The 69,424-nt window shown below is 46.4% G+C and overlaps 4 protein-coding genes across 5 annotated transcripts; 3 read left to right on the top strand and 1 right to left on the bottom strand.

Annotated features, from left to right (window-relative positions):
- Window positions 1-365: 365 nt before the first annotated feature.
- Window positions 366-7,864, bottom strand: TMEM238 (transmembrane protein 238). Its single transcript, XM_044448129.1, has 3 exons — window positions 7,506-7,864; window positions 797-969; window positions 366-439 (listed from the first exon to the last, which is right to left on the bottom strand). The coding sequence occupies exon 1, from the start codon at window positions 7,862-7,864 to the stop codon at window positions 7,508-7,510; it is 357 nt and encodes a 118-aa protein (XP_044304064.1). The 3' UTR covers window positions 366-439; window positions 797-969; window positions 7,506-7,507.
- A 4,598-nt stretch (window positions 7,865-12,462) lies between these two features.
- Window positions 12,463-40,615, top strand: LOC123032151 (C-Jun-amino-terminal kinase-interacting protein 3-like). Of its 2 annotated transcripts, XM_044447842.1 has the most exons (28): window positions 12,465-12,891; window positions 13,209-13,324; window positions 16,562-16,682; window positions 19,620-19,690; window positions 19,787-19,875; window positions 21,317-21,404; window positions 21,586-21,694; window positions 21,987-22,074; window positions 22,757-22,863; window positions 23,492-23,543; window positions 23,778-23,930; window positions 25,832-25,880; window positions 26,350-26,480; window positions 27,393-27,446; window positions 28,015-28,185; window positions 29,243-29,360; window positions 30,199-30,282; window positions 30,779-30,832; window positions 31,546-31,708; window positions 33,707-33,857; window positions 34,242-34,322; window positions 34,444-34,511; window positions 34,596-34,744; window positions 37,617-37,788; window positions 38,187-38,297; window positions 38,419-38,538; window positions 39,370-39,486; window positions 39,590-40,615. In XM_044447842.1, exons 3-28 carry the CDS (start codon window positions 16,568-16,570, stop codon window positions 39,688-39,690), a joined length of 2,766 nt encoding a protein of 921 aa, XP_044303777.1. In that variant the 5' UTR covers window positions 12,465-12,891; window positions 13,209-13,324; window positions 16,562-16,567; the 3' UTR covers window positions 39,691-40,615. The 2 variants fall into 2 exon arrangements, with proteins under 2 accessions (XP_044303776.1, XP_044303777.1); XM_044447841.1 differs by having other exon boundaries at window positions 12,463-13,324.
- Window positions 40,616-43,341: 2,726 nt separating this feature from the next.
- On the top strand, window positions 43,342-57,410 carry FAM71E2 (family with sequence similarity 71 member E2). Its single transcript, XM_044447701.1, has 12 exons — window positions 43,342-43,360; window positions 44,115-44,275; window positions 45,544-45,713; window positions 45,883-46,150; window positions 46,420-46,517; window positions 48,464-48,504; window positions 48,800-48,861; window positions 49,658-50,694; window positions 52,270-52,319; window positions 52,424-52,521; window positions 53,910-54,961; window positions 57,269-57,410. The coding sequence occupies exons 1-12, from the start codon at window positions 43,342-43,344 to the stop codon at window positions 57,279-57,281; spliced, it is 3,069 nt and encodes a 1,022-aa protein (XP_044303636.1). The 3' UTR covers window positions 57,282-57,410.
- Window positions 57,411-63,224: 5,814 nt separating this feature from the next.
- Window positions 63,225-68,313, top strand: LOC123032313 (cytochrome c oxidase subunit 6B1). Its single transcript, XM_044448108.1, has 3 exons — window positions 63,225-63,357; window positions 66,898-66,998; window positions 68,260-68,313. The coding sequence occupies exons 1-3, from the start codon at window positions 63,225-63,227 to the stop codon at window positions 68,311-68,313; spliced, it is 288 nt and encodes a 95-aa protein (XP_044304043.1).
- The last annotated feature ends 1,111 nt before the right edge of the window (window positions 68,314-69,424 follow it).

Here is a 69,424-nt window from a genome sequence, read left to right as displayed (position 1 = left end):
CCTCCAGCAGCACCCCCGGCCCCACCCCCAGAAGCACCACCGGCTCCGCCTCCAGCAGCACCCCCAGCTCCGCCCCCAGCATAACAACCCTGCCCTGCAGTCCTCATGTACATTTCTGTCCATCAATAAAAGAGTTTAGTTTTTTTGCCCTCATTCATCGATGTGGTCAGGGTGTCCAGGTGCAGGATCCATAGAATCGTCCATCCTTTTTCAGACTACGGAGGGGTCCTCATTCCCAGCCACCCCTGTGGGCTTCCTGTCCTCCTTAGTCCCACCTCATGCTCTTTCTTCTGCCTTCAAAAGCCTGATGGCCAGAAGAAATTCAACCGATGCAACTTTTCAGGCACGGTATCCAATGCAAGCTCCAGGAGGCCACGGCGTCTGCTGTTCCCCCTCAGCATCATGTTCTCTAGACCAGGGAGGGAGATGAGCTGGCCGGCTGCAATCGGGGGGCAGAAGAAGAAACATAGAAACTGAGCGAGTCAGAAGGGGCCTCCCGGGCCATCTAGTCTGACCCCCGGCTCTAGCCGGCTCCACTCATAACATGCCTACTATGTGCATGTCCAATATGAAGAGAGAGAGCCCAGAGGCATCTTGCCAGTGGGGCCTGCTAGAATATGCCCCCTTGGCCGGTGCTGAGCCAGGATTGTTTTCCGATGCCGGCCCTGCCGGCATGTCCATTGGGAAATTCCTGGGAAAATGCTCAGAAGCTTGAAGCGACTGAGTGGGGAAGGGGCGACCAACCCAGCTTGGAGCAAAAACAGAGGAGCAGAGTCTTTGGTTGTGAAAAACTTACAAATTTTTACAACGTAAGTAAAGCTAAATCCACACAGACGATACTAGAGGAACACGAGCAACAGCTTCAGGGTAGGCAGCTGAAGGGAACAGTCTTAACATCATTTTCCTGGGATGTGGTGGGTTCAAGGTCAGGTCGAGTTGCAGGTGAAGACCATCACCCATCCATCCATCCTGCAGGTGGAGCAGAATGGACCCAATTAGATCTCATGCTCATTATGAATAGACACTTTCAAGAGAGGGGGAGCGAGGCTGGGGCAAGAGAGAAAGCTGTCACCCACAAAATACCCCACACCTCCTGTTTAGAGCCGGATAGGAGAAAGAGGAAAGGTCTTTTTAAGGGCATAAATGAAGATCCCGGAGTGAGCTGGTGACCTTGCCCTGTAGAAAGGAAGGGGCAGCGCTCCTTACAGGAGGCCTGGGGTGATTAGCACAAGGAAACCACAGTGTGTGTGCAAAGGAAATCGGATGATAGGTTTAGAAATTGTTCTTCACCAAAGCCATGATGGGTGGGAGGGCCTGGCTTCACAAGGGTCGGAATATTGGATTTTGATTGGATTAGTCTGATTTTTGCTACACACAAACACACGCATGCAGCTCTCCAAGAGCTGGGCCCACAGTGCCATCCCTCCCCGAGAAAAGCCCTGCCTGCAGGCGTTCCAGGGCAAGGGGCCTGCTCCTGCTATGCTCCCGTCCATCCCCAGAGCCAGATCTGGGAACTCCATTCTCCTGAGTGTGGGTTGCCCCACAGCAGCCAGAGGAAGCCAGTGTTTAGCTCCATACCTTGCCCTTCTAATCTTTCCTGGCTTCAGACTGAACGGACTGCAAAGTGACATATTTAGAGAACTCTGCTGCTAGCAGCTGAAGGGGTTACTGCATGCTTCAGTTCCATGGACACATTATTATTAATTAAAATTCAATCAATTTTACAAATTATTGTAAGATGCATGTTCCTAGGGTAACTATTATTATTACTGTTACATTATGCTTCTATTTATTCATTTATTTATTTATTAAAACATTTATATGCCGCCCCATTCGCCGAAGCCTCGGGGCGGCTTACATCATAATAAAAATTACAATAATAATATAAAAGACAATACAATATAAAATATAAAATAACAATATAAAATAAATAACAATATAAAAGACAATATATATAACAATATATAACAATACTCACCTTTCTCTTTCAAGGAATCCAAGGTGGTTTACAGAATTGTTCTATTTTATCCTCACAACGGCTACCCTGTGAGTTAGGCTGGGCAGAGAGTCTGTGACTGCCCAAAGTTACCCAGTCAGCTTCATGGCTGAGTGGGGACTAGAATCCAGATCTCTCAAGCACCTGTCCAACACTCCCACCACTACACCACACTGCCCATTGGCATGTGTGCCAAGTTTCAGATGTCTCAGTTTCACAGTTTTGGTCCCTTGGAATTGACTGATGGATGGCCAGACACATCCTCTTTTATTATTACAAGATATGTAATAAACAAGGATGAAAAAGGGGGTAGGTGGGTGGGTGATCTTTTATGATATGAAATAAACATGTCTCGACTCAGGTAATGTGAGCGTATCACAACCCACTCACCTGCACCCAAACCAACGAGCATCACAAGCAGGCAAAAGCATCAGCCAGCTCTTCTCTGCTAAGCTGCTGTTTCTTGCTCTGTGTTTGACATGACGGAGTACACAAGGGCAGGGCTGCCCAGGCTGTGGAAGCTGTGAGAACTGGGAAGGCCAGGCAGGGCGGGCCCCTCGTTTCAGCCAGTACAAACACAACACCGTCTGTCTCCAGTTTCGAGAGCTGTGCCATTAAAAATTTAATGAAGAGGCTGAAAGAGGAAGTGGAGTGAGAAGGGAAGTAAAAGGTTGAGTTGAGAGCAGGGCCATAACCCTCCAAGCAGGAAAGCTGGCCATGATGTGATGAGGCAGGTTAGTCCTCCCCAACTTGGTGCCCTAGATGAGTTGGACTGCAAGTACCATCATTCCCAGATGACATGGCCATGCTGGTTGGAATAATGGAAGCTGCAGTGCAGTCCTTCTACAGGTTTGGGGACTGCAGCACTTGGCATTGGCCTCTCCCATAATGTCAAATTAAACTTTGCATTCATCAGGTCTAGAAACTTGTTTTTTTTTCCCAAAAAGAAAACCCTGGCTGGTTAGGGGATTTGGGAATTGTAATCCTACACAACTGGAGGGCACTAGGTTGGGGAAGGCTGAGACAGACTGATGAGGGGAGCTTTTTCTACATTCTCAGAAAAGCGTGATAAGTTGATGTCTGCAGTTCATCCAGCCAAGTGCACTGTTTCCAAGCAGGGCTGCCATGTTTATTTTACACAACCCAGTCATTTCTTCGAGGGCACCCCACCTTTGAAGGGTTGTCCAGCCAAGTCCAGGTTAAAGATTAAGAACCCGAAGAAGGAGGGGGTACCTGGAGAACAGACGGGGAAGACATGCCCCTCACCCACTCACAGTCTCCCCTCGCTAGGGGAGCAGCATTGTTGGTCTGTCTGATTTCTAAATAGCCAGTGTGGTGTAATGGTTAAAATATTGGGCTGGGATGCACAAGATCTAGTCCCCACTTGGCCATCGAGCTTGTCGGGGACTTTGATCAAGTTACTCACTCTCAGCTTAACCTACCTCACAGGGTTGTTGAGAGTACAAAATGGTAAAGGGGAGGATTCTGTCAAAGCTACCTTTGACTCCTTGAAGGAAAGTTTATTTACAGAAAGTAAATATATAAATGTGCATATATAGTCACAAATTAGCATCTGCATCTGTTAATGCAAATTTGTGAGCCCTCTTCTCCTTTTGGTGAGGAATTTCCTCGTTTTTGGTGATCAGTTCCCAAGCGGCAGGGCAGATGTTTAGAAGTTCAAAACTGAAGACTTTAGTCTTCCCCCATTCATTGTCTCTACCAGCTAGTATTCCACTGCCTTTGAACATGGAGGTTCCATTTAGCAAACCTGGCTAATAGTTCCACTCTCTGTTAATTTGTCTAATCCTTTTCTGAAGCTGTCATCACATCTCTGACAGTGAATTCCAGAACCCAATGCTGCAATTTATTGTCTTCCTATTAATTTTTTAGGTAGTTTTGCCTGCATGCATGGCTGTGTTTTTAGTGCCAGCCAGACATATTGAAAATCAACAGGTGGAACTCTTTTTTCCTGGCATGCTGATAAAATAACTGGCAGGAGCTTCTCACACTGAATCCCTGGGGCAGCTGCCTTGGTTCAGTGGCCCAGGAAGAAAATGCCCTGTTCACTCCCTGGCATCTCTATGTAGGGCAGGAAAAATTGCTGGAGGGTCACTGCTAGCCAGCATCAATAGGTGGACTTCCTGGGTTCTTATGTCTGCACAGTGCACTGTCAAAGTCACAGAAGCAGACCTAGTAAAATATATTTAGAGAGACATGCTGTACATTTTCCAAAAGCAGATGTTTTTACCTGAAGGAAGACCAGCCCCTCGTTGGCCTGTGCCACTATGAGGCCCAGCTAGGCCAGAAGGCAGATGCCATTCAGTGCATGCCTGGCCAACCTTCCCTTAAGAGAAGCCTTAAATGCGCCTTTTGCACTGTTCTATTCAAGCAGTTCAAAGGCTCACATGATGTGAATTTGTGGGTTGTTTAATACTGGCCAAAACTCTCACAGCAAAGACACTGAAGCATGACTTCAGAAGCCCTCAGAGTTTCAGTCTTACTTCTGCCATAAATGTACTCTCAGTTTCAGCCTCTGCCCATTCCCTGCATGTTGCAAAATGAATCTATTTGCTTTAAAGGGAGACTGTCAGGATGAGGGCAAAGGAGGGGTACACTGCACTCTCCCGAGAATGGGGAGCCTTCATCTGGCTGCAGACCTTGGCACTCTATTTCTGCAGCACCCAACAATTCCCTGAAGGGGGCAGCAGCGGCAGTTGCAGAGCTGTGGGGACCTCAGTCCCTCCTCCTCCTCCTCCTCCTCCTCCTCCTCTTCCTCTTCCTCTTGGGTGCCACTCCTGCTGTCTGGGGGTTCCCCGTGGGGTGGGGGTTTCCTGAACCAGTCCACTGGCCTGCCCAGCACAATGGAGATCTGTGCTGGGTGTTCTCCAGCAAAGGCTGCTGCAGAAGAGCACCTGGGACATGGGTTCCAAGCACTGCTCACCTGGTGCCTAACCCTGAGAACCCCCCAAGGCGAGGCCTGGGACGGAAAGGCTCTCCGGGGGACCCTGCAGGCTGCCTTCCTGCTGCAAAGCGCTTGACCTCACAGTGAGGGGCTCTTTGTACATACTGAGGCAACCTGGGTAAAGTGGCCTTAAGTGACACGTGTAAAGGGTTATCACTGAAACAGTAAAGAAATAGCCCCATTTTTATTTCCAGAGGCCCCAGAATGGCTTCAATTGACAGTGTTCTAGAGGCCAGGCAAACACAACACCACACAGATAGGAAGCGTCACATGGGGCCCAGAAGCAGGTTATTTCTTGGCCTGCACCTTCTTTTGCACATCTTGGGCTCCGTCCTGTCACATGCCTTGTGAGTATGATGGGAACAGGGCTCCTGCCATCACTGTTTGGGGTTGTTCCTTTATTATTCCTACCACTGCTGATGATTTGGCTTTGCACGGGCTGGAACAGGCATGATGCCTTCCAGTAAACTTACACAGCTGCCCTTGTATACATTGTGCCCACCTCGTCTGAGCAGAGCCCTGCCCAGCGACACCCCAGACGCAGGTCAAGACATGGTGCAGCCCTATAGCTGCCCAAGTGAGGTTCCTGCCCACTCCATGCCCATGAAGGAGTGTTTGCCCCATAGAAAGGGGCAGTGGGAAGAGGCAGGCATACAAACACGTCCTCAGCCTCCTAATCTCCCCAATTTCAAACTGTATAGATCGCAAAGCTATGTCTTTGTTAGGAAAGTCCGCCCCTAGTGGCTGAAGCTATTGCTGCAATGTCACATTTGTTAAACTTTTTTCCCCACATTTAATTAGCTAATGCATTTTAAGAACAAAATATCCTTAATAAGCCACCCCTAGGGTCTCCATGTGCAATACTTTGCAGAGGACTGTTATCTACTGGAAGGAATCCCTTATTTGAAGGACTGGTCAAGTCCAAGTCCAGTTTAAAGATAAAGAGCCAGAAGAAGCAGGGAGATGAGAGCCAAGAAATTGTATTTTTATTAAAAGTATGGTTCTCACTTCTAACTTTGTTCCTGTTCATATAAAATTAAGATATCCACATTTTGTGTAAATATATGTCCTGTCCTGTCCTGTTTTGCCTGCCTTCTTTCCTTTCCTTCTTTCTTATGATACACTTCCTCATTTGTGGTGATACATAACCACACAAAAAGCATACACAGCCATTCTGGTTTTAAAGACAAAAGTGAACAGGTGCAGCTTTTGGCACAAGGCACAGTGATGGGAAAGCTTTCCTGACTGAGTTTTTGCTTCCTTTGTGGCTGTTCAGTGAAAAGTAACCTTGCCACAAAACCGAGACAGAAACTTAAGTAAGGTTCTTAAATAGCATTATAGACCCACAGTGCTTCAGGGCTGGACAGAAGCCTGAAATATTTACATTGGCCATCCATTATATGCTTATAATCTACTACTTTAAAGTATTATGAATATTCCCACCCAACATTCCCTTCCCTTTCACTGGCAGAGATCTTTCCTAACCTCATTAAGCAAAACTCTTTAACTGGCAGGAATGGGGATTAGACCTGAGTTCTTCTTCATGCAAAGCACATGCTCTAGCGCCCAGGCCAGACAGAAAAGGTCTGGGAAGTCCAGGGCTTTCCATTAGGGCAGGAGATGAGGAAGCTGTGGTAGTATGAAACGGCAGGATGGAAATAATGTGGAACGCTCTAGTATGGGCCGGATGACAAGGAACAGGGGAAGTTGTCTTATGTTGAGTCACAATCTTGGTCCATCAAGCTCAGCACCACCTTCTCCAGGGTTTCCCGTGGCTGTTCTTTCCCAGCGCTGCTGCCAATCAAACGTGGGACCTTCTTAAACCCAAAGCATGCGCTTTACCGCTTAGTGGCAGCCCTTCTGTGCAAGAAAGGAAATCCAGGCACCGAAAGCATATTCCACAAGGGCAAGAAAATTGCCTACTACTGGGGGGGGGGGGGGCGGCATTCACCCTACTACCGGGATTGCATTCTTGTGCCAGCATAACTAATACAGCTTTCCTCAACCCTACGCCCCTCAGTGGCGCTGAATTATGGCTCCCTCTGCCTCCCGCGGCTGGCTGGTGATGATGGAAGTCGTAGTTGTAGTCCAGCACCTCTGCAAGGCACCAGGCTGGGGAAACCGGAACTACTGAAGCGGGGTCTGCTCTCACAATCACTAGCGCAACTGGAATTCCCCAAAGTGTGCGTCGGAAAAAAATGGGAAAGATCCACTTCTTGATTGTCGATTGCAAGTATAGCAGGGGCAATACGAAAGGGGCAACTAATCCACTTTAAAGCATACACCCCAATATGTTAAAGAAACAGGAGGCTGGGACAGTCCACCAGAACTGTCCCGAGGGCCTTTACGGTTACTAAGTGACCAGCAATAACCCCAAAGCAGGCTGCTCTAAATGCATTTTAAACGGCAAGTCAATGCGCAGAAATCAGCAGAGCATGCCTTTGCAGCCCGAACCACGGCCGGCTGCTAATGGCTTTAGAGTTTAAAAAATTAGCAACTCTCAGATCCGGAGGATGGGCAATGCGGGGCGGGGGACTGCTGCATTACCTCTATGCCGCTTCCCGGCTGCTCGACACCGTCCGCATGGCTAGCCCGCCACCTTGGCGTCGAGACCAAGTCCGTGTGATCTTCCTGGCGAGCCGGGCCAGCGTACCTCCCTTGGCGCCATAATCCCTCGCCAGTTCCTCGGGGGCGATCTCAATGTTGCCCGTGTACCACATGATCCAGCCCAGCAGGCTCAGGAACACCAGCACGGCCCCGGAGTAGATCAACAGGTCCCCTAAGTCCCGGCCCCGCAGCCGCAGCCTGGCGAAGATGCCCGTCAGCAGCGCCCCGGTGCCCGCCGCGTCCATGAGCAGCGCGAAGGCCAACGCCAGCCGGCAGCGGCCCAGGCCGGGGGCGCCCATGGGGCTGCGGTGCGTCGGCGACAGGGAGCGCTCTGCTCCGAGGGGCGGCACCGTGAGCGCAAGCCGGGACCGTCTCGGGCGGTCGAAGGGACCGGCGAAGAAGGGGCGATCTCAGCGGGCACCACGGTCTGCACCGCCAAGCAAACCCCAATCCAGCTAACTTGCGAAGCAGGGGGAAAGGGCAACCGGGAAGAAGGACGGCTCCCCAGGGCCAGGACAAAAGAAGGAGCGGCCGGCAGATGAGAGATCCACAAAAGCTGTCCAACCAGTTTCAGAAGGGGAGGGACCAACATCAGGTATCGGTGGAATTAACTCCGCCGTACCCTTTGAACCCTTCTGGCGCCCAAGTCCCCATTTAACCTTTACTGAACCCCATTCAGGGGACCCCAGGATTTCCAGTCACTAAGCTGCCCCGAATCCTCACCTGCAGATTAACTGGGATTCCTGGACTGGATTCCCCCCTCCCCTCCCTCTTGCACACTCAGCATAACTCCCCCTGCCCTTACAGAATCCCGAAAGCTTCTGGGTGGGTGGGCCTCCTTTTCTAGCCTACTAGAGACATCAGCCTTGCCCACCACCAGATATTCCCTTGCAGAGAACCCAGGAGGCTTTCCTTGCCCCCTTACTCCCCCTCCCTTCATAGTCTAAGGAGCTGGTCATAAAACAAACCTCACCGTTAAGAACTTTGGCACATGAACATGCACAGAGATGTGTACATGTTGTCCGATCATGGTGGCGTAATAAGAAGCTTCCTGCTGCCCTGCATGTTGGCAGCCAACCAGAGCAAGAACAACACTTGGAAGGGGTGTGGGATTGGCAGCTGTAACGACTGGCATTTGCAGAAGTTGCTGTGCAGGAATTCAGGATGAATGTGTGAATGTGCTTTAAAAGTTTGCTTTGCTAGGCTGCACTCCTAAACACACATGAACCCTATGGGAATTACTTCTGAGCAACCAACTTTAGGCTCATACTGCATACTATGATGAATAATACAATATTTCCTCCCCTCTCCCCTGCCCAAAGTGTGTATTTCAAATTTCCTCTCATGGATGTAGAACTCTTCTGTTGGCTGCACCTACTAGCAGTGGCCCTGATCTGTATGCCCTGCTAGGTAGCTGGAAAACAGTCTTTAACTTTTGTAAGGTCATGATGGTGAAAAGGAACATGAGCCCTCCGCAGTCCTGGGCATGGCACTGAATAATTTGGCCACAGTGCCTGAACAGATTCATCACAACAGGTTGCTTGATTCTAAGTGTGTTTTCTTAGAAGTATATCCAAGTTCACTAGATTAACCACCCCTAAAGTAACTTACAGCCCTAGTGTAAGTAAGATATCCCTTAATGCCTTCTTCAACTGGGTGCCCTTCAGATGCACTGGAAGTACAACTCCCACCTCTCTACTCAACAAGGCTGAGGACGATGAGAGCTGCAGTTCAAGACATCTAGAATTAACCATCCTGGATGCAAAAATGACCAGGGAAATGGGAGGGAAGAGAACCTCCATTTCTGTCCTTTGATCTGAGTTTGAGGCCATGTCCCATAAATGCTCCCCATGTATTGCATCCAAACCACTGGTGGACAACTTGTGGCCCTCCAGATGTTTTGGCTGATAATTCCCATGAACCCTCACCATTGTCTACAATGGCGAGGGCTGATGGGAAATGTAGGTCAAAACTTCTGGAGGGCTACAAGTTGCCCATCCTTGCAAAGATGGCCAAATTTAGCCTCTGAACATGTGCTGACATCCACCCCTTGCTTCTCTCTGCAATTATTCAAAATGGAGCTACAGTGGGCTTAAGCTACACGGTCAAGCCACAGAAGTCCAGTTCATGCTATACTTGCGTGACAAGACAGCTGAGGTAGTGTCTGAGCATCATATTCACACGACAGCAATGGAACATTTGCAGACCCCCTGCATCAGTGATGCGGCAGATCCCCAGGCAGGTGTGTCACTACTGTGGGGGCCCCTCGTAGGAGCTGCCTGCTTCGTCATCTCAGCATTAGCAGAGCTGCATGACTAGGGGACACCCGTGGTGAGATGGCAGCAATAAATTTCCCGTAACGTGTGAAACAGATATTTGTATCCTCTGATCTCACAGTTAAATGTCCCAACTTACCCATCTCCAAATGGCTGTGATTTCCATGGAATATAATTTTGATACTTTCAGTACAACTCCGGAGGGAAATTGCAGTTGCCAGAAAAAGTCAAACATATTCTAACACATATTACTCTAATCTCTGCAGTTTTTTGAAGTAGGAAGTGCTTTGAATGAGACATCTGGAGGAAGCAAAATTATTTGCATTTTAAAAAAGTGTTCTTCACTTATTCTTCTAGCTGGAATGAGCATGTTTTCCATTAAGACTAAAGAAAGTCTCTATCTAACTCTATCTAACTTGCACACTTCTTTCGGAGACAAAACTTAAGTCAAATGAAGGAATGAGTTCTTTAAAACAATGTACACCAGAGTGGCTTGTGGACCTGACTGGACCAGGCCTGGACATTTGGAATGGAGTTCAAGTCCCACCTCAGACATGATTCACCTGGTCAGCCTTCCCCAACTTGGTGCCCTCCAGATATGTTCAAATGTAACTCCTGCCATTCCCAGACATCATGGGAGTTGTAGTTCGACCCATTCTCACCAGCCTGCAATCTCCTCTTCTTGATTGTTGGGCCTTCTGGATACTGCATTTCCTCCCCTATGTTTCCATTTTTCTTTTCTACGGGTATAAATCCTACATGTGTTTAAGATCTCATTCTACTACCAGCAGTTTTTTTCTTCCTATAACTAGGAATTGCAATATTGTCTTGTACTTTATTATTTTTTTTCTGTTCAGAGAGTCCTGACAAATTATTCAGTGGCATATAAATTAAAAAAATTAAAAAATAAGACCTCTTACCTTTCTGGGGAATGCTGGGAGTTGGTAGGGCTTTTTACTATCTAAATATACATAGAATTGTACCCCAAACAACTGAACAATGTTTTTTAGCTGTGGTGCCTGTTTAGTCCGTTCATTGACTTGTCTCTTCTCCATTACTTGTTGTTATTGTATTCATATTCCTCTTTCATGATAATGGGAAATTCAGAATACATAAAAGGAAGCATTTTTTCATAAAGCACATTGTTAAGCTATGGAATTTGCTACCAGAAGATGTGACAAAAACCATCAACTTAGACTGTCTGGATCAGATACATTTATGAAGGGTCAGGCTATCCATGACTATTTCATCCTTCCATTGCCTGATGGGTTTGCAGAGGTTGTTTTATATTTTCTAATTTTTACTAATACAAGGTATGGAGATTTTGAAGTCCAGATAAATTTCCTTTGGCTTATGGCTATGTGGATAATTTCTGGTTTAAAGGGTCCCCCCCCCCCCCATTTTCTCAACTGGTGAAAAGTGAGGTAAGTTTGGTACCTTAATGATGGGAGCAGTATTTGTAATTGCAACATGTGGCATTTTTAAATCTAGTTAGTGAACAATACAGCTTGGCTTGGATCACACATGAGAACAATGCAGGATGTGGGTTTGAGTATGGGTTGTTGTTGAATTGTTACGTATGAACACTGCATTACAGTTTAACTAGAAGTTTTAGCTACAAAGAACCCAGGGAGAGCACACATGGTCTGTTACTTGGTTGTGAACTCTCAGTTGTTTGTGGTTAACAACCCATAGTTAAACCATAGTACAGAGTTTGCACATGACAATGGATTCTGTGACAACTGATGATTCTGTGACAAGCAATGATTTAACCTGAACTCAACTCATAATCTGGATTGTTGTTATGCAGCCACTAGGTCTTTATGTGCTGTGTATATTTCATGTACTTAGTAAGAAAATCTTGGCAGTAATAAGAAAATTAGCAAAACACATTTTATGGGTTTAAAAAGAAAATCTATTTATTTCCAGGGATTTTTTTTTACCATGGCTTCAAAATGTACAGACTTTTTTCCTAGTCTCATAACAAAAAATAAAATGCAAAAAAGTGGGCAATAAAAGCAACACAAAACTTTACAGAGTGACGTCATTAGCAATATTAGCTCTGTGGTAAAGCACATTATTTTCTTTCCACCATGTTTCATTTTCAATCAGTTTTTATATTTTTAATGAGATTTTTCAAACAGCTAACCCTTTACAAAACTGGAGCAGAGCACGAGTGAAGAACCTATGAACCTCCAGATGTTATGCTCTGGAATCAGTGCAGCAACAAGTAGATTTTGAAGACAGAAAAAGCCATGCTGGTCCACAACTTTAAACTTTTACAGCAACAAGTGGCTCTGAAAGAAAAGTTCATTATAAACAGGGTGGGAAACATGACTAAGGGGTCCAACAAGACGACCCCAAGCAGGCATGACATACGCATTTATTGCTGCCCACAGTCATATGACGCAGGATCATGTGATCGCAGAAAGTTAATACTACCTCTCTCTCTCCCCTCTAGCCGGCCCTTTGCAGGAACTCTCCTACCGCCATGCGCCATTGGCCACCGGGGCACATCGCGGCGCGCCATTGGCCACTTGGCACTTTCTTCGTGTGTCATTGGTCGACGTGTGGGCTTCTGGCTCCGCCTTTCTTTCCTCTTGGAAAGTGACATGAAGTTAGGATCGCAGCTACCGTCGCTTAAGGGGCTCTGAACTTTGGGGAGGGGGGAGACGAGGGAGGGAGGCAGGAGTGGATCCCGAAATTGGAGGATCTTCCCCTCCCGGGCCAGGAGCGGGGTGGAGATTGAGCTAGGATCCCCGGGTTCCCAGAGTGTTCAGTGGTTGGAGCACGGAGCCGGGAAGACAGTTCTGGGGAAGGGAACCGTCTCTATGGGACGGGGGGAAGGAGGAGTGAGGCCTAGTGATTAAAGCAAGGGGCTGCGTTGGAGTGACTGCGCCTGGAGCAAGGAAGGGAGTGAAGTTCTGTGGTTGGAGCAGGGAAGAGAGGGCAAACGAGGCTGGACACAGATATCCGGGGTTCTCTGGAGTGTGTTCTGGGACTGGAGGAATCAGGGATCCTGCCTCGCTCAAGGGGATGAACAGAAGAAGGTAGGGCAGTTTCCGATTCTTGGGAGCACAAGAGCCCATGCCCCTGAAGCCAAGTTCTGGTGGGTTAGAGCGGGAGGGTTAAAGAGTCAGGGAAGCTGGAGGCCTGAGACTACAGTGGTTAGAGCAATTCGCAATGGACGATCTTGAGGAGACATTTGGAGGTTATGGGGATCCAAATCCAGCCCCTTATGAGGAACTGGTATCTGTAATGGCTGGCAGTTTGTATAGTGAGCTGGAGAAGCTGGTAGGGGCCCACGGGCCTGGAACAGTATCGGGGCTCCTGCCACAACTGGTCTCTGTCCTGGAATCTCTGCAAGGGGCTTGTGAGCAGGTTCGAGAGAGGGATCAGGCTCTGGAACGGTTGCGGGATGACCGTCTGCGGTTGCTGGAGCAGTATGAACGGGAGCGAGCTGGGCGCAAGCGGGCTGAAGAGGTAGGTATCACCTTAGTTCAATCTGTATTGCCACCTCTGCAATTTTTCAGTATTGATTTAGACTCAGCCAAGTGCTGGATGGAGCTGGAGTGGCATAGCAGTTACTGCTGTTGAATTAGAACTGGGGAGACCTGGGTTCAAATCCCCAGTCAACCATCAATTCACTGGGTAACTCCCTAGGTTAGATGCTCAGTCTAACCTACCTCAGAGGGTTGTTGGGAGGATTAAATGGAGAGGAGGAAGATCCTGTATGTTGCCTTTGGCTCCTTGGAGGAAGAAGTGGGATATAAATGTAACACATAAATAAATAGGTGCTGGACAGGATGGAGGAGGGAAGGATTCCTTGGCCAGAGGGTTTACCACACTGGCTTGTAACCTGAATAATCTAGCATGCCAATCGTAAGGTGCTGGCAGGTGATGGGCTCTATTCCCTTCCCTTCTCCTCCTTGACGTTCAGTCTTCTTGTTAATTAAACCTGATGTCTGGCTAGGCCAGGACTTTGTGCTGAGTAGGATTTTTGGTAAGAAGCAGCCCAGATAAGAGGGACTTTCTGTTCTCTCAGTGTCATTATAGTGCACGTTCTTTTCTCAGGCAGATTTAGTCTAGTTCTCCGGGGAGCCAGGAAACATCCTGGCAACAGAGTTAGAATTTAATATTCCCTGCTAATGTTGCAGGCAGGGGCAAACAGCAGTATTTCTGTACAGTCTTGATTCCATGTGTTTAACAAAGTTACCTCGCCAAAGATTCCTGAGCAAAGCGTAATGGTCATGGGTTACAAGGAGATCTCTTCTTACCAATCCATGTCTGGTTAATACACAGAAAGTTGGAAGTAGGAATCAGGTCTTGCAATATGTACTGAAAAGATCCAGGGTTGAGGCCCACAAGACAGGAAAAAAGCACAAATTTGCATATGCTGATTTGCATATGTTCTAAACTCTCTCTGTGTGTGTCTTTCAAGGATTCTGTCTCTTGATGATGCCCATATTTGTCCAAAAGAGAAAGGAGGGCATTTGACTTCAGGCTGAAAGATTCAAGGAGGGGTGGCAGCAGGAGGTGAAGCACACGTGGGCAGAAAGCCAGCTAATAGAGGGGATCAAATGCAAGAGAGCTCATTAGGGACCGGGACCTTTCATTCAGCAAGTACTGGGCTCAGCAGGATGGTGGGGCAGATGGTCTTCTGGGCATTCAGAGCACTACATGAACGATTCAGGGCTCCAGCCTTAGTAATGCTGCCCCTGATTTGTATTGAGACTGAAGATTTTTAATTCGTTCTCAGTGAACTGGACCTAAGGATGAGCCATGAGATGGCCAGGATTGCTGATGACACCAGATTATTGGGGGTAATTAACACAAAAAAGAAACTTCCAAAAAGATTCTCCATTTGGAGGAAAAGAGGATTAGAAATGGAAAATGTGGTCCAGTCCAGTCTAAACAAGTGATCTGCATTGTGGCAAAAAATTGTATGTTTATATACACAGATGGGGTCTGAATGGATAGTGATTAATTGGAAAGGGAATCTTTTGGCCTTGGAGTGCAAACATCAACCCAACATGCAGCAGCTGTGGGAGCTAAAAGATATTCCATTTTTCAAATTATTAGAAAATCCACTGAATGTAAAACTGCCATTATAATAATGCCTTTCTATAAATATGTAACGTGATCACAGTTGGCATAGTGTGTACAGTTCTAGTCATGGGATTCTAGAGCTGGAAAAAGTTCAAGAAAGGGAAACCAAAAAGGTCGGAAAAATTCCTCATGGCCTTTTTTCTAAGTTGCAACCTCTTCTCAGAGGGAACACCCTAAGAAGTGTACAAAATTTTGTGAGAGGAAAGTGGATAAAGAGATGTTTTTCTCCTGCATTAAACTGGAACCCAAAGTCATCTAAGGGTGGGAGATGCAAAGTAGACAGAAGCAAGTACTTTTCATTCAACACACTTTTGACGTGTAGAATCACCGTCACTAGGCATAGCCAAGGCCACTGATTGGGATGTCTTTAAGAGAGACCTAGATGGGTTCATGGAGGGTACACTATCAATTATTTGGATAGGATAGGATCCAAACTATTGTAATCCCAATCACAATCTATGGGTGTGAAAGCTGGACAGGGAGAAAGCTGACTGGAGGAAAATGGATGCGTTCTACACATGGTGCTGGAGGAGAGCTTTGCGAATACCCTGGACCAGCAGAAAGACAAACAAGTGGGTCCTACGAGTAGATCAGATCCAGCCAGAGCTTTCCCTCCAAGCAAATGGGACAAAACTGAGGCTGCCATACTTTGAACACATCATGAGAAGGCAAGACACACTGAGCAGGTCCTGCTGGGGAAGGTCAAAGGTAGAAGATGAAAGGGAAAACCAAATATGAGATGGCTTGAACCCATAATGCAAGCCGCAGCCTTGGAAGGGCTGAATAAAGCTGGACAGGACATTTTGGAGAGCTTTCAGGCGTGAGGAGGAGGCAACTTGTTGGCACATAGCAACGGCAGAGCTATCAATGGCTACTAGTCCTGACGGCAACATACCACTTCTGGTATCAGAGATGGTATGTCTCCCAGTACCCTTTGCTGGGGAACACAAAGGAGGGGCTCCGCTGTGCTCCTGTAGGCTTTCCTTAAAGCATCTGGTTGGCCACTCTGTAAACAGAATGTTGGACAAGATAGGGCGCTGGTCTGATCCACAGGACTATCCCTATGATCTGCTAATGAGAAGTATCCACAAATTGGTGTTGTGCGTCAGGATATTACAGGCATTTGGCACAGATGGACTCCGCTCTGCTTATCTTCATTTACACTTTCATTTCCAAGGGATTGTTTTGTGCTGTACAGAAAGCAAGAAAAAGGGAGTGTTATTTTCTCTTTCTGTACTGCTCAGTATTTTAGATGAATGGCAGTTATGTTGCTTTTTATTTAGGCCTCATTTGGCTAAACCAAAAAGCACTAACCACATCCAGGTCCTTCCTGTCATGGAAAATGATCCTTTCGTTCCTGGACCATTTCATTTATAATGTGACAAGGGTGTGATTGCCTGGCTAAAGTGGACTGGAACCCAGAGTGGGGGCAAGATGGCCTGCAAAGCACAGCCAGAGGGTGGTATGAGCTGGGGACGGCAGTGCTTTTGACAAGCAATGCAGGACTGGGGCAAGAAGCTGCAGATGGAAGGACTGCAGGTGGCAGTGATGCTCGGACTGGGTGCAGCGGGGGAAGAACAGTTGCCTGGACTCTTGGTTCTCTCCCTGCAGCGATTCATGGAGCTGGAGGATACGATGGAGCAGGAGCACAAGGCACACCTGGTGGCGGTTAGCCGGCTGGAAGGGCATAGCCGTGCCTTGGAGGGGAAAGCACGCAGCTACGCGGATCAGGGTGAGCAGCTGGTTCATTGCCTTTGTGCACTCATTTAGCACTTTCAGGCTATGCTCTTTAAGGTGCAATCCTATGCATGTTCAGACAAAAAAGTCTTCTGATTCCCAGTGCAGCCCAGCCTCCTGTGCTGGGAGATGTAGGCTGCTTTTCTGGCTAAGCATGCATAGGTTTACACCCATCCCATGCTTCTTTGCATGTTGCATGGAGGACCTGCAGGGTGATACAGGTTGCTGGCTGGTGTGCAAACTGGCTGCTCAAAGGCCCATTTGCACACCAACACAATCCAGGCTTCTTTGTTTTTTAAACCCTGGTTTGTTGAGACAAAGTGAATGAAGATACTGCAGTGGGAGCAGTGGAACAACCCAGAAGTGTTGTCCCTGGGTTGCTAAGCAAGAGAGTAAGATCCAAGCACTCTGGCTTGTTAGAGAGAGGCAAGGCAGGATTGGAACCAAGGGCTAAACTGAATGTCCTTTGGTTGTTTAACCACTCCGTACTTGCAGCAGGAGCGAACAGTAGTATGTCGAAGCACACATTTACCCCACTTGCAATAGACCATTGAAACAGCAGAGGTTAGACCTTCCTACTATGCTATTTTATGATTCTATTATTGTTTTTACTCTGAGTTGTTATTCCATGTGAACTGGGCCATCATCTGGTGCTGGATGAATACAAGCGGTGAACCCCCTGCTGATCTCTCTCTCCCCATCTCTGGCTTGCTACCCATCCATGCTTGTCCCACTAGCAGACATGCCCAGCCTTGCATCCTCCCTGTTTCCCCAGCACTGGCTGTGCCAGTCCATCTAGTTTCCCGTCTGTCTGGATTGAGGAAAGGGCAAAGGAGCAGCACAGCCTCTTTTGCATACAACTTTTGGTCTCTTTGCAGTCTAAATCTTGTTTCATGTTTGTGCTTGTGTATTGATATTTACAGAGTTCCAGATGGAGATACTCAGTTAGGCCTACTGTATTCAGGAAGAAGACATTTAGAAGGGGATATGGTAGAAGTCTATAGAATGTATGCAAGAGAAAGTAGGTGATAGGGTTTAGTTTTCTTTCATTATTCTTCCTCTCCTGTGACACAAGAATTTGGAGTCCTCCAGCTAAATTGATGGACAAGAGATGAGGGCCTCCGACTGTAAGGCAGTCTATAAATAATATTAATAAAAGAAAAGAATGCTTCACATAATACATAATTGAATCATGCAGTTTGCTGCTACCAGATGTGGTGGTAGCCACTGAGGAATTAGATGGTTTGCAAAGGGGATTAAACTAGTCCCCCCTAACCTGCTGCCCTCCAGATTTGTTGGACTGCAACCCTCATCGTCCCCAGCCGTTGTGGTAGGCACATTTTTGATGGCGAATAGTACCCAGATGATCTCTCTGTGATGTGGGGGCTACAGTCCAACATGGACATTTACCTGGGCGCAAGTCCCATAGAATTCAGTGGGACTTGATTCCAAGGAGGTGTGGGTGGGAGTGGGGCTCCTGGCCACTTCAGCAAAAGCCGGTCACAACTAAGTTCAGTTGAAATCAGCAGGAAAGGTAAGATATAAAGCTGTGAAGCCTTGCACCCTTCGTACAGGCGTTTAACGCTACCGAACTGAGAAGCACTGACTCCCATGCAAACACGCATACCAAGTGGCACATCTTGTTCCATTCCGTTCAGTGGGTCTCAGTTGTAATTAACTTGTGCGAGATTTTGCCCTCATGCTAGCAGATAAGACTTGTGCAGTCCAAACACAACATTGTATCTTGTTCTGATCTGAGCCAATATTGTGGTCCTTTGGCTCAGTTAGTCCCTGGCTGCCTAGGGCTCAGCCCTAGACAAATGTTTAGCGTCTCTTGCTGTCATCCCAGTCACTGATTTGCTCCTCCGCCTCCTCCCCCACTGGCGCCATTTCATTTTTTATATTTTATAGACTTTTGATGGTTTTTATACTTTTATATCTGCACTGGCTAAAAGCTTGTGTGGTGTTGTGATCAGAATGTTTGACTGGGAATCTGCTTCTAACCCACCCTCAGTCATGAAGCTTACTGGGCCAGTTAAAAAATCTCAGCCCAGCCTACCTCACTTGGTTCTTGCTGTGAAGATGAAAGTAAACTAACTTGAGTTCTTCATAAAGGGAGAAAAAAGTGAGATATAAATGCAATGCAACAATAACACTTCTAGTCATTTACCCCCATAAAAAAGAATTTTCTATTCAACTCTGGAAGGGTTTTTGGGGTTTTTTTTAAAATCAGCCCAGGCTGCTTCTCCTCTCCTCTCCTCTCCTCTACTCTCCTCTCCTCTCTTCTGCCTTTCTTGAAGAGAGAAAGATTTCTCCCTCCTAACAAGAGTTTCCCCTAGCAAAGGCATTCTTGATACTCCTACAAAATGAAAACTCTTGCAATGCAATCTTACACAAGTCTTAAACGTAAGCTCCACTTAATTCAGTGGGGCTTACTCCTTGGTGACTTAGTAAAGGAGTGCCTGCTTCAGCCTCATAACATAAAGACCAAGTTTGCACAATCACTGGAACCTGCTGCGGCTTCTTTATGCAGGTTGTGTTATGTGTCGGCAGTCATTTTGAATTACGGTCCAGCAAATACTGGAGTATTTGAAGGTTGTTCAAGCCATGAAGAATCCCTGCCACCCACATTTGGATCACATGACGAACAATGGCAATCACCTGCCAAGAACTGAGTATTCAAAATGGCTGCTGGCATGTGCTGTGCCAAAATGCTGTGCCTTAGTGGAATGTGGTGTAAAAACACTATTTTGGAATGGGTACAGATCATAGAATCATAGAATAGTGGAGCTGGAAGGGGCCATGAAGGCCATTGAGTCTAGCCCCCTGCCATTGCAGGACACCACGTTACACCCTCCCACTCAGATGGCTGTCCAGATGAAGAAATGCAAATAACACCCCCATTTTCTCTCCTGCTCTCACCTGTTCACAGTGGCCAGCCTGGAAGAACAAAAATCTTCACTGCTGAAGGAGCTCTCGACGCTCGGCCAGAGCCACACTAAGGTACCTTGGCCCAGTAGCAGCCTTTCCTGGTAGGCTCCTTTCTTCTCCCCACCACCTTGTCCTTCCACATTCTTACTCCTCCTCTGTTCGCGGCAGGTACTGCAAAGCTACAAGGAGCTGAAATTGCAAAAGGCGGCTTCAGCTGCTGTGGGGCAAGCTGGCTCTCCATCTGCAGAGGCAAAAAGGTTTGGAAGGGAAAGCTGGGCATGGAGGGGAGGTGTTCAGAAGGGGGCGCTGTGCTGCCACGAAGCAAGGTGGGCCCCTCACCTCACTGTCGTTTAACAGGAGGCCTATTTTAGGCCCAAGTCACTGAGGTGGTGGAGCAGCGCTTCGCATCCCAACAGCCATTCTGCTGCAGGCTGCTTTCACCCATTCCATGGGGTGGGGGGGAGAGAGGAAGACCTTTGTGGTTGCCGAGCAACTGCTGGGCCTCCCACTCTGCCTCAGCAAGCTTATTGCAGAAATGGATGGAACGCTGCCCCGGTTGCTTAGCAACTCCCTAGGGTTGCACTTTTATTTCAATATTTATTAATAATTGCTTTTGACATCAGGCATAGGCAATACACAACCCACGGGTCAGATGTGCCACTCCTACATCTGGTTAACAAACACTGATGAGGATATTTTATAATGGTCACACAGTGCAGAGAAAGTCAAAATTAGCTGTAACTGTCACAGATGAATTTCTACACACACACACACACACACACACACCTTTTTCTGGCACCTGCAGTGTGAGGCCTACAGAGTGGGAAAGGGAATATCAGGGCAAAAATGATCCCCCCCAGTGATCCTACTGAATCTGCCTACCTGATTTTCTGCTTTTTTATCCCACTTTTTGAACAATTATTCTTTCCCCAAACAGCTCTAAAAGAGAGAGAGAGAGAAAGAGAGACAAGCCCTGTCATCAGGCTTAGAAACTGAGTCAGATCCATGACACAATAGTTATTTGAGGTGGGGAAGGAGCTGAATTCTACTTGTGCACAGGAGCAGTAAACACAAGCTGCTTCACAGATGACTTGGTAGAGATGAGAGGAAGAAGTGCGGGGGGGATTTCTCCACTTGCTTACAGAGGTCAGGTGACTGCCAGGCCAATAGAGGTCCATTTTTCAAGGTGGTGTCCTGGTTATGGAATTTCCTCTCCCCTCCAAACTGTCTGGCATCTTCTTTATTGGCTTTTTAACAAAGATATCCGATAATAGCTGTCCTGTTCTCCTGCTTCTTTAATAGCAGTATAGGCTGACTGTCTCTGGGTCTCTTTAATCACATGGTAGTAGTGTTCTTTTAATTTCCCTGTATAATAGTTAGTCTGTTTTAACTGGATCTGTCAGTCTCATTGATGGCTTTACTGTAGTTAGAACAGAGATGAAACCACAAGTCAATTTCTGAAAGTTGCTGAATGGGTCAAAGCAAGAACCTTCCCCAAACTGGTGCCCACCAGATGTGTTGGACTACAACTCCCATCATTCCCAGCCAGCATGGGCAAAAAATATGGGAGTTGCAGTCCGGCATATCTGGTGGGCACCAAGCTGGGGGAGGCTGGAGTAGATGGTTATAGACATGGCTGTTTTAGAATAATAAATGTCATAATGAGAAATAAAGGTAACCTTTCCCCCATCTGGGCAGGCTGAAACTTCCAGCAATCCGGGAGCCACCTCAGTGTCTGCCAAACACCCCTGATGCTGGGCCACCTGAGGTACCTCAATGCCCACAGGTAAGTAACATGGGTTTTTCAGGGCTGAAGGTGCTTATCTTGAGCCTGGAGATGTTTATAGACTTTTAGCAAGTGGCAGCCAAGATGGATTTGGGAGGCCTGATGCAAGGAAGAGGCAGAGCTGGTAACGGAAGGGAAGAATTAATTCCCCGCTGTATTTTTTCACCCCATCTTTCCTTAGGAACCTGCAGAGATTCAAGAGGTTCCTTGCTCAGAGAAGACATCCCAGGGAGATGCAGGAAGGAATGTTTTCCCCCTTTTGCAAGAAATGTGGCAGCCAGAGAAGGATGGTATGGAGGAGACCACCACCCCCTTCCACTCTAGAATAAATTTCAGTATTGAGTTGGATCTTTGGTCCTCCCAGCTGGGCATTTTGTCCTCTTGATTGGCCAAGGTTCCCATGTAGGTCTTTCCCACCCCTTGTGACTAGATCTGCCAGAAACTGGACTTTCTGCAGGGAGTAGCTATGTGCTGGGAAGGTACAGGGCATAGCACTTATAGACTATATGCAAAGAGTTATAGAAGATGAACCAAGTATCTTATAAAAACAGCAAGTGCATGGTATTTCCCCCTGTTTTCCAGCCCCCACTGCTCAGTTACAGGGCTTCAACTTAGAAGACCTTCTGAGTGCCACTCCAGAGTTGGGAGCTGACCCAGAGAAAGCAAGCAGGTAAGAGAAGCTTGTGCAGCTTCTGAACCCAAAGCACTTCCTGGGAAAACCTGACTGGCATGTGCTGCAGAATCGCACCCTTCCAGTGCGTTGAGGGAACAGCTGGGCCAGCCTTCCCCTGCAATCTGCACCATCATGCCTATCACTGGGGAGTTCAGTCATATGAATGATGGTGCAGCTTTGTCTGCAGGACCCTGGGAGCTGTAGACCAACACATCTGGAGGGCTCTGTGTTGGGGAAGCTGGGCTAGGCATTCTCTTCCTGTCTCCCTCAAACTCAGCATGCCTGTACCATCTCCTTATCCTCCAGTGTTTCTTCTGTGTCCACCTGGCTGGTGCGCTCATTTCAGTAAACTTACTCCTTCTTGCCATCCTACCTGCTGCTTTGGAGGACCACACATATCATAGAGTCTGATGGCCAGACAGACAGATTCATTCCCCCCACCCCATACCTCCTTCTGCAGCTGCTCTTTTGAAAGCAGTGTAGACACAGGATGGAGAAAGAGGATGATATTTTGAGGAAGAGGCTTCTGTGTTCATTTGCTCCTCAAAAGAGCCACAAACCACCCCCACCTACTGTTCATTGGTTTCTGTCTATTGTGGTGTTGGATGTGGATGTGTGTTGTTGCCGGGATGGGGGCGGGTGGGTACTCTGTCTATTTGTCTGTCTGTCTGTCTCTCAGCCCCCTGAGTACCACCCTCGAGCGCAACACGGTCTCCCTTTTCGCCGAGGTCTCAGGCCTCAGCCCTGAACTCCTCAGTGATATGGACAACGGTGCAGATTTACAGAGTAAGTGAACTCCACCTTCTTCCTCCTTCTACATCAGTTCCCTCCTGCCCCACTGGGACATATTCCTCCACATAACCCAGGAGTCCTCTCCCACACTGCATTCTCATCCAGCAAGTGCCACTCCCAGACAAACTGGCTCTCTGATTCACACGTAACACTCTGATTCATAAGCACTGTTGAATTTTGTTCTTGTGATGATTGTGGGAACAAACCCTGGTTTAGTAACCGCAAACAACTTAGAAAGAGAGCCCATTGTTTGTTGCTGACTTAGAACACTGGGTTGTTTAAACCATGGCTTGTTATTACACATGAACCCCAAAACTGTGAGTAGTTCATGGGTTGTTTCATCAGGCTACACAAGCAGCAGGAAGAACAGTGAAACAGACCATCTTGTCTGGTGCCAGTACTGTAGCTCCAGAGATGTGCTTGGGAAACGGAAGGAGCAGGTCCAAGTGGAAGGGACTGAGACAACAAAGCAGTTTGTTTGATGCTGCCAAACAAGCCCTAGAGCAGTGCAACACAGTTGGGTTAATGGGTCAGTGTTGGGCAAACTCCAACTTCGGGTGAATCTGGTTTCTTACCTGTGCTCTAGCAGTTCTCTGATGTCTATGTCTGACTATCTTTGCAGGTGATCCCTTAGAAACCCTGATGGCAGAAAACACTCGGCTACAAGAGGCACGGTAAGAAAGAACCCTTCCATTAAAAAATGACAAGAGGTGGAGTCCCTGGAAGGAAAGGAAAGACCCTGATATGCCTTTTTCAGGAGCAGTCTACCTAGGAGGCAGTGAAAGAAACATGAATCCTATCACTGGTGGCGGGCCTGCATCTCAGTTGGGTCAGACCCCCACGCCCTCCTGAGCCATGCAACCTGTCCCTGGTTTAGAGTCGCCTGTCTTTTGCTGTCCCATCCCCAGGATCACTCTGGATACTGCTCGCCGCCACCTTATTGCCCGTGTGGAGGAGCTCAGCGAAGAGCGCGAATCGCTTCGGATGGAGCGTGAAGGAACGTTGGCAGCCCTGTCGCGTTGCCAAGCCCAGCTGAAAGAGGCTGAGTTGGAACTTATTCGGTAAGTGATCCCACCACAGCACCATACTGCCTGTCTCTAACTGAAAGCCTCGTATAGGTGAGGTCTGTTCTACTAGGGGGATCCACAACTGTCTTCAAAATAGGTCAAGAAAGTGACCGTCAATTGTAGCATCTCAACCTGGAGAAAAATCACTAGTGGGTTACTACAGGGCTCAGTCCTGGGACCAGTACTCTTCAACATCTTTATTAATGACCTTGACAAGAAAATCCAGGGAAAGATGATTAAATTTGCAGATGATACTAAACTAGGTGGAATAGCTAATACCCTGGAAGACAAAAAGAAGATCCAGAGAGACCTAGAAAGCTTGAATGCTGGCAGAAGACAACAGAATGAAATTCAACAGGAAGAAATGCCAGGTTCTCCACTTAGGCAAAAAATCAGCTGCATCGATATAAGATGGGGAATACTTGGCTCAACAGCACTGAAAAAGAAAAAGACCTTGGAGTTGTTGTAGACAACAAGCTAAATATGAGCTAGCAGTGTGGTGCAGCCACAAAAAAGAAATACTGTTTTGGGATGCATAAATAGAGAAGTATTCTGCATTAGCCAGACCTCACCTTGAATACACCAGTAAGACTGTGGAACCAGCTGCCAAGAGAGGTTGTGTGCTGTTCCACACTAGATGCATTCAGGAAGCAATTGGGCAGTTACCTGCTTGGGATAGTGTAACTGCCGTCCTGCATTAGTAGGGAGTTGGACTGGATGGCCTTCCTGGCCCCTTCTGACCCAGCTGTTCTGTGAAGCTGTGAGTTCCACACATTGATTGGAGAAATGCATGCTCCAGTTCTGAGAGAGGAGTTAAGTTTCTCAGTGTCATAACAGGCTGTGCCCTAGAGCAGTTGCTCATGGAGCCAACCAGAGGGGAGGCAATCCCGAATGTAGTCCGAGGCAGGGTTGTCCAGGAAGCAGCACAAGATATAAATGCTGTTGAGTCATTAGGTAACAGTGGCCACGCTGGTATTAGATTTAATAGTCTTCCAGTTAGGTGGAAGAGTGCCAAAGAAGTCGAACACAGTTGCATTTGATTTCAAAAGAGGAATTTCTCAAAAAATGAGGGAACTGGTAAAGAAGAAGCTGAAGAGAGGAATCAAGAAGATTAAATTGTTTTAAAGCACTTGGAGATTATTCAACACACTATAATAGAGGCACAGATAATATGCATGCCACAAGTGAGAATAGGTAGCACAAAGTCCAGGAACTTACCAACATGGTAAATGCACAGCCAAGGAAGCTACAAGGGAGAAGAAAGCTTTCTTGAAGAAATGGAAGTCTTGGGCAAATGAAAAGAATAAACGGGACCACAAGCTTGCACAAGGGAGATGCAAACAGACCATCTGAAAGACCAAGAAACAGTTTGAGGAGCACATTGCTAAGGTTAACCATAAAGAATTATTTAAATGTATCAAAAGAAAGTAAGTGGCTAACGAAGCATTTAGGCCACTGGATAATAATGAAATTAAAGAGTACTGAGGAGGAGATTGCAGAAAAGCCGAATGAATTCTTTTTGTCAGTCTTCACAACAGAGGATGAAGAGCAGATATCTGTCCCTGAGCTTTGTATTCTGGAAGGGAGGCTGAGAAATTAGGGCAGATAGTAGTGACTAAAGATGAAATTCTCAACCTTACTGACAAACTGAAAGTCAACAAGTCACCTGGTCCAGATAGTATCCATCCTAGAGTTCTTGAAGAACTATTGTCACTATTTTTAAACATTCTTATGTTGTCTCCCACTGTGTGTGCATTCAGCTGATGATCACATTATGTGAGCATTTACTAGTTCAATGGAAAGACAGAACCCACCCTTCCTGGAACTCCAACCTTTAATTATTCCAGCTTCATTATGTGAGCACACATCTCATCCACTCATCCCTCTAATTCCAGGGTCCGGCAGGAGTTTGAGGAAACGAGACGTTCGAGTGAAGATGGGGAGGTAACCAGAGTGCTCTCTGCTGGGACTTGTAGGAGGCAGTTTGGGTTCTGTGGAGGCTGGTGGGGGGGCGGTGGGGAGGGCATGCAGCAACAGCAGCTCATTCTTTCAGTCCAGAGGTGAATTTGGGGAAGCTCTTATGGGCCACATTCTAGACAGAAGGTGTGAGGTCAAGTTGTAAGCTGTATATTGTAGCGTAAAGCACTTCCTTCCAGCAACCCAGCCTTAGGAGAAGCATCTCAGTGTTTTGGAATGGCAGCAAAATACACCAGATGACTGGTGGTTGTGGCAGAGTGTGGGTCCAGTCCAGACCGATACCCCGGCCAGGCCAAAATTGGCCTGGGGGCCAAAGGGTCAGCAGCCCAGGTTTGCAGGCTATGGTCAGGACAGCTTTGAGAGTCAGAAGTTTGGGCCCTCCTGAGGGAAGCATGTTTGTGCCCTGGTGAGGCAGGATTGCCTTCTTCATCCACAGGCTGAAGGGGGCTTGTCTCGGCCCCATCGGTTCACCCGGGCTGAGATGGCGCGTGTGGTGATGGAGCGCAACCTGTATAAGGAGAGGCTGATGGAGTTGCAGGAGGCCGTTCGACGCACCGAGCTCCTAAGGTTGGTGGCACTCAGGCTGATGAGGCCAGCGCTGGATTCACAGGAGGCAAGGAGATGTCTTCTCTCCCCACTCCACGTTATGATCTGTGCCCTCCTAGACAGCCCCCAGGGGTGAGCAAAACTGGCACCCCTCCTGCAGCAGCTGGGAGCACTTAGGAGGTCTGTGGGCATCTTAAGGTTGGCATCGTGTTGGAGGTGAGGATTGCGAGTCACTGAAGTTCATATTCCGGAGGAGGGGATTCTGAACCACAGAGGGGAAGCTGCGTTAGTCTGTTGCAGCAAAGACGACAAAAGGTTCCCATTGCACCTTAAAAACTCACTTTTTTGGCATGGGCTTTGGTGGACTGCCAGCCCACTTCATCAGATGCAGGACATGTTCTCCTGAGTTGCGGGTCTAACTGAGTTACCCATGGGGTAGGTGGAGCAGGAAAGATGAGAAGTGGTCGGGTCAGGGGGCAGCGAAGCAGTTGTGTTATTCACAGTGGCTGTTCACACAACACAGTTGTTGCTGGTAGCGCAGACACGGCTGGCTGGGGCATGCCAAGAGTTCTTGCATCCTAAATCATATTGTGTGGTTTTTTAAAAATAGTCCCTTATTCTGATTCAAGCCTCTGGGGGTTGTGTTCACCTCTTACACAGGGTCTGAAATTCAGTAAAGTTACTAAGAGGACCAAATGTGACATAGACTTTCTTATGCACATGTTCATAACCGCTGTAACAGACAGAAGAGCTAGTTAAATGCTGCTCTGTGTTTTAACAGTGACTTCGAAACACCCCCGCACACACACATATATGGTTTTGGTTGTCTTGTTTCCCCACTTCCAGCCTTGGGGACTAGTAGCCCTTAAAATGAGAAGAGGGGGAAGAGGAGTCCCTGGACAGTAGCCTAAATAATTGTTTATCTTTTTTCAGGGCTTCACGGGAGGAACAGGCTGTTCAGATGAAAAAATCGTCTTTCTGGAAAATGTAGGTGTCATCTTAAGATCGGCCTCTCTAGCTATGGGTGTGCATATGCTATGATTCTGCCATGGTGTGCAAATGCAGAATCTAGTCTTGGGCAGACAAAATGGCATTCTGAAAATCTCTCTCTTTTCCCCTTTTGAAAGAAAGCAAGTTTCTAGACCTGCTGAATACACAGACTGGCTTGAAAGTATGTGAGAGAGCAATCCTAATGCTGCCTTTCCCCCAGCCTGAGGCCCTCGAAATGTGTCAAACAATAACTCTCACTGTTCCAGGTGCATGTTTGGGTTTTTTTGCCCTGTCGGTTAGGAACATTGGGAGTTGTAGTGCAAGCATCCAGAGGGCACTAGATTGGGGAAGGCTGGCCTAGGGAAATCTCAGAAGCAGGTGGCTGGGCTAAGATTTCTATCTGTGTGGTAGAGCTGGGGAGACTCAGTTCTGCTGTTCAAGGTGCAAGGTGTTTCTTTGATATCAAACTGTGATTTTTTTTTTTTTTTAGAAGAAGGTGCTAAGAATGCTCACTGTGCCCTCCCACTAGTTTCCCTTTAACCACATTGGCTTTCCTTCCCTGCAGCTTTGATCGCCTATTCAGCCCCTCTGATTCTCCAGAGAGATCCCCGGCCTCTCCGCTGCCGCCAGGGAGGGCTCGGTCTAGTCCCACAGGCCGTGGCGAACTGGGGAGGAATGGAGGGCAGTTGCCTCCAGCACTGAGATACATCCCCCGAGCTACCTCGCCTGGCACGACGTAAGTTGTGCAGCAACAGCAACACCTTGCAAGAAGGGATGTGCAAATAGGAAGGTGTGGAAGCCGGCCTCTTGATTCCCAGCACCACCGCTTCTTCTGGATGGAACACTGCTGCCTTCGACCAAGTCAGGCTGTTGGGTCGCCTGGCCTGTCTTGCCTGGTCTAATCAGGGACAGCTTTCCAGGGTCCTTCCTAGAGACCTTTCCCTGCCCTTCTGAGGGATGCCCTTCTTTCTAGTTGGAGATGCCAGGGACCTATTCCACGGCCTTGGCCTGCACAACACGCACTCTCTGCCACAGCAATGAACTCCGCCTGCATAAAATGATGCCACTTTATACAGAGTTCTCCTGCAGATGTTAGGCCAGGGGTGTAGAACCTCCAGCCAGGGGGGCATCCCACACTCCAGTTTCCAAACCCCACCCCCTGGAGGAAATCCATTTGGAGGTCACCCCTGACCTGAGACTGGAGACAACCACAAGAATGAGAGCAGCGTGAGTTCGGTTGTGTGCAGAGCCAAGTGGGTGTTATTCCACCCACAGCCTCTCCTCCCTGCTGCTTCCTCCAAGCTGACCAAGGGGTCCAGCTGTCTGTGGCTGAAGAGAACAAGGGAGTTCCCTGAAGGAGAGCAGCCTGTGCATTAGCCCAGCACTCGCAGGCACGGGGGGGGGGGGGGGGAATGTGCTTTGCATCTGGTCCTTGTTCTTTACCTGAGAAAAGAGCCAGCTGCACAGGTGCGGTACTTAAAGGAGCTGAGGCAAGCACTGGACAAGTGTGCAGCTGCCGCTCTCCTAGGAGAGCCACTTTCTTGTCTCTCCTCTGCGACTGATGATAACAGAGGGATCCCCTTCACACACACACACACACACACACACACCCGCTTTGATTTTACTAGCACCACCAGCGGCAGCTCTGCTGAAGTCTGCATTATGCAGCAATTGCAGGCAGCCCCATCTGGGCAAACCTCCCAGAAATAAGTATAGTTTAGCTGTCATACCTGTGCAGGATTTTCATTAGAGGCTACCTGCCTCCTCCTACTCACTGTCTCGTGTACCTGCAGGGCTGACAGTTCGCCACAGCAGAAGCGTCGAGAGCTATACCGCGAGATTCGCTCGCACATCTGGCAGGAACATGGCAGGGCACAGATCCATGGGTGGAGCCAGCCACCTGCGCTCCAGGTGAGCCTTCTTGCATATTTACCGGGGTCTCATGTTTCTCACTAATTTGACAAAATACATTCCAGTCCAAGGAACTAGTCCTCGTGAATTGATTTTATCACCCTGGAGATAAAGGAATAATGCATACATGTTGACCTGTGGTTACATTTTATGACATCTGATACTACAAGAGATTTCCCCTCATTTGATGATTAACTGGGAACATCCATGTCGAAAATCAGGCCACCTAAATTAAAATCTTTGAGTAAAATGGCAGTGCCCCAGACAGGCTGCACATGCTTTCTTCCACCATAGGCTTGAAAGATTGCCTTTTTCATATGACCACTGCATGTTTTAAGGCAGAATTAGGGTTAGGGGAGGTTCTTCTCTTGGTCCCATCACCACAGGAGGGAACAAAGGGAGGGGCTTCTTGGTGGTTGGTCCCAGGCTGTCGAACTCCTTGCCAAAGGAGTATCTTTGTTGTCCTTCTTCCAACAGCAAAATACATTGGTATTTACATTTAACTATTTTGGTGCTTTCTATTGCTGTGCTTTTAATTGTGTTCCTGACTTATTTTTATGTTTTAATCACAATTCTCTTTGCATTTTATTGTTGAGTACCATGCTTGGTAGAAGGATGGAGCCTAAATTTAACATATAAGGGTGCAGTTTTATGCATGTTTATTCAGAATAGAAGTTCTGTACCCTCCCAGCATTCCCAGCCAACATGGCACACTGGGGACTGGTAGGACTTCTTTCTATGTAAGCATGCATGAGACTCTATTCTGAATAAATAGTGAGCTCCATTCCTTCAAGATAAGTCTTCTCTGTGTTAAAATGTGGTTCTGTTTCCACTGCAGGGCCATGACCCACCTTCAGGGGGCGCTGATGTACCTGTGCTCATGCAGCTACGGATGCTGGACCAGAAGGACCCCAGTACCAAGGTAGTGAAACAGCTTGTCTCCAAAAAGCGGATGGCTGGCAGATGCTTTTGCTTCCCCCCATCCCACCATTAAACTTAGGGGCACACCTGACGAAATCCACTGCCATAAACTGAAAACAAAAGGATTTTGCTTTAGAAGGCGTAGGAGTAAAGCCTAGAAGCAGTGACTCATGCAAAGAAGTAACGGGCAGCTTCCTGTGGTGGTGGGGACAGCCGATCTGTCACTTGTCTGCACTGGCTGTGAATGACCCACAGGAATGTCCAGGCCTGATGGCCAAGTGGAAGGGGGCAAAGTCAAAGCAGGGAAACGTTCCTTGACGTGGCAGCCTCACAGCTCGCTTGTGGTACACTTGTGTACTCGAGTGCCCCAGTTTGGGAACTGACACACCAGGGTCTTCTGACGACAAGTGGGGAGAGAGTGGACAGTCCCACACGCCAGCCTTTCCAAACACAGGTCTGGGCTCATCTCACGACTGTATTTGTGTCTCCCCTTGCAGCTCTGGTGCGCTGCAGCATCAGTCAGACCTCAGTCCCAAGAAGCACTCAAGACAGTAAGTACTGGTTTTTGCAGCTGGATTTTAGTGTTCCTTCCCCTATTTTTTTAAGTTTTTGTCCAGCTTTTTTTTAAGGTTAAGAAAGATCTTAGTAAGGTTGGTCTTCCGTTTGGAGTGTTTTATCCCTCTGGAGTGTTTTTCCAGAATTTTATCAGATTGATCTCAGTGTTTAGTTTTCCTACAATTCTCTTTTTCCATTTTACTTAATACTTCTGGTTGCATTATTACATTTTATATCTTGTGGCATGTTGCTTTTGGAGGCTTTGCTGAGCAGTTGCTTTTTTATTTTATTGTCTTTGTGTTTCTGTCATGTTTATCTTGGGAATCCAATAGTAGTTGCTGCTTGAGGTTCTGCAGGGAACCTTTTCAGCCTCTTTCCTCTGGCCTTATGGATTCAAGTCCATGGAGGTCACCATGCACAAAAATGTTTAATGTGCTTAGTTACATGGGTCAATCTGTGTGTAAAGGTGTTGTGGGAGGAAGTGGGGAAGAAGAACAAGAACTTTTCCAATTGTGTCACTTTCCTTGCCAGGTTGCCTGGAAAGTTTTAAGTGATGGTGTGGACTTGAGCAGCTTGAGCAATGAGAAAAACAACCACTTGTAGTTGCTGGTTCAGAATGGAGGTTATGTGCGTGGGAATAAAATAGAGGGGGGAAGCTTTCTTAAAGCCCAGTTCTCTTGCCAATGCCTCGCTTTTCTCAACCCTGCAGGGCACCGCTTGTCAAGACTTCTCAGGCAGCGCTCAACTGTGGGTGGCCGCAGGGACCCACTCTGTGAGCGAAGTGACTCTCTTTGATGCCCAGAACACCAGCCAGCTCCTGGAGCACTTCGTGCTGCCCGGCATTCATGTCCTCTCTATCGCCTGGGTGCCTGGTTAGTGCTGGGAAGGACAATGGGGAGGGTGGGAGCTGAATCCAGCCTCTGTGGCCTTTTTGCTTGAGCTATTGTTTTCCCCCTCTTCAGCTGCTGCTGCTAATTGCTCTGTTATTGTACTTGCGCTTTGCCTTTCTATTGTGATTCGCCTCCTTCTGTTTTGTTCCTCTCTGTTTTGAGGACTTCATGATGTTTTTACTCCACCCTCCTCCCAAGGAGCTCAGCAGGTGGTTCTTCTCCACTTCTCCCACTTTATCCTTGCAGCAAACCTGTGCTGGGTTGGGAGACTGTCTGGTGTGCAGCCACCCCATAAACTTCACAACTGAGCAGGGATTTGAGACCTGCGCTTGCCTGACCGCTGTGCCACACTGACCATCTGTCTGCTTTTGAAAAACAGTCCATGAGCCTGCGGCTACAGAGGATGTTGGATTACAACTGCTATCAGCCCCTACCAATATGGCCAATGATCAGGGTCGGTAGAAGTTGTAGTCCCTCAACATCTGGAGGGTTGCAAGTTACTCTCTTAGGCTATAATTGGTCAGATGAATAATACAGGACGCATTGTGACGTCCAGCCTCAAGGTGCCACTGGACAGATTTCTGAAATGCTGCGAACAAGGTGCTTTGAGCACACTGCATTTCCTTCATATCCTCCTATGCCCCTCCTTTAATTTTGCAATACTCTCAAAAGAAAGCCAAAGAGCAGCCTTCTATCCAGTCAGGCTGCTCCCTGGCCTTCTGGTTCCACTTCGACTGCTCTGACTGATCATTGCTGTCCAAGGTCTCAGGCAAGGGTCTTTCCCAGCTTGCTGTCAGATATCCATGGGACAGAGATTGACCCTTGGTCTATCCCTGCATGCAAAGTGACTGCTCCATTTCTGAATTATGGCTGCACACCAAGAACAAAGTCTGCACCAAAGAGGCCGACAAACAAGGGACCCCAGCAGAAGTGATGGCTGGAGAAGAGTCCAGAGTATTTGAAGAGAGGCAGTTTTGTGGAAGTGGCTTCCCTATTCCCTGCTAGCTTTATTTTATGTAGACTTTGTTCCTTGGGAAGAACAATAACTTGGGAACTGAAGTATAGGCTTGGAAGCGCCATGTCAATGCTTATTTGAAGCATTTTTATTCTGTTCTTTACCCCTCACAAAAGGGCTTCTGGAGCAGCTGATAAAGTTTACTAATAATACAATTCCTGCCTTCAGGCTTGTGGTCTAAAGTGCATGACATAGAAGGAAAGGGAATTGGGAGGGAGGAGGAAGAAAGCAAGCTCAGATTCTAATTCTTAAAACTGAAGCCCTATTATGGGAATGAGCTGGAATGGTTGGAAGCAAGGAGCCCAGCATGCACTGATCTCCCTCCCTCCCTTAAATCCAGCCTCAAAAGCCATTTTCCACACTGCTTTTGATGCAACCTCCGTAATCTCCACTCCAAACTAAGCTTTAAGCAGAATTTGCTCCCCTTCCCTCTTGTTTTAGACTGTAAGCTCCTTGGGAAGAGGGGCCCCTGGGCTATGCTGTAAGGTAGCCATTAGCTAGTCTAGCTCAGGGCTAGGCAACATGGCATCTGCAAGCACCAAAGTCCCCGTAGACACATTCCTTCGTGCTCTCCATGGCACCTTACACCTTCCATAGCAATGCATTTTCTTACCAGCAGCTGGGATTGCTGTGACGTGGGTTTCTCTTAGTACTGAAAACTGGGTCCAGAGTTGTTGTTTCATGTCTTGGGGCTCAGACTCCAACTCTGCTTTGTAGTCAGGTTTTGGGGGCATTTTGCCTTTTGCCATGCCTCCCATGCAGCCATTTAGTAGTGGTGCCTAGCACCATTTCTCAAATGGCCAAATGCGGCCAGGGCCCAAAAAGATCGCCTGTTGGTGGCCCAGCTGCTTTTAAAAGCTGATGGATGGCTGAGAGGGAGTGGAAGGACCTTGTGAGGTTTGGGGGCATGGTCTCATTTTGCACCTGCCTTCTCTGATAAAGTTGGTTTGCCTTCTCTGCCTCAGGTCTTACAGTACCTGGCCGTGGGAGCCCCGAGGGGGAGCCAAAGTTTCTTGAGCACCCCCTGGCACCTCAATCTGACAGCGAGGACGAGGTCCTGGAAACAGAGGCAGTTGGAACCACACCCACCGTCTGGTTTGGGACCCAGGAGGGCTGGTAATTAAGGCCATTGGGGGTTGGTATGGAAGGAGGAGGGGTGGGGAAGGCTTTGGAGAATGACCAACATTCCTGGACAAATTGTCCAGAAACATGTGGATTTGCTCAGCCCCTCCAGTCAGCTGCTCTGCCTCTTCCTCCCTTCGCCAATTCCACCCACTAGTATGTCTTTTGGGGTGCCTTTCTGTGTTGCTGCTGTCGACTACAGTTGTCCCAGCTGACGTATCTGGGAATCCACAAGGTGCTCCCACAGACATGGAGCGTGCTGGTTCAGGTTGCCAGTGAGAGCAGCTGGCGTGTTGGGGAGGCAGGTCGGGACTGGGGCTGGGCGTGAGGACTCAGGCCGTCGCACAGACAGCGGCTGACTAGCATGTGCTTCCGCAGCATCTATATCCACTCTGCTGAGACAGACTGGCGACGCTGCCAGGGCAAAGTGCAGCTGAAGGATGCCATCCACTGCATTGTGTGCGTATGCCTCCCTTTGTCACTTCCTGGGGAGTCTGGGGAGGCCTGGCGAATGTTCCCCACCCTCCCATGCCGGTGTCCTTGGGACCTTCCCCCATCTCACCCTTACTTTCTGTCTCAGCCACACCCAGGGCCGTGTGGCCGCCACACTAGGGGATGGATCTGTGGCCATATTCCACCGGAACCCAGGTAAGGCCTCCTCTTTTGATGCCCTCCCCCACACCCACCCATGGTTGGCGTCCTCAGTCTCATTTATTGCCCATTTTCCATCAGTTCGGAACTGGGACTTGCGCTGCCCACGCCTGGTGGACCTGGGAAGGCCACGGCGCTCCATCCGCTGCGCCATCCCTGTGTTTGACCGACTGTGGTGCGGATATGGAAATCGGATCTATGTGTTGGATCCTCGTGCTGCTCGCATCCAGGTGATCCTCCTAGGGCCTGAGGGTGGTAGCCAGAACCCCTAGAGTCACAGGACACATTTCTGCTGTAGCAGATGATGAGTTGAGAAGGTCTGGAATCCAGTGAGTGCATTGGTGTTACAACAAGTTTTTCGGGGGCACGAGCCAGATGAATCCAAAGTGCCCATTTATAATGACATGAGTGGTTCTCACAAAAGAATCGCTGGCGTAGAAAGAGATCCATTCTGTAATAATGTGCCTCACAGGGGTGAAAAGGAGTCACACCTTTGGAAGGGCTTTAGCTCAGCAGTAGGCCCGCTGCCTGCATATAGAAGGGCCCGAATTCAATCCGCAGCATCTCCAGATAGGGCTGGGAAAAACTAAGTTCCTGAGGAGCTGTTGCCACACATTGTGAACAATACTGAGCTAGGTAGCTTGCAATCTTCCTACAAGACTTGGAGAAGCAACTGGGAGCCATATTCCAGGGTTGGCTGGGGCCGAAACACAGCCTGTTGGAATGCAAAGCCCTTGCTAGTTACTAAGCACTGGGAGAGGCTTTTCTGCCTTGCATAATGTGGAAAAACTGCACAGAAATCTGGAAACCATCAAATGACCAGTGGTTGGGTAAAGGGCAGGGCCTTCTGGAAAACCCTGGAGGCCAGATTGGGACCACCCACCCCCCCAAGCAGGGCAGGCGTTGTCATTGGTCTGAGGTGTAACACACCTGAGCGAAACTCCAAATTAGGTGTGGGCAGAATGTAGATAAGCATCTACTGGGTGCTTTGCAGTAGGTCAGCAATGATTTCCAACTTCCAGCTGTTTATTTTTAGGTATTTTTAGGTCTCACTTGTAATGGTTTACAATCTCTTGCTGTGCAATAGCTCAGGTGCAGATTTGTATTTGCAGATGCAAGTCTTCCTGGTGTACAGCTCATGAGGTTCAATAGGTCATTGACTTTACCTGCCAGAAGCACCACTTTGTCTCTGGCTCCAGGGGGCGAACCTTGGGGTTCTAATTAGTCAAAGAGCAACAGCAGAATACGTCCCACAAGCTTGATGTCTTTCTCCCCGCACCCTGAATATCTCAGGGGGCAATCCTCTGCATGCTCAGACAGAAAAATGGCCCAGATCTCCCTGCATCCCCTGGCCAGCATATTGTAGGCCTGTTTTTCTGTCCAAGCTTGGCTAGGATTGCACCCTCAGTCACTGGAATGCAGTTGGTGGAAGAAAAGAATCTGGACCGCTTTCCTGAAATCGGCCTGTTGGGGAAACAGGATACAGAGGGTGGGATGCAGCTAGGAAATGTGCAGTGGGAGCTCTGTGATTTTCTAGCCATCCTGTTTTAAGGAACAGACCCTATAGTAGTGGTGGCGAACCGATGGCACGCATACGCCAGCGGGCACGCAGCACCCTCTCTGTTGGCATGCGAGCCAGGTTGCCCCAGCATCGCCCCAGCAGCCGAGCATCGGTTAGCAGCGCACATGGGGCCATGCGCATGCTCGGAAAGGAGTAGCCATGCCAGGCAATGAGGTTACGAGCCGCAACTCATTAGCCGCGACTCGTCCGAGCTTTCGCGTGGCTGGTCAGTGCGCTGCCAAGGATATGTATACATTTGCTTGGACTGGCTGTGAGTTGTTTTTTATAAACTAAAACCTCAGTTTTCAGCTTTTATTGCAGTGTTGGCACTTTGCAATAAATAAGTAGGTTTTGGATTGCAGTTTGGGCACTCAGTCTCTAAAAGGTTCACCATCACTGGATTAGGGTTAGGAAAATGAGGTGTCCTGGTATGATTTTGATGGTTGGAATATGTTTAGAATGGGCAGAAATGTTGAGTTGTGCAGAAAAAGCTACACAAGGAAGGCTTTTTCAAAATCTCCCTCTTTTATATGGAACTTTAGCCCTATATTAGGGTTAGGGGTGTGCACCAGGGCAGGGTTAGGGTTACAAAAATGAGGTGTCCTGGCATGACTGTGATGGTTGGAATGTGTTTAGAATGGGCACAAATGTTGATCTGTGCAGAAAAAGCTACTCAAGGAAGGCCTTTTCAAAATCGCCCTTTTTTCTATGGCACTTTAGCCCTGTATTAGGGTTAGGGGTTTGCACCAGGGTAGGGTTAGGGCAGTGGTGGTGAACTTACGGCACGGGTGCCACAGCGGCCATGCAGAGCCCTCTCTGTCAGCACGCGGGGCAAGTCAACGCACCATTGTCCCAGCAGCTGAGCATCGGATAACATGCACATATGGGCCATGCGCATGCTTGGAAAGGAGTAGTGGCACCAGGCATCGACGGCATGTGCAACAACTCATTAGCTGCAACTCGTCTGAGCTTTTGCTTGGCCAGTCATTGCACTGCCAAGGATATATATATATATATTTGCTTGGATTGTGAGTTGTTTTTTCTAAACTAAAACGTCCGTATTCAGATTTGATTGCAGTCTTGGCACTTTGCAATAAATAAGTGGGTTTTGGGTTGCCGTTTGGGCACTCAGTCTCTAAAAGTTTCGCCATCACTGCCCTATATCAAGGCAAAGAGCAGGTCAAGGACCTGCAAAAAAAACTCTCAGGGCATGCCTTCCAGTGGTGGGTGGGAGTGGCAAAGGCAAAACAGGACATGGCTGAAGGACTAAAAAGGTTGGCGTATTCTAGCTTAATGCTCTGACTGCCAGTGACAGCCTGCCAGTGATCTCAGCCTTTGAGAACAGGGGGAAATGTGTCAAAGGAAACCACCAAAGCAGGTAGTGGGATTGTCTTGGGGACCCTGGAAAGCTGGATTTGGCCAGTGGGCTTGAGGTTCCACAGTCCATCCTACAGGTATCAGGTCTGCTTTGATCAACGGGGCTGGGGCTGTTCATTCAGTTGCATTGCCTGTGGCAAGATGCTTTCCCCCCCTTTTCCCAGAGGTACTTTGAGGTGACCTCACACCCTGAAGGCCAAGTGCGGCACATGGTGTCGGCCGGCGATGGCATCTGGGTCTCGGTTCGGCTGGATTCCACTCTGCGCCTCCTCCACGCAGAGACTGGGCAGCCGCTGCAGGAAGTGGAGCTGGGTCCCTTCATCACCCGAATGCTTGGTAAGCGGCGGGAGCAGGAGGGCTTGGGGCTTTTACCTAGGCCAGCATTCAGGCCCTACTAATAGGAGCAGGATGGCACTTATGTGAAGGTGGGCAAGGCAAGCTGTTGGCCACAAGCTGACCTGGACAGAGAGGAACAAAGGAGCAGGTTACCAGGAGAATATCCCAGACTGGTTGTAACGCAGAGGACAGGAAGTTTTTAGCGGAAGCTCCCAGGAAACTATACTCTGAGAAGTTGCTTTGCTGCTTCCCAGGTTGCCTCGGTTTGGCCATTGATCAAGCCCTTCACCCTCTGACTTGACCTTTGGGATCTGGCAACAGCTCTGATCTAGGATGCCTCTAAGATAGACACTAATTCTTGATGCTCTCTTTTTCCTCCCTGCTGTTGCTCTTCTCAGGGCCGAGCAGCTTAAGTCTAGCCTTAAGCATCTCAGCACTTGGCGCTTTTGGGAAGCGGCTGTGGGTCGGCACCTCTGGCGGAACCATCATTTCTCTGCCCTTCATCTCTGGTGAGCCTCATGTGTATAACTGTGGTTATAAAAAGAGGATGCAATGCTACCCCATGCTCTCGAGTTCCCTATAGTTCCTCTTTCTCTACAGAATGCCTCTTTAGGTTCTCTTCCTCTACAGAATTTGCCAGAAGCTCGGATTCTTCCTCCCCTAACACCATCCCTTACTGTGCCATGGAGCTAGCACAGATCAGCTACCACGGGCACCGTGATGCCGTCCGCTTCTTCATCTCAGTCCCAGGTAGTCTTCAGGGATGGCTGGTGCCCACATCTTTGTTCTTTGGAAGCACGGTGGAGCTTAGGGGCTTCAGACTCCATGAGAAAGTACTCAAAGTCAAGAATAGTAAGCTGTTTGCGGCTGGTGGTGATTTATCCAGGAGCCATTAAGGTGCATGGTGCTTTACAGAGTACAGAAGGAACAGGTCCTTGCCCAAAAGCACTCTGTCTTTAATATTTGACATGGAGAAACAGCAGAGGAAGGGGAGAAAAGTAGAAGCAGAGGTAAACAGGAAACCAATCTGCAGTTGTTCCAGTATGCATGTCCTTAGGCAGAGTTACAGTATGATATGGAGTCTTGCACAAAGCCTTCATGGAAAAAATGGGTTTTGAGGAGGGATTTGAATGAAGTTGTCTTACAGGTATGCTAGAAAGCCTACAGGGCAGGAATTTTTATGTGCAGGCAAGTTGATGTGGAAAAAGCAGTTCTTTTGAGTCCCAAGCTGTGGCAGAGCATTAAACATTAAAGTTCACGCCAGTGCAGATCTCTCAAAACTGGCAAGATGCAGTCAGAGTGGGCTCTCCTGGTTAAAATCCCACTTACTCTATTTTGAATGAATTGCACCATTTAGACAGTCAAGGGCAGATCATGTACTACACATTAGGTCTAAATGGTATGTTACCAGACAATGGATGGCTGTTGCCAGACTATCTTTAACCAGAACAGGACCGGGAAATACTGCTATATTAAAGCTGAGCTTCTGTGATTGTGGCACCTTGGCATGGAGAGGGCTCCAACACAAGAAAGATTGGACTATCTAAACTTAAGTTCAAAACTCCTCTTTGCCTACTTTAGGGTGTGCAAATCCGTCCTCTCTGGAAAACCCCAAGGAGTCGCGCAGCCAAGAGCAGCTTGGCAAACCCTGCAACTTGGTGCTAAGTGGCGGGGAGGGGTATATTAACCTCCGAATAGGTAAGAAAGTTGCTTTACAGGTTGGAGGGGGAAATTGGAACAGGAAGCCCCCTGGTTCTCCTGGCCCCACATTCAATTGGCGACTTTCCCGCTTTTCACCCAGGTGATGACACAGACGAGCACTATGGCGACCTGCTGCTCCTGAACCCACGCCTGCGTCGAGCAGAGCGAAGCCACTTCATTGTCTGGCAAGTGCAGGCCTGAGGCTGTGGTGGTGGGCATGACCACAGCTCCCGGATAGTGCTGTTCGGCTTCCGCCTGGGAGGGAAGAGCAGAGTCTCTGGATATTGGTGTTACCCCCTCACTGCTGCCCCCTGCCCTATTCTCCTACTTGGTTTACCTGCTGGGGCCTGCAGGGCAGGGATAGTGACTTTTGCAGAGTTCTCAGGCTGGGGATGGTGTTGGGAGCTGCTGAGACACCATTTTTAATGCCACTGTTTTCAAAGTAGAGCGGTGGGTCATTGTGCAATAAGCTGCCCTGCTTGTCTCACATGCTTCGTCCCCTTCAGGTCCTGTGACACTGGCTCCCTCTTCCCTCTGTCACCCCGCCACAAGGCCCACTTAGACTTGGCTGGCTGGTGCGGAGTCAGGACTTCCGGGCCTTGTACCAGTTGGGAATGATGTGGGTCCGGGAAGTCGGAGCACAGGAAGCCAACAACTAGGGTTCCTGGGACATATCTGGAAGAGGAGCAGCTCCAGCTTTGTTGGAGCCATGACCCTCACCTGCCTCTTGGCTCCTGCTTTTGAGTGTGGTGCTCCGGTGCATATTTTGAGGCTAGAGGTTGGGGTGTGGGGCAAAGGATTGGGAACTACTGACAGCGCTGTTGAAGCCTGTGGACATACACTGCTGCACCGCTCAGGGGGGCCTCAAGGGGGAGGCCTCTTGCCCCGTTGTGCCTCCCAGGCCCTAGAAGCTGAAAAGGAGCTGGCCGATTCCCATGGAAACTCTTGAGTGAGCTGGGTTCTTCCTGGATCTTTGGAACGATGCTGGGGCGAAGGGATCCTCCACAACATTAGTTTCTCAGGGTTGCTGTTTGTTGTTGTCCGTCTCACCAGGCATCCCTGGCAGCATCTCAGGATCACTTTCTTTGGGATGGTTTCTCAATAAAGCTTTATTGTTATTACTGTTGCTGCTGTTGTCATTATTCTCCTCTTGTTTGCATGTTAATTGGGTCTGGGAGCTCTTCACAAGGGAGCAGGTAAATGGCTGGCAGTCTCATTCAAATGTTCAGAGTACAGCCATCCTTACTGTAGGTCTGTCTAAAACTGCAGACACTAGCAGTGCCTAAGGAGGAATCTGCAATGCCTCTTTGGGAGCTTGTTGCAGAACATTCTGGCATTGTGTCACAAGCAGCTTCTTCAAATCCATTCAAGGAAAATTAAACACTTAAAATGTTCCATCATTTAGTCCCATGGCACTTGCTGAGACAGTTTCTATCCCATTACAAACAGTGAGATATAAAAATACTTTCCTTTTGGCTGGATTTTGCCTGTACTGAATGTTAAGGCTACTTTGATGTTGCAACATCAGTAGAAGTGGAATTGGTACTGTTATTATTACTGCCCATTTATAAAGCACTTTAATGAGCTAAATGCTATACCGATTAAGAATAAAAGATTGCCTTCCTGCATACTTAAACATCTACGGATACAACACAAAAGGAAAACAGGTGAATGAGGGAAGAAGGAAACAAGTAAATCCAGGCACTAGTTCTTAAAGTTACATCATTCTTCCAGTGATGACAAGTTACATGAATAGGTCCGAGAGGAGACAGGCTAGGTGGAGCTGGTCTTTTAGCAGAACTGATGGAGAAGACTCTTGCCCGATACAGCAGACAAAACAGTGGCCAAAAAATTACTGTGGAGAAGGAAGGCAAGCCAAATAGCTGCAGATCTCTGAGCTAAGCCAATGGAATAGTATTCTAGGTTAAGATAGGCAACTGCTGGATCATATGGCAAGGCAGGCCAATACTCCAGTTTGGAGCCAGGGCAAGGGAAACTATATCAATGGAACAACTACTACTGGATGCATTCTTAACCAGAGAGGGGAGGGCAGATAAAAAGACGGTGCTTAGAAAACCTGAAATGGCATCCAAACAAGACCCCCCCACACACACACACATATCTATGAAAATGCTGCCACCATTCAGGGTTTTTACTGGTGATGCAGTTCATGTGCCACCAGTGGTGTAGAGATGGCATTTTTGAAGCACAGGTGCCCGCCATGGCAGTCTCAATAAACACCCCACAGCTGACTCCAGAACAGCCAGCAACAGAGAAATTCTGGCAGTTTTCATCTCTCCAGACACAGACGTTTCGCAAAGCACATGGGACTTAATTCAATACCAGACCATTCAATACCAGATCACCCCCAAATACTTCACATTACAAGACGGATGGCTTGCAACAATGCATTGTCACTGAGAAAATGCTATCCCCACCCGTTCCTTGCAACTACCAATCAGATTTGCGTGATCAGTGGCTGCCAGCATGGCTTAAATAAACTACAGTGACTTAAGGAGCATGTTGACTGCCACTGTGAATATTCAAGCTACAGCTTATTGTATCATGTAATCCTAGGTAGGGTGGTGCATTATCACGTTAATGGGCTAACCAGAAACTGGGCTGTCCATGTGACATGGCTTGACGATTCACAAAAGTATCTGGAATGCATTGCAAGCTCCTGTGGCTTATTTAAGCCACATTGCTGGCAGCCAGTCATGCAAACTGACCTCCTGTGAAGACTGCAACTAAATTCAGAGGAAACATGGAATTCTGAGAAGGGAGATGGTGTCAGTGCCCCTGATCATCAAAATCTGCTGGTGCTACATCCCTGCAGGCCCTGGTTCCACTACCCCACTGCAGACCAACTGGACAGAGGGCGCCAGCGATTTCAGCTCAAAGGAAACATGCCCCCAAGCCAGCTTTTGCATCCCAACCTGCAAAACAGTGCTACAGCACCCCCTGCCTCCAGCAACGGCAATGCAGACAGCAACAGCCCCGTTATTCCCCCCATGCAACCCTACTGGCAAATGTTTGGGTCCTCTTCTCACCTGCTCACAACTACTGTGGAGCACAACACACAGAGGGAAGGAAGGATGGCTCCAGAGCACAGCAGCCACATAGTTCCCTGGGGAGAGGCTTGAGGGCAGGGGACACAGCCTGCTGGGGATAAGGGTTCAAGACCCAGCTTGCGGGGTGGGGACTCTTAACAAGCAGCGTTCCTTGAGGCACAAGCTCCATTTTAGAAACGCCTTCACCTGCTGCATAGCCAGCTGCTTTCTTGTCCTGCAGGAACTGGTTTGTTGCTCTGGCGCCACACAGCTGCCTGGTTTTTTGGACTCTGCTTCTGGTGGTAGCTCTGGGAACTGTCTTGATGAGGGTCTGTGCATTAAAATTTACCATCACACCACTGAGCTCTAGACAATGCCATGCCTTCTCCTTGTAAACCTCCTGTGTTTTCTAGCCTCTTCCTCTACTTTTTTTCTTACCATAGAAAATCAATGGACAGCACATTGGAAAAGCTGCTTGGTGTAGTGCTTGAAGCTGCCCGTCTGGACAGACCATCTTTCAACTGCCTAACATCAGCAAGTCCAGCTCTTGCTTTCTTGGCTGATGTCACAATGTGGTCAAACAGGCAAGCATTCTGCTGGGACAGGCCTGCCTTTCAGCTGCCTGCAGCAGGGGGCACTTGCAGAAAGGAGAGGCCCCCATAGACAACCAAATCCAGGAACTGCAAAGGACATGGGGGGGGCCCAGCCCCACCCAGAATAATGATCCAGGATTCTGTGGCCCAAAAAACATCCCTCTTCCAAGGCCTTATAAGATGCCCTTGAGGCCCATTCAGGTGCAGCCATGATCACTTACCCGTCAGGTGAGTGCTCAGCTGCTCAGGCTTGTTCGTTGGGGACTCCATTGGAAGCAAAGAATCTCCACCAATCTTCCTCACCCTGGTGGCCTCTGAAAATTGTAGTCCAATGCATCTGGAGAGCACCAAGTTGGAAGGCTGGCCTAGGAAGATGTTGGGTTTCATGGAGTTGTGTCCCAAAACGAAGGGAAAGGCTTGGATGAGGAGTTTTGTTCATCCTGGCAAGCTAATTGATGTTTGAAGACTGGAAGCCAGTTTTCCTCAGATCAGATATGTTAATTGATCTGAGAAGCAGAAGTGGATATGGTGTCTCCTTCCATGGAAGCGAAGGGCTCAACTCACATGCTCACGTCCCTTGCTAGCCTGGCATGTATTTGCTGTGGCTGGGATTGCAGAATCTGTCAAGAGGAAGTTAAAATCCATAGCCTACTGGTGCCTTTCCTCTCTATGGTTTTAAGGGAGATAATTTAGTGCCTGCATGTGTGTCCATGTGTGTGAAATGAGGTACACCGAAATCATTTATTTTAGTAACATCACTGAACATGTTTTGCAAAAGCCCAAGAAGGCAGGCACCTTCCTTAATAGGCTTGCAATCTGTAATTCAGCACTGTTGCTATGTAATTCAATGCAGGAAGAAAAGAGCTGAGGAAGGGGAGAATTTTGCAGACTCAACAGAAAGGAGAGCCCGGCCTTCCAGGTTCCCCAGGCACAGGTTTCCCATGTGTCTGCTCTCCATTTATTTCTCTTTTCTGTCTCTCAGGGAAGGCATGGAGGAGCGGCTCAGAGAACTCCCCCAAGCGCAGTGATGACCCAGATTTCAGTGGCTGGAACCCTTCACCCGGCAAACTGCAGAAGGTGCTGCGAAGGGCCGAGTATAATCTGTTAAGCAAAGCGCTGATCTTCGAGGGCAACTTTGTGCAGGTGACCAAGTGTTGCCCTCAGTTGGCCTCATAGCTCTACAGCAGGGAGAGACGGCTGCAATGCACCCTGTCCGATGAGCCAGTTCCCCATAGATGTGCAAAGCTGTCCACATCACATTGGCTGGTAAAGACTAAATCATGGTGGTGTGCAATCCATTTCTTCACTGCTTCCAACAGCTACTCTGTCCCATGCTTGTGCTACCTGCAATTAGTACAAACATCCCAGAGGCAGGCCATGATGTTTCCCTTGGCCTTCAGCATCGATGCATGCTTAAAGAAACAAAGGAGAGGGTGGCTTAGGGCTGGCTTCAAGGGTAGGCATTGCTGGGCACCTGCCAAGGTCCATACCCCAGGAGGGGCCAATGGACAGCAGCCTCATGGAGCTGCTGCTCCCCTTCGCCATTGCAGTCTTCTTGTTCAGCTGCCTTTTGCTCTGGACCAGAGAGTGCTGATGGTGAGGAGGAGGAGCCGTAGATGCTGCTGCCCTCTCACTCACGGGCTCGCTACCTATCAAGCAGTCAAGCAGTAGCAAAGGTGAGCAGGAGGACAGGGTGGAACAGCAGCTGGTGACCATGATGGTGGGAAGGCAGACATTCTGAGCTAGGGCGCCTGTTGGGGATGCCTTGTTTTAGAAACCTGCAGCTAGCACTATGCGGAGAGAATATTTAATTGACAGAGGAAAATTGCTCAGTGGCTGAGCACCTGCTTTGATGCAGGAGCTCTCAGGGTTCAGTCTTTGGCATCTTCAGTTACACAGGACCAGGGAGCAGGTGAGGGGAGCTGTTCCTCAATGGAGTAGAAAGCTTGGGGGCCTAAATGGGCCAGTAGCTCAACCCAGGAAGAGGCAGCTTGATGTGCTCATATATGAGAGGGGGAAGAAGCAGAGAGAGGAACAGCTGGTTGGAAAGAATCTCTCTCTCTCTTTCTCTCTCTCTCTCTCTCTCTCCTAAGAATAAGTTTTATTCTTAATATACCTAACAAAAAGAAACTAAGAAGCATCAATCATCGAAAAATCAGACATCGAAAAACATCAGACCTACTGGGTCAGCCCCCCACATTTTTTCTTTTTATGTTAAACTATAAACATATTTAAGTCTATGCATAGTCCTGTTTCTCTAGCCAATAATAAAAAGAATCCCAGGCTTGATTGGTTGCCATGCCTGATGTTGGACAACCAGTTGCATCCACACTAGTTTGAGACTCTTTTCTGTTGCCACCACTTCTGTTCCATTCCTGAAAGACTCCTCACTCTTTCTCCTCCACACCCAGGTGACCAAGAGGGGCGAATGCATTGGCATCCACAATCACCCCAATATTGTTGTCATGGGCATACTGGCTAGGAAACCCAGCATGCTACTTCCAGACTTGATGATCATTGGCCGGGAAAAACAAAGGATAGGAGCAAAATACCCCAAGCTGAAAGAGCTGGAAATAACGCGGTAAGACTGGTGCAGTACCCAGCTCTACCCCCTGCCATGCTACCCCATATTTTCCTGGGAAAAAACCTCCATCAAAATGCCGGCATGTGTGCCTGAAGGAGTAGGCCAATGATACCTCCCAACAATGCTGGGTTTCCTAGATTGAACCCCTTCTCTTCCCTCTGCACAGGTTGATCCCTCTTCAGCTGGTGGAGATTTTTGTTCACAACTTGGAACAGCGGCAGCTGAAAGTGCAGATCGTGACTGGGCAAAAATACTACCTGCAGCTCTATGCCCCCGAGAAGGAAGCGGACTTCCTCTTTGATCGCTGGCTGCGCCTCATCTACCTACTGCATGTGGCCAAGGGCAAGATAAATGCACCGCCAAGCATTGCCTCTAAGGAATCTGGAGTTCACACCATATGGAAGACTGCGAGCTTGCGCACTGTGCCCAGGAAAGTGAGCATCATCGTAGCTAAGTGCAGGACTGAGCTTTCTAAATTGGGGTGATACAGAATTAACTCAGGGCAGAGAGTCATTCAGGAGCCTTTCTTCTTTACCCTTCCCTATGTCAGGACCTATCCATCCATTTTTCCATCTCTCTGCCCAGTTTTTGCCCTTCCCACCACTGTTCAAGATGCTGTACTTAGCCCTTTGTATTTGGTGAGTTTGCAGATGTTCATCCATCGTACTGCAGCCTCTGCCTGACTTGCTCTGTGTTCTTCCAGCAACACTGGCTACCAGCCATCATGAATAAAGGGTCCACTGGGCAGCTGAAGGAGCAGCTACAGCAGGCCAGTCCCTCCAGGGAGAAGTCAAGATCCATGTATGTACTTCTGATATTTCTAGCAGTGTGGGAGGAATGATCCAGAAGATGCTTAGGGTGGATCATGGCTGTGCCCCAACTTTCCTGCAACTTATTGCAGGGATACGGTAGAGAGAATAGGGCAACTGTCCCCTATCAGTGTCATATGAGAACTACCCTGTCCCCAGCTGATTTTAGCTTTGAAAAAGAGTGGGACAGAGTAGTTGCCATGTAGACTATATTGCTTTTAAGATCACACTTTTGGGGTTGTAAGCTATTCTGTGAATAACCCACGGTGGGTTGATTGTTTGCTGAACAACTCATGGCGTGCCCAATGATTGAGCTCACCATGGCTTGTTCTTCCCCTCCTTACCATGTCATCTTCCAGCTGATATTGTAGTGTCCTTTGCCTCTATCTATCTATCTATCTATCTATCTATCTATCTATCTTGTCTCCTCCTCTGCACTCCAATTGCTATCCCTTTCCATTTGCTAACATTTTTATTTTTCAGAGCCTAAAAATAGTGCAGTTGGGATTTTTTTTCTTCAGCACCTGAAAATTAAGTTTTTAAATATCTCCATTGTACTGGGATGGATGGATAGATAGATTCCCCTTTCTAGAGAAGGTAGAGTATCAAGGAAGTGTTCAGAAGGTAAAGGGCTTTTGGAACTGTTGACTGGGCTTTAAAAATTGGGAGAATCACATTGCTAAGGGGGAGATACTGTCCCCTTGACTTTGGTGCAGCATCTATTGTTGCTGTTTCCAAATGCTTTTCAGTTGCCTGTTAGGCACTTGGCCCCTGACGAATGTGCACAAATTAGCCTACATGCAGTCTCACCCTGTCCTCCTTTTCAGAGCTGAAATAGGCAAGGAATTGACCAGACAAGACTACTCATAATAGACAGCTGCAAGTGCGACTTGTACACCTGTGAAAGACCAACACCAATACTAATGCCAACAAATTATGACCCCCAATTATACATTTTTGAGAGCCCTACAAATAAAAAGCCAAGGAATGAGTGATGGTCCTTCCAAAGTACCATTCTAGTAGTGGATGGAAGGGCAGTCATTGGCAAGATTGCAAAAGCAAGTGGCCAGGGGGTTGCTACTTTTGCCTAGTCAGCCATTCTCAACGACCCATAATAGAATTGCCTTGCCAGGTTCAGACAGCACAGATCATGAGTAAGCATAACCCTAAAACAAGTCATGGGTCCTCAGGGTGGCTTGTTTGTGCAAATTAAAAAACCCTGCTGAATTGACTGGGTTCAGATGACACAACAAGCCACCATGGCTGTTTACCTATCACGGGTTCTCATGTTGTACAAATCAGATCAGTATTGACAAAACTGGGTGAGATGAACCAATGAACTTGACTCAAGTGACTGGAGGGGATTCATGGAAGCAACATTATCTCCCCTCTCTCCCATGATTGTGTGAACCAGGCAGTTTGCTATATTCCCAAGACAGCCCTAATTTGAACTGTTGATTACACATCATCAACCATTATGTTTTTTCTCTTTAACCAAGACAACATATGACATTTCAGCTTTTAAATTGGTGAAGGACAAGCCACTAAATGAATGCATGCATTTAACAGGCAGAGCTTGGACCATTCATCAAAGAGTAGGGTGAGGGTTAGTTCGTGACCTTTTCTATGGGAATTTTAAAAAATGTCTTTATTTTCATCTGTGAAATGATCCGAGATGTTTCCCCACATCCCAAAAATGAAAAAGTAATTAATTTCTACCCAATTGTAAAACTGGGAAGCGAGAATATCACATTGACAATACATACAGCAAATACATTTAGGGAGATGATTTACAGCGTGTTAAAACAAGGACAGCACATGTGGTTAGGAAGGACTCTTGCTGCCTCTCAGTTTCCCCAGAGCTAACAGAGTTGTGTCAGCATATTGCAGGATGGGAATTATTTTGGTCAAGTTCTTATCCAAGCTTTTCTGTTCCAGGCAACGTGATACTGCTTCAAATCAAAGCAACTTAAAATCAGGTAGGGATGGAAGCAATGAAGGCAGGGCCAGGCTCAGCTTAAACCTCAGCCCCATTCTGCATTAGGAGTTGGGCATTCAGGAAGGAAAACTTCCACCAGCCAAATGCTGCTTTATGGTGCCTCCACTTCTCAAATATTGGGGTGACCCAGCAGTGAGATGCTTATACATCTGTGGGCCTGAGGATGAAATAGTTGGGGCAGAAGATGCACCCTCCACCCATCCCAGACCCACATGTTTTTCATCACCCAACGTATGCTTATGCTGATCCATTCCTTCCTTTCCTTTTTATTTCAGAAGGTTTCACTGGATCCTCATTTTACTCATCTCAAGGATTCCCTGGAACCTCACCAAGTGACGTAAGGATAGAAAACAGCCTGTTCTTTTTCTTCTCTGGGCTGGCTCTAGAGATCTTGTTACCCTCTAGAAAAGCCAGTGCCTGGAGCTGGCATGCCTTGGAGACACATGGCTCAGATTTTCCCAGGGTGCTAGTGCGCAGCTGGTTTTGGCTTTGCCCTGGCTCTTTTGGGGGAGGTCATGTGCTCAGGAAGTGTGTGGAAGAGGATGAGAGAAAAGTGATAAGCTTGAAGACAGAGAAGGGGAAGAATTAATGGTTCTAGATGCCAACCTCTGGGGAACAACCGAATTCTCAGCATCTTCAACAAGCTACAGTTCCCAGGATTCTTTCAGGGTAGTCATGGCCATTGCATACGTATAAAACTGACAGATTGGCAAAGAAGATATACTCTGATGGTGTAGGTAGAAAGCTAGAGGCTGAAAAAGGAGCTGAATTATAGTTTGTCACGAGACAGGCTTTCCACATTTAGGACAAATTATTGGTTTTCTATTCCAAAGAATAGGATGGGGAAACCCATGGCCCTCCAGGTGTTGTAGAAATGGGACTGCCCCCATCTTTGACCACTGGCCATGCTGGCAGGTCGGGGAAGGGTGAGTTGTCCCACCAGAAAGGTGGGAGGCAGTGGATGGGGCTCTGGGAACCATCTGTCTGACTTTGTGGGTCCAAAAAGGAGGACTTTTGAATCCCAGAGAAATAATTAGGTCAAGCCTTCCTGGAGAACAGTATTCATCTTCCATTGCCTACTGGGAAGCTGCTCCCCACATATGCCATTCTACTGAATCTTTCTTCCTTTACAGGGGCCCACTTACACAGATCAATCTGTGTATTCAGTTCCAAGGAGCCTAAATTGGAAAACATCTAAGCAGCCAGTAGCATCCCAGACTGACCCTTCCAGTTCTGGAAGGTCTCAGACTCAGAAGCAGTCCCTATCAAAACAGACTTCTCTCCATTCCTCACCACAAGCTCATGTTTCAATGGACATAGAACCTTCTCAAGCAGCTGGTTGCTCCACACCAGTGAGTCAGATTAACACCAGAGGACCTGATCAAGCAAGGAATGTGGGACATCCCTATGCCACAAGAGAAACCCCCACACTGGTAACATCATCTGAATCTGAGCCTGCTGCTATCAAACTGCAAAAGAGTAAAAAATCCAGTGCTTTGGTACAAAGCACATCCAAGAGGAGCTCTGAGCTCCACAGGGAGAAGGATGCTGCCACCAAGCAGCCAAGCAAAAGTCCCAGCTCTTCAGAGCCCATCAGTCCTCTGTCACAAGGAAGAGAAGGCAAGGCCTCCCGAAGCCTAGCAGCTAAGCAGAGCCAGCCCACATCCAGACCAGCTTCTATAGGAGTACCATCAGCCAGCCCTCCCCCGAGATCCCGCATCTCAGTAGCTGCTGGTCCTTCTGAGGCAGGTGCCGTGTCACCAGCAGCTGGCCGATCCAGACCAGCCAGCCGGGAAGCTCATGTGGTTTCAGAGAAATATGGGACCTCAGTCTCTCCTTCTAAGATAGAAAACCAGGGCCAGAACAGTGACCCATATTCAAAGACATCCAGAATACCGCGTATCAGGCCCCGTTCATCTTCGAGCCCCTCCCCAGACTCCACATCTCGGAATTTGTCACAGAAGGGAAAGGAACCTGTGATGCAAGTCCGCAGGACAACAGCATCAGTAGGAGTGGGGCCTTCTCAATCAGGTTGGAAGAATGTGGCAGTGGGCCCCTCCAAACTGGCTAGCCTAGTTTCAAAGAGGTCCAAAAAGCAAACATCAGGAACAGACAAACAAAGTGAAGCGAAAACAAAATCCCATGGAGGGACAAGTAAGGAACCATCCAGGTATGCTGAGAAAATGGGCTAACAAGAATTTGGCTTAAGAAGTGAGGTCTTAGCAATCTGGAATGGGCAAAGCACAAGACCCCAGCTTGTGAACCGCCTTTGAAGTCAGGCAGGATGTTTACACAATGGGGTCAAGAAGTGGTGGATAATAATCCTTGACAAGTGCAAGCAGCTCCAAATTAAATGATGGAGGTGTGATTTTTTTCATTTATTTATTCATAGCAGTGGAGGAATGATCTGCAGATTCCACAGGGACTTGGACTCCCAGGATTGGTCTCCATTGGCTGTATCTTTGGACCTGGGTCTTTCAATGATCTCCAGGCTAGGAAAAACTGCATTTGCTTCAGAAGTAGTGTCTGATCTGCCCTCCACCCTGCTGTCCATAAACACTTGTTGAAATAGGGGTACAGGGGTCTTGATGATCTATGTTGCATGTGATTCTCCTAAATTATCTGGCTTTTTACCCACGTGTGCTTCACTTCCTGGTCTTTCCAACCACTCCCTTGCCTGGATCTTTCTGCCTGAGTTTTTTTCCCTGAAATCAAATTCCCTTCTCCTCCTTTTGCAAACATCTCTTTTTCTAAGATGGGCATCCTTAGGAGACAGGATCCTTTAAAGACAAACGCATACACACAGATTTAGAGCACATATAGATTAGCATATGTTTTTGTTTTGCCTATGTTGTCTCAGTCACTGTTGGTCATTGTTCCAAATGCCAGTTTATTTTAATCAGGGGCAGCTGGAAGCTAAGTATTATGGAAAAGGTATATATGATCATATACAGGTTATGCTTATTGCTCTCTTGAACCATCTGAATTCGAATGAGTCAGTGAGCATGTTTTGCCTATTTCTGCCATATTCTTCTTTTCAAAAAATAATGCTCCCAAAGCAATATTTTTACAACCAGATTACGGTATCTTGAATGATGGCATTTGATATCTCAGTAGCTGAAAAAGCACTGTGCCTTTGGGCTTTACTTGCTTTCTTACCATTTTCAAAGGTCATCAAAGGCTAAACCAACATGCTGTGGGATCCGGGAACATCACTGCATCTGTAGGCTCTTTGTGTAACCTATTCATGTTCATTAGAACCCGTAAGAGAAAAACACAAGCAGGGCTGTCCATATGAAGGTCTAGATAGAAACACAAGAACAAAGTGAGTCAGAAGGATGGTCTCCTGGGACATCTAGTCTGACCCCCAGCTCCAGCCAGCTCCCTCATGTAATCCCTGACATGTGGTTGTCCAATCTTTGCTTGAACACCCTCTCTGCTGATATACAATCAGAAATTACCCTATGTGGGCAGGGGCTGTCTTCAGAGTTCCATGATGTAGGTTCATGGAGTCTTGTATAATCTCAAATCCCCTTAGTAATGATGCCAGCATATTTTCTTGTCTCCTGCATATCCATGTGGAGTAGGAACATGCTTTTTCCATTAAAAGCATTGATTCCTGAGATTCCAAGCAGGATCTGTAGGTCATTTAGGCTATCATTATGACTTTGAAATTAAAAATCAGTACCTGTGTCTTTAATTTCTTTAACAAATTAAGTGAATTTATCCACTGTTATCTTACCAGCAGCCAGATGTCTGAGTCCAGGAGCAAACTGAAAAAGGCTCTGAGTACAGGTAAGGCAGAATTCCAGTTAAATTACCATTATGGGTCCATCATTCTCTCCAGAGCAAGTGTTTGAAAAAGCTGTGTACCTGATACTTTCCTATTTGCTTTGCAGCCAAACAAAAAAGCAGCATTACTTTCGTGACCATCTTTAGCATCCTGTCCTCATCCGTGGAGGCAATGAAACACTCAAAGAGCAGAGATGATGCTAAGGTACTGGGCCAGGGCAAAGGGTTGCAGGGAGGGACACATCTGCACAGGCCACCTTTGGGAGGTGGAGGAGATACTTTTAAGGTTCATCTGATTGCCACATGCTTCCTGTGCAATAAAGGTGAGAGGCATATGAAGAATGCTTTTTGTCTATAAGCCAAATGGTACTCATACATCTAATATTCATTAGAAAGAGAGGCTTGTGAGTTGGAGCTTGCACACAATGCTAACCTATGGTATAGGTTGTTGAATTAGGGTTATTAAGTTGGGCAAACCCAGCTGCACTAAAAATGATGCTTTGTTAAGCAGAAATAACCCAGGAAGAGCATTGATGCTTTGTTTTTTTATTGTGAACACTGTATTGTTTAAACCATGGGTTGTTATGTGCATATTCATTGGCTGAGGATGATGGGAGTTTCAGTCCAACACATCTGAAGGGTACCAGAGTAGGAAATGCTGCTTTAGGAGATGCCTCACAGGCATGACACTCTGCAATATTTCTGCATTATTTACAATTAACACAGATTGCTCATAGATGGATGCATATCTTAATCCAACAGACTCCTGGTGTCCAGTGCTGCCACATCAGGTCTCTACCTCCTTCCCAATACTGTTAACTTTTCCAGAGTTCAGAAACTGACTGTGGAGGCTGCCAGTTCAATGTCAGTGGGGTGATATATCCATTCTGGGATGTAGTCTGAACTTTAAGGGGCTATTCATGGAACCCCACTCCCACCTCAAACAGGTTCTTTAAAGTTCAGTCTGAAACTTGGAGTGGATACACTGCACTAGTGATATCGGAATCATTAGCCACTGTTGGAAACTAAGCTTTGCATCTGATATCAGTTTGACCCCCAAACTGCAGTCTGCTTTTTACAGTCACCTAGATAACATGGTTATTAGCTAAGTGAGGAATGGCGTACTGGTTAGTGTTTTTTGCCCAACTCAAGTATTTCTAGAAACAGGAGCATTTTGCCTGTAGTTTACCCAATAAGTCGGTGCTATTTATCTAACAAAGGAGATACTTGCCAAGGCCTTTACAATAATCTTCAATGGACCTGTTGGTGCCATTCAGCTTCTGCCCAAACTCAAAAGAAACACTGAGTGAAAAGAGACCATAGAAGTCATCCATTTCAACCCCATGTTATAGCCATGTACTTGCAGACATTAGCAGGTCTATTAGAAACCCTTTGCCTCTAAGGAAGACCTTGCGTTGAAATGCATTGGGCAATCATCACAAAATAAGTCATTACTTTTCAAGCATCACTGTGAAATTTATTTATTTATTTATTTATTTAGAAGGCTTCTATGCCTATGAAATCTATCTCATTCTATGTTCTTTTGGTTTTTTGGTGTGTTCTCTCTCTTGCTCTCTTTCTGCTTTCCTGCAGCATGTGGCTGCCAAGCCTTCCAAACGTGTAACAATCTCTGGTGTGATTGGCCCATCAGGAAAAAATGTCCTGCAAGATGATGAGGAGGAGGGAAATCCCGAAGGCAGCACTCTGAACATGGATGTAGGCACCAGTACATCTGCTATGAGGGGGTTGGAGACAGAAGAGCACTCATCTTCAAAGGTCTACTCTTCCATGGCCAAAGGAGTTCCTGGAGGAAGAACTCCTGGAGCTCTGGGTGGCATTTCAGAAACAGCAGAACACTTGAGGTCAGGTAGCCGGACCACTGCCAAGGAGCCTTCTGTGGCAAGCACAACTTTTCGGGAGCCCAGAGAAACCAGACCCACAGGACATCCCAGCATATCTCCCTTGGGGAATCAAGATGTAGCTAAAAGGTCTTTAGTAGTATCAAAATCCTCTGAGAAATCTAGACTCTCCCCTGTCCCTTCTAAGCCAGGCAGCAAAGTACCCCAAATGAAACCGACCAGTCCAGGGCCCTCCAAAAATCTCCCAACCTCCAGGGGAGCCCTTAGAAAAACAGATGTGGCTACCTCCCCTCCAAGATCAAAGATATCTGTGGGTGTGGGACGCTCAGCAGTAGACATGGTCTCTGTAGCAGTTGGTCCCTCTGTCCCTGACAACAGGAGCAGAGTCTTGAAGCAGGGAGAGTCCAGTGCGCTGCCTCCACAGAGGAGCCGAACAGCTGAGGCTCAGAGGTCAGGCTCCCAGTCTGTGGCAGTATCCAGCCTTCTTCCCAAATCCCCCATTTCGATGGGTGTGGGTTGCTCCACAGCAGAAACCAAATCTGTGGGAGTGGGGCACTCAGCCATGGACACATTTTCCAAAGCTGCTGGTCCTCCCATGCCAGCAAGTTCTCCCCATGTTGCCATGGGTGCGGCAGACACGGTTTCTGAAGCAGCTGTTGTGAAGATGGAAGGCAAGTCTGTAGCCAAGATGAAGAAACAGAAGAAACCACAGAAACCCAGAAAAGCTACTGCCCCTAAACTTCCCAGTGGACCTGACCAACAAGAACACAGAGAGACATCTCACAGGTTTGGGTTATAGGAGAGAGCAATAGGAATTGCAATAAGTAGGAAAAGCTAACACATTTGGGCCTTTTTCAGATTAGGGAAAAAGCAATGGGGAAGGGAATAGGATATGATAGAAATCTATTAAACTATTCATGGGGTGAAGAAGATGGGCAGATAGAAGTTTTTCTTCTGCTCCCATAATGTTAAAATTCAGAATCACCCACTAGAAATTGATTAGCAGTAGACTCATGGTGAACAAATGAAAATACTTCTTCACACAGCAGATAATTTATAGGATTTGCTGTCACAAAATGTCGTGGTATCTACTACCTTAGAAGTCATTAAAAGGGGCTTTTGTTAGACAAATTAATGAAAGAAGACCGGCCTATTAGTGGATAATGATAGTGATGGTTCCATGCCATTTCTATGGAACCTCCATGTCCAAAGGCAGTACACTACTGCATTCCAATTGATGGGAATCAAGAAGAGAAGCGGGCTGGGGCCATTTTGTCTTGCTTGTGAGCTTCCCAGGAGGCTGGCCATAGTATAGATGACTCAGTGCAGCCGAGGGTTGCTCTTCCTGCATATGTTCACCAAGGCTGAGATGACTGTTTCCCCAAATCTGAAATTCAATGCATATTCCAAATTTGAATCTTCAAATATCATTTTTGACATTCAGGTAAGGGATTATTTTAAAAAAGAACGAAATCTTAAATTGCTGAAGTTTATAGAAGTAATGCTAAGTATAGACTTGCTAAATGCAATACTGGAAAAGGTTTTCACATAATGCTAAGACAGGGATGGGCTGGTTCACCCTGATGTTGGATTGATATGGCTAATGGTAAGGGATGGTGGAGTTGCAGGCAACCTAACAACATCTAGAAGACCACAAGTTGCTCACCTCTGCTCTAAAACTTCAGCATTATGTGCACAACCAGAAAGGAGCTCAAATAAAACCTCAGATGGGTATATTCTTCTCCTTCACTTCCCTTATTCAGTTTCAATTTAATGGACTCCTCTGTCATTACACATTAACCCTACTTATTACACACTAACTCCAGCCAGTTGCGAAACAAGCCAACTACAAACTGTGAAAGGACTGCATAGGGGCCTGGCATTGCCTATAGGATGCTTTGTGCTTATACACTAAAATATAGTTTAATGTTATGTTTAGACATTGTGTGTCTACAATTGGAGTGCTATAATCAGCAGCAGAACTCCTAAATTAGAAATATGTAGTAGGAAGCTGAGTCTCTCATACTTAGTCTAAAGCAAGCACACACCCTTTGAAGTAGATTGAGACCACTGCAAAGTAAGTATAGTTTAAATCTACCTTCCCCCACCCACCACCTGTTTTCTGATGTTTGCCCACCCAGTGCATGGGGATGGAAACGGAGGGGCAGGGGTAGCCTCCATTGGCACCAACCAAGGTTTTTATTTTTTTATTTTTATGCATTCCCCCTTCCTGTGGATTGGGAGCACTTGTAAGAAAATAAGGAGGTTGTAGGGGAAGATTTAAAGATCTCCTGCACTTGTATCACAGTCCAAATCATCTTCAACTTACTTTAGAGTAAGAAAATAGCAGAGTCAGGTGGTTTGACCTTCCATTAAGGGCCAATCCAAGAGAAAGTGAACACAATTTCTTTTTGCATCTTCCATTTATTTCAATGGAGCTTGTGCAGAAGATTTTTCCAGCAGATTCTGTCTTTAGCAATGTATTCTAGGGAAAACAAGTGTAAGACTTAGTCCCAGGGCAAAAAGGATGGTAGGATGGAGCTGCATATCATTTGCAAAGCTGCCTGTAAGGACATGGAAACATAAAAATGGAGCTGGTTCTAACCCATTTCTTGTTAGGTTCCCCCTTCTGTACTGATGGTTCACTGTTACTGTTTGTAAACACATTACTCCAGATGTTCTGGTTTGTTTCTAGGCAAAAAGTGCTGGGCTTGATTTTTTTAAACCCTAAATTATGCCAGGCCCCTTGATCCCTAGAGGACTACTTTCTCCCACGTGAACCTGCCTGTCAGTTGAAATCCCCTCATGAGGTCCTCCCCTGAAAGCTCTACCAAGTAGAGGGTCTTCTTGTGTGACAGCAGCCCAGTTTTTATTCTGTTTCCCACGCTTTTAAGGTCTGGGATCTTTGTTGTGTCTACTTTTATCAAAATGTGTGTCTGAAAGGAAAGATGGTCTGGCTTTGATTTTTGCTTGATAAAATTTGTATTTGCTTTGTAAGCTGCCTTGAATATTTTTGTTGTAGAAAGTGGGCTAGAAATACCTTAAACAGAAAATGTGATCTGAAGTGTTGTCCTTCCTTGCTTTTGTTTCCAGAAGTCAGAAATGAGATGGCTCAAAAAGACCCTGTCTTGATGGAGTCCACAGTGTCTTAGCCCAATATACACAGAGGCCAGTTTCTGAAGCGATCCGGAGCTGCCATATGAGAGAAAAAGGAGAAACTCATTTCTATAAATATGCCAAGGAACAAAGAATATTTTAATTAAAAATTAACAAGAAATAATGAGCATGTCTTTTGTTTAATTTCCTAGTTGGGCACAAACTCAATCAGAGTATACTGATGGTTGATATGTAATTTCAATCTGTAAGATGTCAGAGTTGGGAGGAAGAATTTGATTTGTTAGACACCAGGAAACATTTTGGGACAAGCTGAGCTTTTACAAAGGGATGGGCTTCACTTGAACCAAAATGAAAGCTGCCTGCCTTCCTGCCTACTTACTTGTCTGCCTATCATCAATCTGTCCTCCCATCCATCCCTCTTATTGCAGAACATCTTTATAATTGCCTCCCTAGGGAAAGTGGAGAAGAGCTAGGGAGTATCCATTCTGGGATGAATCTTTCTAAGTAATGAGGGTGAAAATATATTTGATTGTTCAGATAGGGCACACTAATACATTGAAGATGCAATATTATGTATGTTTAGGTAGACAAAAGGCCTACAAGTCCCACCAGACCCCATCCAGACTTTTGCTTGTCTAAACATGAGTAGGATTTCCCCTTAAAAATGATAACTGTATAAACTGGAAATTAAGAAAATAAATTATCTATATTAATGAAACAGGAATACAATACAAATTAAGGTGGAAGAAAATGGGTTCTTTAAAAAAAAAAGCAGAACTAGATTATTTTTGCTCTTTCCCCTTCCCCTTTATAGATATGTAGCTCTCAACCAGTTATCCAACACCAAACTGGCCTCTGACTCAAAGAAATTTACCACCACTGAGCTCAAACTATATAATGGGTATACCACATTAACTAAGTGTTCCCAGTGTCGTGTTTGTGGGGCATCAATGTAGCCATGAACATTGGTTGATTTTATTTGATTTTTTAAATTAACATTTTTAACTGGGAGGCTGGCAATTTCAAAGTTCAGTTCTGTCCTCCAGCACCATCTATATTTGGGTTCAGAAGCTCAGCCCTGCCTTTGCCTTGTGTATAGGTTCTCGCACATGTTACTTTTCTTTTACTTGTGCCATTCCATCCTTCTGGGAAATTAGTGTTTTGTCATCAACCATACCCACCATGGTAACCATTGTATGAACTAGCAAGCCTTGGCAGCCATTTTGTGAGAAAACCCATAATGTTCACAAACTTCCAGGCATGCATTCTTCTCCAAAAAGACTGGGGACTGTTACCGGACTGAGCCAGTCAACAGCTGGGGCAAACCCAGGTGGACCCCAGACCCGAGCCAAACAGAGCCTGAGACGAGACTTAGAGCCAAAATCAGCTTTATTCTAGTGCACTATAGAATAAAGGGAGACAAAAGGGGTCTCCCTTTCAGCCCAAAGCAGTGTCTCGAAAGTTGCACCCCAGTACATGTGTTTTATACCCTAGTTACCTATTAGGTCACCTAATAACACATACATTGATACATCAATACATATTATAATTGCTTTTATTTATTGTTTGTAAGCCGCCCCAAGGCTTCGGCGAATGGGGCGGCATAAAAATGTTTTAATAAATAAATAAATAAATAAATAAATAAATAAATAAATAAAGTATGCACACCCTCCCGTGCTGGAGAAAGAGTCCTTTCTTCTGTCAAAGACCAGACATTTCCCATGTCTATTTCTTATCCGCTCGAGATTCACACAGGCTTGCCATGTTCTTACTCCCTGCACATTTGCAACTTTCATGGAAGCTAGAACCAGTTTCCACTGTCCCTTTGATTACTGTATTCGAGGTCAGGCTAGCGTGTTAGCTGTGGGTTACACAAAGTTCATTTTGTTCGTATCTGCCCTCCCTTCTGGGACAGTATAACTGTGGTGTTTTTACTATGTGGCCTTCCTCTGGCAAACTACTTTTGGGGCCTTTCTCTGGCCAATTACTTATGGGGTGTTTTGGGGTGCTGCAATTGGTAACAGGGACCATTGATGGAAAGTACAAAGCAACTCTAGGGAAATATTTTAAAAATTTGGGAAAGAGTGGAAAAGTTAACAGATTTACTTTCCTCAGGATATATTCAGCTGTGGATACCTCAATACAAAATGTGCATGTCACATATCAGTTAAAAATAGCACATTCATGCTTAAATTGTGGTTTTCCTCAGAAAAATGTGTACATATGGAGACCAATAGTTGACTGTTACCTACTTCTGCGTATTTCAACAGAAATACACACCCTCATCACACCCTCCCTGCCTTAAACCTGTGTACACTATTCTGTGAGGGATACTTCCAAACAAAACATCAGTCCTAATGATTTTTAAGGCAATAATATTTATTGATTTGCCAAACTCACTAGAGTTATACTAGGGTTCCCTGCTCTAAAATGACTAAATTTGGCAAAATTCCCAACATAACTGGGAATTTTAAAGTGGAGAAACCCCAGATAATAATTATAAAATGAAATCAGGAAAATTCCATGCACACATTTCAAATTCTTCTTTGCTCCTGTTCAGGTCTAGATGGGAGTAAACATTACTTTCTAGTTTCCTGTGGCAAATATGGCAATGTTTTGCCCTGGCTGGGGGATCAATTTTCATAATCAATTCCCATCATTTTCCCCTCTGCCCACTTCCGGAGGGTTCTGTGACAGTTAGTCACTCTCAACTGGTGACCAGGGAAGTATCTGCTTCCTGATTTATTCATTTATTGCATTTTAGGTAATTACATTGGCTTAGGGGCCTTCCTTTAGTGCTCCCGTTCAGTTCTGGAAGTTTATATGGTAGTTATTCAAAATGGGTACACAGACGTGGGAGAGGACAGTGTGGCGTAGTGGTTAGAGTGTTGTTCTGGGAGGGTCTGGGCTTTAATTCCATTCAGCTATGAACCTCACTGAGTGATTTTGGGCCAGTTATGGACTCTCAGCCTAACTATCTCACAGGTGGTGATTGTGAGGATAAAATGGAGGGGAGGAGAAACTTGTAAGCCATCTTGGGTTCCTTGCAAGAGGAGGAAAGGCAGGGTATCGAGGAATAATAATTTTCTAGAAAAGCTGCTGCTGCCAATCACAACCCAGATACCATTATCCTAGGGCTGCTTCTAGAAGGTTCTTTTTTAAAACAAACCCCCATCAAAGTGCCAGCCAAGAGTGCTTAATGTTCACTGAGAACTTTGACTGGCTAAGAGTCTTTGCCCTCCCATGATTCCCTTTTGTGTGTAAAAAAAATAAATAAAAATCCTGTTCATCGCAGATCTATATTGCAGACAGCTAAGGAATCCATTGTTTCCACTGAAGACTGCTGGAATGGTGTTTAACTTGACAGGTATGCTGCCCCTGATGTGTTTTTCACTGGTTAATTCTCACATTATCTTTTTAATTAAGATTTGGGGTTGGAGCCAGATTTACCTTAGATCAGTGGTGCTGGTGGAAGTGGACTTCCCTGCCACCTCCTTGCCATGGCATTCCCTCCAGTCGCCTGAACATGCTCATCCCTGCTGAAAGGGGTAAACTGTAGCTTGGGAAGAGAGGGATGCTCCAAAATGAAGCAAAGAGCCCTTCCTCTAGAGCAGGGGTGGGCAATTAATTTTCCTATGGAGCCACATGAGAAATTTGACAGTTGTTAAGGGCCGGACCAATACACTTACAGCTCTGCTCAATATATATCTCTATAAAAACAGTAAATGAAACATTACAATGATACAATGAAAATGTGGAGCACAGAACAACACTATTTAATGAATATTCACAAAAACATTAACATTACATGAAAAGCAGTAAATTCAATTCAATTTTACTTATATAGCGCAAATTTATAAAAGCAGTGCAGTTGTATTGCTTGCATCTATATTACAACGATATATATTTGCATTGACTTTTAATTTGCCAGTGACCTCATGCGGGCCAGTCAGGGTCAGCCATCGGGCTGGATGTGGCCCGCGGGCCGTACAATGCCCAGGTCTGCTCTAGAGGGTAGGCTCTTCTCTGGAGGAAAACATCTCTATTTTATTCAATAAGTACCTTCAAGTGTAAGTTGTCATAGGCTGCCCACTGAGGGACACAGGTTGTCTACTCCCAACCTACATTTGGCCTGGTGGCAGTTCAAACTAGTAGAGGCCACAGAAATGTTCCTCCTCCAAAATAAATAAAATAAAATAAAATAAAATAAAATAAAATAAAATAAAATAAAATAAAATATAGGCCATTAGGAAGTCATGCTGATTGTTTCATGCTAATCATGCTTAATAGGCTTTGGGGGTAACTGAAGGCAGAGTTTTTTCCTTTTTTAATGAGATTAGATGGGCAATAAGGTGAGGAGGAGCAGGCCGGGGAGGGTGTGATGAGACTGAGGCAGGGTTGCTGGGGGGTTGTCAGGGCTGAAGGCAAGTGCAGAAAGATGTGTCAATCTGGCTTCTAGTCCCCGCTCAGCCATGGAGCCAACTGGGTGACTTTGGGCCAGTCAAAGAGTCTCAGCCCAACCTCCCTCACAGGGTTGTTGTTGTGGGGATAAGGTTGAGAGCAGCAGGAGGAGAATGATGTAAGCCTCTTTGAATTTCTTGGAAAGAAAAAGGTGAGATAGAAATCTAATAAATAAAATCATAATAATAAAACGATAGTTGGGAGGTAGATGCAAGAAAATTAGATCAGGCAAATGGTGAGAGAAGGAAATGGGTAATGCCTCTTCCTCCTCTAGAACTGTAGCTCCTGTCTGATGACTCCCACATCCCATGGTTTGCTTATATCTTTTTTTTTTTTAAATGATAACAACATGCATGAAGTACACTTTCAGGTCTTTTGGTATTGACATTTAATTTGGGAGCCCAGAGAAATAGTGGGAGGCAGGCCAAAGAAGTGGTCACGCAGAAAAGGGCTAAGAGGGCCATGTGACAGGTGTGTGCATGTGTGAATAATGTGTGTGTGTGCTGTATGGTTGAGGGGTGGGTGTAATTGGGATGTTGCCATGAATCTGTAGGAGATGAGCAAAGGAAAAAGAATGGCTGTGAGGTGGTGAAGAAAAGTACACAGAAGGCAGCTTTTGTGGTTAGCAGTGAATGGCTGTCATAGGTAGTAGCTAGGTTGGTGGAGAACTTGTGGCCCTTCAAATGCTGTTGCAATCAGGGTCCCAGCATCCCATGACCATTGGCCATGATGGTTAATGCTGATGAGAGTTGGAGTCTAATATCTAGAGGACTGCAGGTTCCCCACCTCTGTGCTAGATATTGATGATTCATGAAAAGTAGCATAAGGACAAAGCCAAGGACAGTGTTAAGGAGAACAGAGCAGGAGATGTCACAAGGGAGGCACATGAGCACAATTTAAATTGCAGGATTCGAGAAAAAAGAGTTTGTGGAACTGAAGAAGATACCTTTTAGGCTAAAGACATTAGGAGGCAAAGTACCTGGAGGAGGGCTTTCTCTGCGGTGGCGCCCCGCCTATGGAATGCGCCCCCCAGAGAGGTCCACCTGGCACCGTTGTTATTTGTTTTTCAGTGTCAGGCTAAGACCTTTTTATTTCAACAATATTTTAATAATTTTTAACTTCAGCTTATAGATTTTAATCTGCAGCCAGGGTGGATCTGGATTTTATTTTATTATGTTTTGTTTTATTTTATTTTATGTAAGCCGTCCCGAGGCTATGCAATGCGACGCATACAAATACTCTAAATAAATAAATAAAGACACTGGATGGATTGGGCTGAAGACTAGGCTGAAACAATAGAAGGAATGCATTAACTCTGAAGTCCCTTTGGGGGCTGTTACAGCACAGAAACTGGTAATCGGAAGCTGTTTCTGAGCCAGAAGTCTTAAATTCTTTGGAAAGGAAGTAAGGGTGGCTGGAGTGGTGATTTGTTATTTGCACCTCTCATTCCTTATCTATCTTCCTTTCAGAAATGCAGAGTGGCTTGGCTTCTTCGGAAGACCTCAATAAGCTAAAGAAAAAACAGGGTGACTATCTCACGGCCCCATTTGACCCACGCTTTCCGAACAGCAACCAAACCCGTAACTGCTACCAGAACTATTTGGGTGGGTAACAGAGGGATGTGGACTGATTCATGCAAAGCACTGAACAGCTACTAAAGTATTTGGGAGAAGCTGGGTGATGCCATAATGTCTTTCTTGACCTCTACAGCTTTATATGATATTTACATTTAGCTAACAGCACAGAGCAGTAACAAAGTCCCAGTGTGAGAAGTGCTTGGGGGTTCTGTTGCTTGACGAGAGGGAAAAATTCCTGGGAACTGGGTGAAAGGAAGGAGGGTGGCCAGATGGCCTCTTTACAGAGGCCAGTTCTTTGTTTGAGCATGACTATGTTCAGACAACATGAAAACCCATGAGTGTGACAATGGGTTAAGTGTAGGTTTTGTTAAGCCATGGGTTGTTGTTGAAACATGTATGAACCCTTTGTGCTGTCTGAACCCATCTGTACTAAAAATCCATGGCTAATAACACAAGGTTGTTTGGATACAAGCTGTTCGCTATGTTTTGTTAACACGATAACCCATGTTTCCACAACAAGCCACAGCACAGCAATAGCTCACACTCAACCTTTGAATGTGGGCTACTGTGTCATTTGAACCCAGTCATTCTCTACTTGAAAAGCAGTCCTGTTCAATTCTGGTTTTAAAAAAAATACCAGCCATTGCCTATCAGGAGTTAAGTTCTGGCCAACAGGCTGAATGGTTCACCTGGTTATAATCTTCCATGCTATACTAAGTTGTACTATATCTCTGTTAAAATTATAACAACTATTTCCAAATTTGAATCTATAACTATAAATCAGTATATGCAAATTTTATGCAAACCAATTTGTTATTTGTTTTTGTGAGGTGCCTTCTTTTGGCACAGGTGGGAACTGATAAGTGGCCACCCTAAATGACCCAGGGAAAAACATACCACCTTGTAGCAACTACCACCCAAAAAGACCACTGTGTGGTGAAGTCAGTTTTCTTTGTGCTGGCATAATGGATGGAGAAAACAGCTGAATGACTAAGTGGAACAGAAGGAACACATGCACAAACTATGACTGCCATGGGGATAATCCGAGACACTTTGCCACCTCTGCTTCTCTTCAAATGGGTGCTGCTCTGGAGCCTTTTGATACTGGAGGAACAGCAGTAATGCTTCTTATTACTACTTATCACTACACAGGAATGCACACAACTGCTTCTTTGATCTGGCCATGATGGTTTTTTTTGTGTATGCTTTAAAGGCAGTTAAGGGTGGTATAGCTTAGGAATAAGTTTAGCAGACCACTTATTCAGTAGTATTTATTCTATATAACTTATTTAAAAATCTTGCTCTCCCATGAAGGGGCTCGGGGTGGCATTTTATCCTCACAACAACCTTGTTGTGCAGATGTTGACAGCTAGCAGCTGGCACAAGGTCATCCAGCAAGCTTCATGACTGAGGATTTTACGCCCAGTCCTGATACAGTTCTGTGACCTCAGGGGTCGGCAACTTGTGGCTCTCCATATGCTTAGTCCTAATTCCCACCATCCCTCCTTCATCGTTATTTGGGGTTCATGGAATTATGGTGGGCCACAAGTTGTACATTTCTGCTTTGGCTACTTTACCAACCTGGCTTTCACAGTGCTGGCAGCAGTAGGCTATTCTTTCCCATAGCCCCCATGTTACTTGCTGGACATCAGTGACTTCCTAGAAAAAAATTTAAACAATACAGACCATCTGGCAAATCCAGCCTGGCTGAGGTCTTAATGCAGCTGTCCAGGCTCCCCAAAATGGCCATTCTCCTGATTCCACCACCTTACTCCCAACTATCAATTGTTTGGTGCTTTTGCAGCTTTCGTGCTATTTTCCCTTATTCTTAAAGGTTGAAAAGCCTAATTGTTGGAGGTAAGTGCTTCAAGTTAAGATATGCCATGCCCATTGCTCTTGGTCACTGCCCACCACTAGCATGTAGTCCATGAGAGTTGACCTAAAATTAAATTTGGCCCTTGGACTGAAAGAAGCTCTCCACCCCAGTACAGTGACACCATCTTATGCCTGTCAAGTTAACTGCCTGTTTATCAGGCAGACTCTTTCCAGTTGTCAGATTTCAGTGGCCAGGGAAACTGTGCTCACTGCCTGTCCTCTCCCTTTTGACAGACAGTTTCCTACAACCAGCTGCCAAGCCCTCCAGATCATTTTATTATGTGAGGTGGTTATAAACTATTAATTTTACTGTTTTCATCTGTTTTGTTGATTGTATTTAGATGCTGTTTTCAGCATTTGTAAGCTGCCAACAGAACCTTCAGGTTATGGGGTGGCATAAAATTGGAAGGAAATAAATAAATTTCATTGCATTATTTCCCACTTTAAATTTTAGGTTAGGGGCTTGTCTAAAGGCAGGACTAGTCTCCAATCGAAAGCAACCTTTCAAACACAATTCAACCTTTTCTTTAGAGTGTGAAACTATCCAGAATAAAGTCAAATGTATTTTTAAAGGAAAGCCTAGAATCCTTCAACATTTTTCTTTTTTAAAGGCATTGCTAAATGTTAACCTCCAATGACCTCCAAAATGTTTTGCAATTAAATATGATAATTGTCCATTTCCTTGGGACTGCAAAAGCATTTGGAAGAGTACCGCTCTGAGTCCATCAGTCTAAGCCACCAATTGATATTCCATGTGAGAATATCTGCAAGGGAAGATCAGCCTTGCTTGAATTGGATACAAATGCCCACTTATGGTTCAAGTTTGATATTTTGTTCTGTCCTTATAGATTTCATCTCTCTCTTCCTTCCACATTCCTCTCCCTGTGTAGCTTGGCCTTTTAGTTTGTAAGTCTGATGACACAGTTTTTCCTCTCTCTCTCTCTCTCTCTCTCTCTCTCTCTCTCTCTCTCTCTCTCATTGATGTGAGTCACTTTGAAAGACAATCATTGCCTGAAAAGCAGGATAAACATGCATTTTAGAATGCAAATTTTATTCCTCCTTACCACTGTTTCCAGTTCCTTTGGAACCTGCCATATTTCTAATACAGACCATCCCTCCTCAAGATCTTTAAACTTCTATCACCTCCCTCTCTTGCTATCTATCTAAAATGATTTCCAGCTGCCTTTAAGGGTAGAACCATGATCTCTAATCAATCACACTATCATAATCTCTTCTCCAAAGCCCTCTTTTCAACACATTTCCATGCCCCCATCAACAAGCATTTTATCATCAGGCTTTGGCAGTGGTCCAAAAACGGCTGTTTTTCTATGAGTTGGAGCTAGAATTCATGCTAGAATCCTATACAAATTGCTCCAGGAGTATGTTCCTTTGAACTTAATGTGGCTTAGACATAGAGTTGCTCTATTCATGTTCTAGGAGCCAAAGCAGGGAGGTGTCATATACTATTTTCCTCCTGGCATATATCATTGGCAGATTCAGATTGCAATATTTTATTTGAATGTATTTGGCTAGCTAGAAGAATATTTCATCATTGTAGGGAGAACAATTCCAGGTCATGCATGTGCAAAGGCGACAGCTGAGATGCACATCAAACATATATTAACTGTTTGCCAATGCAAAAGAGGATAGTTGACACTATTGAAGCTAATTGCTGCCTCTAATTATTTGCAGATTATTACCGCTGCATGAAAATCATGAAAGCCAAAGGCAAGGATGTCGAGGCATGTAAATGGTACTTCAGGGTCTTCACATCCCTGTGTCCCATTTCTTGGGTGAGTAGAAGCATCACACTTGCAGGAGAAAACTCATAAAATCTGTGCCCTTCTTTTCAACAGCACCAATAAGGTTGCAAGAAATGAGGTACTAAAAAGGACACTTGTGTTTGCATTTCTTAAAAGCAAACAACCCCCCCCCACACACACACAAACACAATTTTTTGAATGTATCTTATATTTGGCACCTTGACACAAACATCCTGGAGAGGGGGGTGTTTTTGTTTTGTGGAAAACTAGCTACTTGCTGATGGAAAACAAGCATCTTAGAAAACGTTGCTGCAAAAATAGCAAACTATACCATTTTGCCCTAATCGTATCCATGTCCTGCTTTGGAAGATCTTGAACCTTGGCTGTTAATTGTGTTTCAATTGCCAATGAAACATGTGCATAGTCTGCACACTCTGCAGAGACCCACCAAACTTCTGAAGGGGGGCTACAGAGTTAACAGAAGTGATCTGCATAGCAGGCACTCAACCAATTCTGTTGCATAGGTTCACATGAGTGCACAGGTAAGCCTGTATGGTACCTCATGGCCATTGTGACACCAGAAACTATTCCAGGAGGCTGCTTCTCCCAGAGCTGGCTGGATTCCTTTCTCCCATGTGGGAGAATGCAGCACAGAAAGAGGAAAGGGGTAAGAAAAACAGGGAGCTGGATAATAATGTCATGGTGGGGGGCAATCCGGAGCCTCAGATCAGAATGGTTCTGTACCCCTGGCATAATGTACACAGGTAAGAGAATCCAGGTTTATTTTTAAATTTGCATTGTCCAGTCATACACACGCACGTACGCACGCACGCACATATGGGGAGAGAGAGAGTATTGTATATATATAATTTGAATCCAGACTTAGCCATGCATACAGCAAACCCATTGAAATCAGTGGGTTTGCTGTATGCATGGTTGCATGCATGGAAATATTTATATGGAAATATGCATGGAAATATTTAAGGTTCACTGATTTCAATATGTTTAATCTATGTGCAATTAAGTCTAGAATCAACCCACATACCTTAATGCAAAATATTCAGAACCCTTACCATAATATTTCTTCAAATCATGCCTGCATACATTTCTCCATGGCTAGGCCTAACATGAAGCAGGTCTAGTAGTGGACAATCTCAGAAAACTGAATTACATAGATTGTGATATTTTCACCATCAGTGCACATGTCTGTATGTGTATCACTTGATCTATTTTGTCTTGGGAGTCCCTCTCTTAACCTTCTTAAACCTCTTGCCTACTTTCCCTATCACAGATAAAGCGCTGGGATGAGCAGCGGGAAGCAGGAACCTTTCCTGGCAAGATATGAACTTCTAGCTCCTCTTTGCCTTATGAAGGAGATACACAACAGTTCCCACAACAGGTGTTCTTCTAGTGCATCCCAAATCTGTCAGTTAGACTGTTAGTTATCCCAGCAGATGTGATATTGAATTATTTCATTATCTTTGTGGATTTGCAAGAATGTAACAAAAACCACAATTAATATTTTAAAAACTGATTGGAAATATCATTCCCAATAAATTTGTTACTGAAAATTGAAGGTCATTTCCATCCTCCCACTACCCCCATGCCACAATTTTAACGCATGACTGTTTGGTTTTCCCATTTTCGTCCTTGTCAAGACTGTTTGTATTTCAAAAGCATGGAGTTCTCCCATTATATCTCACAGGCTTTTGACAACAACATCTGCTTCTGTACCTCTACTCCTTGGACACATGTACCAGGGAGAGTTGTTTAATTTCCATTGAAATCCATTTAAATAAGATCTCTTTTATTTATTTATTTATTATTTATTATAGCATTTTTATGCCGCCCCCGTCGCAGAAAGCCTTAGGGCAGCTTACAAAGCAGAATAAACAAACATAGAATAAACATTAAAAATCCGGAGCATCTCGGCAATAGCATAAAACCAATAAATAAAAACACCATTTAATAATTAAAATATTGTTTAAATAAAAAGGTCTTGGCCTGGCGCCGAAAAACAAATAATGATGGCGCCAGGCAGACCACTCTGGGGAGTGCATTCCATAGGTGGGGTGCCACCGCAGAGAAGGCCCTCCTCTGGGTACTCACCCTCCTAATATCCCTCACAGAGGGCTCCCGGAGAAGGGCCTCTGTCGCCGATCTCAGGGGGTGGGAGGGCATATATGGACGCAAGCGCTCCTTTAGATAACCAGGACCCAAGTCGTTGAAGGCTTTATAGGTGATAACCAGCACCTTGAATTGGGCCCGGACTTCAGTGAGGAGCCAGTGAAGCTGACGGAGAACTGGGGTTATATGAGAACAACGCCCAGTCCCCGTCAGCAGCCTGGCAGCTCTATTTTGCACCAATTGAAGTATCCGGACCGTCTTCAAGAGTAGCCCCACACAGAGCGCATTGCAGAAATCTAATCGGGAAGTTACCAACGCGTGTGTCACTG

The sequence above is a fragment of the Varanus komodoensis genome, unplaced genomic scaffold (genome assembly GCF_004798865.1).
Source record: "Varanus komodoensis strain SLA01 unplaced genomic scaffold, ASM479886v1 scaffold53, whole genome shotgun sequence".
NCBI lineage: Eukaryota > Metazoa > Chordata > Lepidosauria > Squamata > Varanidae > Varanus > Varanus komodoensis.
The sequence above is the reverse complement of the archived record's forward strand: the minus strand, read 5'-3'. Positions and strand labels throughout refer to the sequence as shown.

Coding starts and splice junctions, on each gene's coding strand:
- TMEM238 (XM_044448129.1), bottom strand. CDS start 7,864: ATGGGCGCCCCCGGCCTGGGCCGCTGCCGGCTGGCGTTGGCCTTCGCG.
- LOC123032151 (XM_044447841.1), top strand. CDS start 13,025: ATGGACGATCTTGAGGAGACATTTGGAGGTTATGGGGATCCAAATCCA. Junction 22,864..23,491: donor CAACGGTGCAGATTTACAGA/GTAAGTGAACTC, acceptor CTATCTTTGCAG/GTGATCCCTTAGAAACCCTG. Junction 37,789..38,186: donor CTTCATCACCCGAATGCTTG/GTAAGCGGCGGG, acceptor TGCTCTTCTCAG/GGCCGAGCAGCTTAAGTCTA.
- FAM71E2 (XM_044447701.1), top strand. Junction 46,151..46,419: donor TGCGCACTGTGCCCAGGAAA/GTGAGCATCATC, acceptor GTGTTCTTCCAG/CAACACTGGCTACCAGCCAT. Junction 52,522..53,909: donor AGAGCAGAGATGATGCTAAG/GTACTGGGCCAG, acceptor GCTTTCCTGCAG/CATGTGGCTGCCAAGCCTTC.
- LOC123032313 (XM_044448108.1), top strand. CDS start 63,225: ATGCAGAGTGGCTTGGCTTCTTCGGAAGACCTCAATAAGCTAAAGAAA. Junction 63,358..66,897: donor CTGCTACCAGAACTATTTGG/GTGGGTAACAGA, acceptor AATTATTTGCAG/ATTATTACCGCTGCATGAAA. Junction 66,999..68,259: donor CCCTGTGTCCCATTTCTTGG/GTGAGTAGAAGC, acceptor TCCCTATCACAG/ATAAAGCGCTGGGATGAGCA.